Raw genomic sequence first — 60948 nt, 5'->3', positions numbered from 1 at the left:
ATCTTAAATCAAACAACACTAAATTTTAAATACTAAATTATTTTATTTATGAGTTTAAAATAAATAAATTAAAAAAAATTAAAAAGCTTATAATCCAATTTTAAAAAGCTTATATTAAAGTCACTGCCACTTTGCATATAACCCCATCATATTATAATAATTAATCACAATTCTTCCTTTTAATCTCGTATTAATATTATTAATTTTAAATTAAATATTGTCCAAATTAACTTATAACAGAAAACCATATTTAATTCTTACCACATATGTTGTTAGATTTATGGGATAATTTTTTACGCACAATATTATTATTATTATTATTATTGAAAGATGATTTAAAATATAAAATGTGAAAAGATTATTTTGATAATGATATATGGTACGTCGAGTTTAATTTGTAGATAAATTATTAGACTATTACAAAAAAAAATTTATAATGAACAAAATTAATTAATCAAAATATCTAGCTATCACGTGTGGTAAGTCTCAATATAACCTGCAAAGGAGCTTTAAATTACAGAAAATATCTTCAATCACATTCTCTCTCTGGACACTAATCTCACAGTAGTGTTGACAACAAAAACAAAACATACAGATGTAGACCATGCAAAAGAACATTGGAAACAGATGAGAACGTTTTTATTCTAGAAAGAAAGAAACAAACATGTTACATTCTTGAGGGGATCTATATATTCCCCTTGATTCCTGATGAGATGTCCAATACCGATTTTAAGTATGACTTGGATACTGGGTTGACAACATTCTCTATCCCAGTTCCTATGACTTAGAATTTGTGTTAGTTGCATGGAGGGGTGAATTTAGATTATGTTATATCTTCATCAACTGATGTTATTCTCAACTATATCCATCATCTATTATTACAACTTACAACATAACCTAAGTACTTGTTGTGATGGATATAACTGAGAATAACATCAGTTGATGAAAATACAACATAACCTAAATTCACCACCTCATGCAACTAGCACAAATTCAACTAGCACAAATTCAAAGTTTAGTGACTCAAACTTGAATCTGTATTGACCATCTATACATCTCCTCGTCAGGAACTGGGATAGAGAATGTTGTCAGCCCAGTATCCAAGTCATACTTGAACTCGGTTTTGGCTCCGCCGACGGTGCACTTTAATGGCCGTTGGGAGCAGTATACACCAAATCTCCCACTTCCCCTCACTTAATAGTTGCTGCTGCTGGTGATCGGTTAGAACTCGGATCATTGGTCACTTCAGATGAAGCCTCACCACCATATAGTTCCATGTTGTTGTTCTCAGAAACTTTATGGATTTCAACTTGCTCCACAGCTCCTCCAGTGTTGAACATGTCCAGAAGTCCTATTGCTGCAAACGAGATACTCGAGGTAATTTCCTGTCCAATGATAATACAATGATCAGCAAAGTTTTAGACCAAAGAAATCAATTTGGTACATCATTGGATTAATGTTTCAGAGGCTTTACCTCCACAGGACAGAAATGGAACAGCTCATACTCCAGAACATTCAACGTCACCGGAACTGAAGCACCATTTGGTAGCCGAGTTATGTCACCTGAAAACACAGCAAGGTGTTTGTGCCTTGGCCCTCGAGGTATTTAGAGTGATGGTATCTGATTTGATTAATGAAGTGAAACTAGTACCTGATCTGTAAGCATAGGCAATAACATCGCCACGCCAACCAGCACCGGCGACTTGAGCTATGAGATCGACATCAGAGGCACTAACAAAGCTGGAGAGAGTTCCAGGAGATGCATCATGGATGCGGATTCTCTTCTCTACCTTACACCATCCAGCACCTTGGCAGTTAAATGCACCCACTACTCCAGAGTATTTGTTCAAGTTCCATATTTTGAGTAAGCTGGAATTAGCAATTCATTTAAATATTCAGCAAATTATGTCCAAATAACATTGAATTTAAAGAACATATATATGAATGCAGCTCTAGTGAAGTCAAAAAACCTAGTCCCATCTCTTGCCGGATCGGCGAAGAGGCAATCGAGGGTGGGCCTTCCGGGTAACTGAGCACGGAGAACTGAACCATCAGGGAGAACCAGCTTCTTAAGAAGATCAAAGTTGTGGTTGCCTGGCTTGTCACTGCAAAGAACCATCATAAATGAAATCTGGTCATTTCATTTCTAGGTATGTTATCTATCCGTTCTCAACTAACAACTTCACGTGAAAACAACTGAATTTTCTCCTATTGTTTACCTAACATAGATTGGACATCCACCAATTGCACGAGCTGCGGCGTGATACTCGGCTGCTGGATGTAAACTCTGGAATTGCAAAGAAACAAGGAGACAATCATAAAATTTGAAAGTTATCATTGAACTATTCACTTTAACTTACATGAAACATGTCCCAGTCTGGCTGCATGAATTCTCCAAGGAAAAGTGTGTTGTATGCTACAGATGAAACATGGATGGTATGAGAGGCCGGATCACGCGGGTAAAAATCATCCGACGCTCTCACAACAGCAGTCTGCTTAGAACTATAGAGGCTATCAGTGTTGTGACACATACAAGCAATGCATCCATTATCAGGAAAGTTTTGAGCAATTGAAGCCTCGAGTGCATGAAGATAGCTGCGTGTGAGCAAGACTCTGCCGCCGTGTCCAGCACCAAGGGTCTCAATGATGTTCTGAACATCAACCTTTACTCCATCTACTCCACATGACGCCAAGTAAGCATGGAGCTCATTGTAGAAATCGAAGACCTTCTTTGGGTGCACTAGACCAAGGCCATGGACAGCTAAGCTGTCCATGACAATGTCGGGTTGGTTCCCGAGTATGCCGGGAGACTGTACTGGATAGACCAATGCAGTTTCATAGTGCTCCATCCCTGCTGCTGATGGCTTCACTCCACCCCAATAACCAGCTAGAGCATGCCATACATAAACATTTCTGTCCCAAAATGAAAAAGTAGAACAAAGTAGTAATTCATAAGAGTTTGTTGCCTCAAAATTTCTTCATAGAATTTAATGATGCTAAGACATACTTCACGTTGTGATTTTTCTTTGCTTCATCTACAACATGCTTCAGGCCTGAGACTTGTTCATTGTTCTGTTCATTCCTCTTTTGGAATTTGGCATTTTCTTTAATACCAGTCAACCTAGTAGCAAACCTGCAATGGTTCAATAATTTCCAAGATCTCAATTGCATGTGATGTAAGCTGTAACAAAAACAATATAACTAATTACATCAAACAGAAATATTACTGTGCTCCTTCTTGTACGACGCAATCATCAGCTTCGTTTGGTTTATTACTTTCAATCTGTTGCCAACCGTCATCTATGATGAGGAACCGTGGCGGTGTACCTCCTTCTGATAGACTGCAATTACATTGAATAGATTTCAATGTTCAATTAATATTCAAACATCAGAAACAAACCAATATATGATACAAAATGCTCTCACTAACTACCTTTTCAGGCCTTCTTCAACACCCTCGGCATTAACATCAGTATAGAAAGCATCCCATGTACACCAGCCAAACCAGTCAACAAAAGATGGCAACTGCATAAAACCAACAAAAACAAAATTACAATATCCCTTAGATATTATTAACTTGTGATAATCATATCTCAACATAATAGTACATGGAAAATGATCTTACCCTTTTCTTCTCGCGATGAGAGAAAGTTTGCATGTGTTTTTCCACCGCCCTTGAATGAGAAAGTAGAACAAAAAGAGAATTAGTAGAACCATTGTTATCAAAATTCAAAGGTTTGAGAAAGGGTGGCACTTACTTCACAGCCTGATTGATAACTTCGAACGGGTTGGTTCCAGCATGGATGTAGACAAGGTTAATGCCTTGCCTGGTAACAACATCATTGTCTCCTGCAAAACCAAAATCACATACCAAAAGAAAAAGGGTCGTTTCGGTTTCTTTCGGATGCCATCCAATACATATATTCTCCAAAGCTATAAACTCCATTGGATAGTGTGATTGAGTGGTTTATCCAGCGCAAATCTTAGAAGTAATAAGCACAGGTTGTCCTCCCCATGACCTTCAACACTTGGCTGAGGGGGGATTGAACTGAATTCAACCATGACCTCCATAGCTATAAGCTAAGCTAAGCTAAGCTATGGAATTGTGGTAGCAGGGTTTCATGTAATATAAACCAAATAGTACTCACCACTCTCCAAACAGATCTCCAGCTCGTTATTGTCGTTGCCTTGCAGGACGGCACGGAATTGGCCTTCAAGGAGAGGAAGCATAACAGTGTAGATTGTTGCAGAATTGTCTTCGTCAATCTCACTGCCATTGCTCTCAATGAGCATAAATTGCGTCTCAAGAGGGACATCCCTTCCACATTTTCCCATCCTCTGGGTCATCCACCATAACTTGAACCGGAAACAACACATGAACCGTAATTCGCTGCACATAAAACCAATTTTTCGATAAAAATTACCAACATCAGATTCATGTTAGTCATCACAAAACCGCTACCTAAATAGCACAAAGAAATATTACTTAGCTTGTTCATGCCCCTAATTACAAGTTAATACTCATTACTCATCACGTGATGTATTAGTTCAAACTTTAGTAATGAAAAAGAATGATTCAATTAAAATGAAAAATTAAGAGTAGAAGAAGAGTACATACTTATATACTACTAGCTGTAACTAACTAATTTAATTATTAACTATTAATTTAATACACGTAAGTCTAATATGATGTGAACATTTTACACGCATTCTATTATATAGTTGTTGTCTTTTTCGGTCAGTAAAATGATCTAATTCTTGGTCTTTTTAAATCATAGTTATCCACAATAAAATAATTTTATTTTCTAAAAATATATAAAAATAGAGTTAAGCTCCAAATAGTCTCAGAATTGCCCCACCCACTAAAATAGTCTTGGAGATAAGTGCACAATATTAGTTCATAACATTATGATAAGTCACTCCATTAACATCATGTACTATTGCCAATCATATTGATATGATTGGTGTAGTTAGTAATAGATCACATAAAACAAAACTAATTAGGACTATAAGTTAGATATAAATGATCTCAAGATAGTAAGAAAACTCAGTTGGAAGAACATACTCTAGAACACCCATGGGAAAGACATGCAGGCTTTTATTATTGGAAGCAGTGGCACCAACAAATACACTGGTGCCAAGGCTATTGTCAGAACTCGGGACAAGTTGAATGTTGTTTGGCACTCCTCTCAGTATAGTCTTTCCATGAACAACTAAGTTGCCATCGTTAACACTAATCTCAGCTATCACCGTCATCTTTAAACACTTCGCCGCTGATCCATTACCACCATCATAATAACACACAAATTAATATATATTACAAAATAATTAAATTCAATATTTATAAACTATACATTACTATACTATGATATTATTATTAGTATTAATTAGTATTCAATAAATATAAGACCTAATGATGGTTGTTTATGGTGGTGACAAGGGATGGTAAAGGTTGAAAAGTTAGAGTCATTGCAACGTGGAAGGAAAAATTCAAGTTAGTGATTTTACTGATATAGCCTTTACCATCTTCATCTTCGTCATATTTAGAATATAAATGATGTGAAAATGAAATTTATGCAAAAATAATTTTTTAATTACATATAATATTTTACGAATTTTTATGAAAGTATAACCAACTTAAAATATAACAATAAACTTGGATTTAATGATTATCAATAAAAAAAATTCCAAGTGTAGAACTCATCCAATAAAACTTAAAAAATTCGAACTCACCCAAAAAAACTTAAAAAGTTCGAATCAGCGAATCAAAATTTATGTAAAAGATGAAAAATGAGATTGCAGCAACAAAATAACCTCACACAGAGAGATTACTACTGTGAATTGAGTCTTGTGAGTGAGACAGGTAGGGAGGAGTTTGAAGATCTTGGAGTTTTATACCAACTTTAGTGTTAAAGATCGAACAAGTTCTGGTTTATAGTGTTATCCAGATTGTGACGCGTGGTATTTTAAAAGAAAGTTAACAAAGCATGCAGAGTACACGTGGAGAAGCCTGGAGAGTACACCTGGGTACGTGTGATTGTGACGTCTGGAGTGTTTTCTTCGAACTGAATTATGGAAAACTTCATCGTTGTGTTTTCGTTAAGATATAAATTTTGTACTCAGTATCCAATGTTAAATTGTTAATAAATAAAATAATTAAGATTTTTAAGTAGTATGGCAACTTGATAATTAAATTTATGAATAAAATTTTTTTCTCTTTAAAAAAATACTTTAATATGATAATATATATTTAATTTTGGAACTAATAATTTTTTTTATTAATAATTTTTTTGTATTTTTAATATGATAATATCCATATATGTAAAAATAAATTATTTTAGATGTCATATCCAAATAATTTAGATACTACAATTCAACATAGATTAATTTTTATGATCATTAAAAAATTTGTTAGAATATTACAGTAATTTTCATAAACTATTAAAAAATTTTGTGTTAATTATTATTCATCTTTTTCTCTGGTTTGAAATAAAAAAAATTAATAAAACAAATTAAATTTTTATTAAGTTAGCATCTTCAAATATAAATTCTGTTAATTAATATTTTTTTAATATGTAATACATTTGTTGAAAATTTTGGAAAAATAGTGTACTTTTATGTTTCTTCAACCAAAATTCATCTTAATTCTGACCATATTTATTTGTCACAATTTTTTTTAAATGTTATTGATTACAAATAAAAAAAAGTAAAAAAATTATATTTCTGTAAAAGTATTCATTTGCTTACTTAAAATAAAATAATAATAAAAAAGTGAAATTTATATTTTTGTAAAAGTATAAGTTACTTACATGTACAGTAAAAATGGCGTAAAAAATAGTTAGACAAGTTCTATCTAAAAATTGATACTGTTATTATTATTTGTCAACTTGAAGTAAAATATTAAAAATTATAGTTAGCATCGGATTTGTTTGTATGTGCAGATAAAATTAGTCTAAAAATATATACGGTTTAAATCAAAAATAAAAAAATTGAAAGAATTTTATATTTCTACAAAAGTATCAGCTATTAGGTTGTTTACATATGCAATGTAAAAAAAAAAAAACAAAAAATAAAAAACAGTTGAGTAAACCCTACTTCAGAACTAATATTATTACTATTATTCATCAACTTCTTGAAGAAAAAATGTTCGAAATTATAATTAACAGCAAATACAAATAAAATTGATCTAAGAAAGTATACTACTTAAGATTAGAAACTAACAAAATAAAAAAATATATATTCTTGTAAAAATATTTTCTTTTTTACGTGTACAATGAAAATTGCACAGATAATAATTGGATAAGTCTTGTTATGGAACTAATACTATTTTTATTATTATTAATCAATTTGAAAAATAATGTTAGAGATTATAGTTAACAATAAATGCAAATAAAATTAATACAAGAAAGTATATTATCTAGGATTAAAAGCAAAAAAAATTGAGAAGAATTTATATTTTTATGAAAGGATAATTTGCAATCAATTTGCTTAGACGTGCATGGTAGAAATAGTACAGTACTGTTATTCCTCAACTTTAAAAAAATATTTAAAACTATAGCTAATTATAGAAAGAGCGCTGCTAGGGAACCAAAAGGGTATTAGCCAAAAATCAGCCAAAATATTTTTGGTGAATCCAAAATTTCTACGAATTAATATATATGGATGTTTTTTAAATTATTTAAGATTGAAAAATATAGAGTATTTACTATATAAAATAATAGTATATTTTTTCAATTTAAAAAGTATTTCATTGTACTTCATCGAATACTTCATATATAAATAATTTTTAAATTACAACCTATAAAAAAATACATATCCAATGTCTTTAAAAATCTTAATAAAAAATAAAATATCAGAAGAAGATAATTTAAAATCAACTAATAATTACAGTATAATATCATCTAAAATATTCTTTCCACTTTCAAAAGACAAATTAACATTATATTGTCTCTACATTTAGAAGTCAGAACTACTTGAATGATCATGTGATTGTACTAATTTTCTTACACTTTCAACCATTCATATATTTTAAATTATCTTAATTGTATAAAAACGTGCAAGACCAAATTTTCAGTGTAGTACATTGACTCACCAAAAATACTTCTTATTCTTTAATCTATTATATTGTATTATATTATATATATTAGATTTTTCTCTTATAAATAAATAAATATATTATATAGTCACTGTCTTATCGCCTTATTTGTTGCTAATAACATGCTACATTTATGTGACAAATACTTCTTCTTCACAACATAAGAAATAATGTAAATAATGAATTAGCTTTTTTTTAATATATGTTAAAAAAAGTATCAACATTATTTTATCACCAATAGTTAATATATATTAAGTTTTTGTTCAGTCGATGCCTTTAAGTATGAATTTTGTTAATCGGTGTTTTTTTTAATATGTAAAACATTTGCTAAAAATTTAAAAAAAAATAATACTTTATGTCTGTTTTAATTCATTTTAATTCTGACTATATTTATATTGTCACACAATTTTTAAAATATTATTGACTGTAAATTAAAAAAGTAAAAGAAATTTATATTTTTATGAAAGTATTAATTTACTTACATATGTAATGTGAAAATGATATAAAATACAATTAGCTAAGTGTTATCTCAAAACTAATACTAGTTAACTTTGAAAAAAAATTCAAAATTACAGTTAACAAATCTAAAAAGGTGTACTATTTAAGAAAAAAAAAAAGAGAAATTTATATTTCTATAAAAGTATCAGGTTATTTTTATGTGCAATAAAAATGGCGCAAAAAAATAATTAGATAAATCCTACATTAAAACTAATACTACCATTATTATTTGTCAACTTAGTTATAGTTAACAAATAAAATCAGTCTAAGAATATATATTATTTAGGATTAGAAACAAAAATATCAGGTATCAGGTATCAGGTATCAGGATGTTTACATGTCCAATGTAAAAATGCCCTTTTTTATTTTACATATTGAGAAGAAGATGGAGCATGACACGGTTACGAGCATCCATGGTACTTCACCGGCTGTGATGAAGAAATCAGACGGTCCGATTTGATGCCAGTAATTGGACGGTCCGATTAGGGGGAAGATACACAAATCGGACCGTCCGATTTGTGCCCCCAGCCACATGTCGCGCATGCAGGTTGATGAGCCCCCACCAGGATGTATATACTCCAAAGCTGATTCAAATCCCCCATTCATTTTCACTTTCGAAGCAGCAATACAAATTCTCCTCACCCCATCACCAGCTTCATTCATCCATAGCCCTCCATTGATGAACCTTTGAATAAAAAAAATTGGACCATTCATTTTTAGCAATACTTAGAAGAAGAAGAATAAAAGATGTTAATCATCCGGAGTTTCATATTGCTAATTATCTTGATCATCCTAATTATATAAGTTTTTATTTTAGAAAATTTTATTTTAATTAAAATAATAATTATAATGTTAGAGATTAGTAGTTTATTATAATGATAATGTTAGAAATTAGTGTAGTAATAATTTTTAAATATTTTAATTTAATTAAAATAATTTTAGGGATGAGTAATAATAAATTATAACGCAAATCTTAGAGATTAGGGATTAGTGTAATAATATTGTTTAGAAGGAAGGATTATGGTATATTATGATAATAAATTAATTATTGTTATTAATACAATAATTACAATAATAATCATAATACTGTTATTAAAAATAGAGATATGATAAATAAAATAATTAATATTAATTGTTATTAATAAATTATTGTAATAATAATAAAAATTGTTATTACTACTACGCGTCTGATGGTTTAATTATTATTAAGAATACAGTACTAATATTAAGATTGTTCTACGTGTGATAATAAATAAATTAATTAGTATTAATTGTTAGTAATAAATAATTTTTTTTGCAGTAATAGTGTTTATTATTAAGCTTTCGTACGATAGTAAAATAAATATTATGAATTAAAAATTACTAAATTAATTATTTTTGTTATAAGTATAATATAAATATTTAATAAAGGATTAATGATTGATTTATTATTGTATGTATGTTGTTAGAATAGAATAGAATAGTTACTTGAGTATTAGTATATAATATAATAGTTATTTATATAAAGTATTGTTATTATTATTATTTTTATTGACTGTGGATATGTTTTGCTGGTTAATTGATAATGAAAATTTTATTCTGTTAAATTTAATTTGTTAATTAATTAATATTATGTTTGTGTTTAGGGTTCTAGAATGTTGCAATGTGACTATTACATGTCGTCGGATCGGTACAATCCAATAGTAGAAGGGTATTAACGGGACACCGGCTTTTATCATGTTTTACAGATTGGAGTTGTCCAATGTCAGTCGGCATTGATTAATGCTCTGATCAAGAGATGGCTCCCTGAGACCCACACATTCCATTTTCCGGTTGGTGAGTGTGCCGTGACGTTGGAGGACGTGGCGTTAATTCTTTGTTTTCCGACGAATGGTCTGCCAGTTACAGAATCGACACTCAGTAGTTATGAGGTATTAGAGGGTGAATGCTTGGATCAGTTTGGTGTTACACCTAGGAAGGCAGATTGTAGGGGAAGTTTCATAAAGTTGACGTGGTTTCAAGGATTGAAAGATCGTTTAGTGTTGGTTGATGATATTCAGATTCAGAGGTACGTGAAGTGCCACATAATGCTATTGTTTGGGACCGTCGTGTTTGGAGATAAGTTTGGGGCAGGGGTGCACTAGAAGTTTTTGCCGTTACTCCGTAACTTTGTCGGGATCATACAGTTCAGTTGGAGATCGGCATGCCTGGCACACCTGTATAGAGCGTTGTGTAGGGCAACTCGTGTCGACTGTAAGGAGATTGATGGTCCACTGACACTTTTGCTTACCTGGGCTTGGATCCGTCTACCATTCATTGCGCCTATTCCTGGCAATCCTCGAATCTTTCCGATTGCAAATAGATAAATTTAATTACTACTTGCTTTGAAATAGTGTATTTTAAATTGTATTGATCAATGTTAATTAACGAATTGTCTGATGTTAGGTGGCGTAACTGGGAGCGTGAGAATCGGCCTTACAGATTTCGTACCCTTGCTCACTTTAGGAGAAAACTGGATGGTCTGCAAGAAGGACAGGTTTGTTGTAATAAATAAGTAGTTGTTTTCGTTTAGCCGTATTATTATTCAGTGTATAATCCTCTTTTACTTGCATAATGTGTGTAGTTTGTTTGGGAGGCTTATGCAATTGGTCGGATCGATCCTGACGTGATTCCTCCTGATATCCGTCAGCATTCGGCTGTTTGGAGTGCTACAGTTCTGCTTATATCTTTTTAATGTATTAAGTGGCATACATCTGATAGACTGAGGAGGAAATTTGGCTTGACTCAGGGCGTTCCTCATCAAGAGCGGGATCTAGGTGAATCACATGGTGAAATTCTGACAGGTCCGAAGAATCAAGATTGGTCTGGAACCCACTCATTCTGGGTTATGCATTAGACGAATCGGTATAGTCATGTTCTTGTCGAACACATGGTGCCCTCACAGCATCAGCTAGATATCTACTTGCATTGATACCGAGGTACATATGGTGACCACTTGCATCTGTCAAATCTCGAAGCGCAAGAGAATCAGGACGGTGATCCTATGCAAAATCAAGAGAATCAACAAGTACAACCACCGCCACCGCCATCACCACCGTAACCGCCATCCCCCCCCCCCCCCAACAAACACAGGCACAGCAAGAGCCTGAGCAGTTCACACCATACATTTATGAGATGCATTCTGCGGATTACTTCACACCACTAGTATATCAACAGTATTGGAGTGTCCCGCACCAAGAATCAGGTGAACAGGATTCATTTAGCCAATTGCTTGGATTCATGGCTCCTGTGCCAGGTTACTCACATCTAGCTTACGGAGACATTCCCACCGACCAAAAAATTTATGTCATCAAGTCATCAACTATGTCATAAACTATGCTACTTTACTTTTCATCAGCACGCACATTAAATTTTCAGTATATGAAAATTCCAAAGTCATACAATAACATCACACACGAAAGTCATACAATATATAAAATATTGAAAGTCATACAATAACTCAAGTGAGAAATTTGGCTGGAGCTCTATTGGGTGGTCGCACCTACACTTGCACCACCATGTTGACGACATCTACTACGGTTGTGACCCTCGGTCCCGCATTGCTTACATCCCCTAGGACCACGCAATATCCGAGTGTCCATCTCATTCAAGAAACGGGTCATCCTTGGCCGACCTTTGGATACCCGTCTGAGAAATGGATTACCTACGAATCGAGGTCCATGATAAACAGGCCATGTTGTGGGATTTTCTAGTGGCATAAACCTAGCCCTGTAAACTCATCGAACTTGGTGCATCTTGTAGACATCATGTACATACAGTTGTCAATCCAGCTGCTGGTTTGCACAACAAGCAAACACATGTCGACACGGAAGCCAGTCAACTTGGAATTCACCACAGTCACACCATTGTTGACGGAGGTCCACTGCATACTCCACACCACTCGGACACTCATGCACTTCAAATACCTCATTTTGTCGGTCAAAGCAACTAACTTGGATGTTACACGCTGCCCGCTGATTTTGCATGCAGTTCGGAGGTTACAAGTTCAGAGAACACATGTCCTACATTAATTCAAGCCTCAGCCTCGGCTCTTTTTCGAGTGAACAATTCATTAAGCCTATAAAACGTTGGCTTAACAAGTGCAGTGACTGGAAGATTGCGAGCCCCTTTCAATACCGAGTTGATGCATTCCACTAGATTGGTGGTTATATGACCCCATCGATATCCCCTATCAAATGCTAAAGCATACTGCTCACATGAAATCCGGTCCAACCAGTTGGTATAAGCATCACCCTGCTCGCGTAAACGCTGATAACGCGTGTCGTACTCGCGAACTGTTCGCGAGTATCCTGTCAATAAAAAAAAGACCCACTATAAACAACGTTCATCATAATAACTAACTTGAAGAGTAAATGTAATCGTAACTATCATACCGATGTTGATGATAAGCTTCTGCAAATACGGAGCCTTGAACTTCCTCAAAAAGTTGGACTCTATATGTCTGATGCAGAACATGTGGAATGCTCTGGGAGGAGACCAAGCTCCGTTACTACGAGCAATAGCTGACCTAATGGAATCTTGCCGATCGGAGATAAAGCCCACATCATCACGTGTCACAACATGCTGTCGTAAGTTACTAAAAAAAAAGTGCCAAGCCTCATATGTCTCTCCCTCAACTATCGCAAATGCAATAGGCACAATGTTGTTGTTGCCATCCTGTGAGACTGCAACCAACCAACAACCCTTGTATTTTCCATACAAATGAGTTCCATCTACCTGCACTATTAGCTTGCAATGTCTGAATGCTCTAATACAAGGGTAATAACTCTAGAAAACTCGGTGTAGTACATGAATATTAGGAACCAAGTCATCTCCCTAATACGCGGGTATTATTTCAAAATGAACGACTGCGGATGGCTCCTTGTGACACATGGCCTCAAACCATGTCGGCAAGGCTTCGTACGAAGCTTCCCAACCTCCGAAAATTGACTCCACTGCATTCTATTTTGCCAACCATGCTTTGCAATAACTTATGGTGTAGTTAAACTTTGCCTGTACTTCCGCAATCACTGATTTCACATTTATTGACGGGTCAACTTCTACCAATGGCTTTATTGCTTCTGTAACTGTGTTGGAATCCAGCTTCGAATGATCTTGAGAAATGGTGGCCCTAATACAGGTGTGACTACCATTGTACCTCGTTATCTCCCAACAGAACTTTATGGACATTTTGCTCACCCTGATCAGCCAATCACATCCAGCGCCATACTGGGTGTATTTAGCATAGAATGTCGTTGGTTCTGACTCATGCACCCGATAATCTACACCTCTGCGGATTGTATAATCTTTCATCACCTTAATTACTGCCTCCCTAGAACTGAATTCCATTCCCACGGTAAATTCACCATCTGGCATAATGGGAAGCTCTACTGCAATCACATCACAAATTTTATAGTTATCAGAACTAATAATCTAATAAACTAATAATCACAGAACAATGGAAAACCTAGTTGTCAAAACCGAACCTGTGATTGAACCGATCAGGTCACAGGTTCAACCAGTAGGTCACTGGTTGAACCGATTGACCCGGTCCTATGTAAATAAAAAACAAAACATAGTAAAAAATTTTCGCTAACATTTTAAAAATATCTAGCTATTCTAAAACAATATGAAATAGAAACAATAAGTTACCGAGTTTAACCGGTTCACTCCGGATTTGACCGGTTTGCACCGGTTCGTTACCTTGTGCGGTCTCGTCATCGAACTGGACCGGTCTAGGGTCCGGTTCACCGGTTTCTGGTTGAACCGGTCGGTCCGATTCACCAGTTTCCAGTCGAACAACATTGTAATCTTCCAATTCAATATCTCGGTCCGCTGCAAATTGCTCGAACTCGATATACAGTTCGATGAACGATATTCGCGACCGACTTTCAAGATACACTGAAAACATTTCTTGCATGCTCGCTTCATCGGTCACGTATTTCGTTTGAAATTGCACGAACCCACCAAAGACAGATATAGGATATCTGTACAAAATATACGACACTCTCCTAGATATTTGAGAATCCATCTTCTCACAAATCATACCTTTCAATTCTTCATAAGACAGTGTGAAAGGAATTATAATATCTAATGGATTTTCACACACAAATTTCACTTCTTCAGATGTTTGTAACAATATTTGGCCATGATAATACACTTTTAATCTCACTCTATTATCCACGATAATGGAGATGAAGAGAAAGAGAGAGGAGAGCTTCAGAGATTTGGAGCTCGGAAGAAGAAGAAGATGAAGTTGGCTGCTCAGCGTTGGGTTGGGTTTAAACATATATTAAACTCAAATCGGACCATCCAACCGCTTTCATAGTCGTTCGAATTTTTTAAAACAATAAAATCAGACCGTCCGATTAGTGAACGGCCCACGCAAAAGAAATGGCAACATCGAAATCGCTGGGTCCGATTTCATGGCCCCCAAGATTTTTTTCATTCAAGCAAAGAAATCGCTGGGTCTGATTTCCTTGGGCAAAAAAAAAATTTTTGAACGTTAAGCATGAAATCGGTGGGTTCGATTTCCATGCACTGCTTTCCATAAACCACAAATCAGACGATCCGATTTGTGTCCCCTTTCAGCTGTAATAAATTGGACCGTCCGATTACTTCCCTTCACCTGAACGCCGTCACACCACTGTAAAACTCCCCATAGTTCCATAACCCAGCATTATACCAAAGTTGGTGTCATATAAAAAAAAATAGCATGTAAAAATGATAAAAAAAAATGAAATAATAATAATAATAATAATAATAATAATAATAATAATAATAATAATAATTGGATAAGTCCTATTTTAAAACTAATACTACTATTATTATTATTCATCAACTTAAAAGAAAATATTTAAATTATAATTATCAAACGCCTTTTTTTTTACACCTCCAAAGACAAATTAGACATCTCCAACTAGGGGTGTTCATGGGCCGGGTCACACCGGGTTTGGCCTGACCTAGACCCGGCCCGAAATATAGACCGGGCCTAATTTCATGACCCTAATCCGACCCTAGACCCGATGAAACTTATGCATCTTCGGGCCGGGTAAAAACCGGGTAAAAACTGGGTGAAAATCGGGTTTTCAACATGTAAAAATCACCTAATGTCCAATCATTATTTCACAATTCACATAGTAAAATTCACTTAAAAAATTATAACAAGAACCAACCATTTTCTAAAATTAAAACATAACCACAATCAATACTAATATTGTCTAATAACACCAAATATTTAAATCAATACAAATAACACAATATTATGAATTAGTCTAAAGTCTTATGCATTTTAAACATAAAACATTAACTTATAGTCTTATAATGACTAATAACACAAAATATTAAGGTTTACAATACTTAAATTTCACATAAGAATAGTCATCATCCATCACTAATAACACAAAATATTAATTGTGTATGATGACCGGGCCACCGGGCCGAGTTCGGGTGACCCGAGCTATGACCCGGACCCGACCCGAAATAATGACCGAGTCTATTTTTGAGACCCTTACCCGACCCTAGACCCGATGAAATCACACTAAATTAGCCCCTTAAAGGTTCGGAGCCGGGCCGGATCTTCGAGCCGGGCCGGGCCATGAACACCCCTATCTCCAACGTCTTCACTTAGCAAAACTACTTGACCGGTCACGTGCCCGTGCTTCTTTGCCCTTGACAGCAATTCTATAACCCTTTGTGGAAGACTGAATTTTTAGTGCCTATACTGCCTTACTAAAAAAATTTTCTATTCTTTGATCTATTATATTATATTTTATTGTATATTAGGTTTTTTTTGGAGCCACTAATAGAAAAATCATTTTTAGTAGTCATTTATTTTGTTTTTAGCTACAATAAAAATAGTCGCTAATATATTTATTAAAAATTAGACATTAGCAATCTTATGTTTTATTGCTAAAATGGTTTTAGCATCAATAATTATAATATTTGTTGGTAAAGATCGTTTTAATGACTGTAAAAGTATATAACTTTTAGCGGTCATTTTCTTGACAATTTATATGATTACCAAAAGTAATTTTAAAATTGCAATGTTATTCACTTTTGATGGCTATTACTATTGCCGCCAAAACTCATTTTACCGGCAATTGATATGGCTACTAAAAATAATTTTAAAATTAAAATATTATTCACTTTTAGCTGTCATTACTATTATAGTTAAAATTTTAAGATTTTTTTAATTATATTTACTCTTTTTAAAATAACAATCTTTTTTTTTCTAAAATTTTAAATTATTTTTATTAATTATTATTATTGTACATAATATAAATAAATTAAAATTAATTATTATAAAATAAAATATTTATACACAATTTTTTTAAAAAAATAATAAAGTATCATTTTAAAAATATCATTGGCTTGAACATTAAAATTATTTTTAAATTACTAACACTTATCATTTTTAAATTATTATTGGCTTGAACATTAAAATCACTTACAAATATCACATCTATTCGACGCAAGGATACTGATTAATTGGAAATCAATCTTCATCCCTTAAAGAATTATATAGATAATTACTGTTGAATAGTTATATTTTCGCACTTTCTAATTTTCTGTATAAATGATCAATCAAATAATCTAGTTACGTTTAAAGCATACTTTGGACTATGAGAATTATAAAATTAAATCAGTGTATCATAATACCACAGCATGAATAAATTCATTTGAAAATTCAGCCACGTCTCCGGCGTCCTAGTCAGCATTATTTGACGGAGTGCCATGGCATTTTGTTTTCTGCCACTTGCTAATATTTTAGTGCATCAAATCAAAATTATTTACCTAGACAGAAATGAATGAATGTTGTAATAATTGATTGATAGTTACATGTTGTACATTTTTACTAATTAAGTATATATTAGTATTCAAATTCAAATATGTGTGGTAGAGCCGCAAAATGCTAATGTCACTAACAGCTATAGCAATTATTAATGATTGATTATTATTGATTAGTACTATCGTTGTTAATTCGTACTTATTGATGCATGTATTGACAAAGAGAGGAGACCTGCTAATCAAAACAATAGTAATAGAACAATTATTAATAGAATTAGAAAACTAAATTTTTCAATAAATATCAGCTAAATTTTATTTTTATTCTAAATTTAGATTCTAATATTAAATTATAAATCTTGAATTTTAATCTTAAATTTTCCAAAAATAAGGTTAAAAATATATTTTTTTAGTAAAAAATAATTAATATTAACTAATTGAAATTTAGGTATATATATTTATTCTTATTAATATTAATTAATAATCAATTCCCTTCCTCAATCGATCTATATGCATGCATCATGCATGATTGTTGGTACGTGGCATCAAAAATTTTACCTACTTGAAATTGACATATAATAAAGGTCTCTTTCATTGCTTTTGGCTACTCAAATTATTTAAACTTGTGAATCAGAAAATGATGATTAGATTAAAGTCCACAATTTTCATATATCATTTTCGCTACTAATTAATACGTGTTTCTTCTGCCTCCTCTCATTATTATGGTGGGAAGAAAAATTAAATATTTAGTATTAGTTTGAATTGATTTTTTTTAGTAAATTTTTTTAATAAAATATTTTTATTTAATTTAAAATTTATTTGAATATATTTTTTTAAAAAAATATCTTTATTAAAAAAGATAAATTATTTTTTTTTAATTAGTAATATCTTGTTTTTTTTTTTTCAAAAAAAAAATAAAAGATGTTTTTAATATTTAAATTTTTAAAAAAAAATTATCTAAATATAAAATAATTTTTATCTGTTAAATTTTTTTAATATATATATATATTTTAAATCAATTCAAACTGACCTTTATATGAGATGGATATGCTGAGTGAGATAAGTTTACTTTAATTGTGATTGATTCAGCCTAGATGATAGTTGTAGTATCGACAATTTGGACCAATATATACAGTAACAAATTTATAAAAATGGAGCATAGTCAAACTTGTTTGAGAGTTTTGGAGTTAGAAAATTTTGACACTCAAGGTGTTTAATTAGTTAGCTATAACATACTAGTAAAAGAAAGGTAGAGTGTAATGTGTATTAAGAAATGATGGATTATGTGAATTTCAATGGTTGCGGTACAACCGTCCAAGGCAACCCTGTCACACATTCACTTTTGGGCATGTCTTAGTCTATTTTTTGAGCTACTAGAATACAATTTGGAATTCCAAGATGATAAGAATGACGAATGATAACATGGCAAACAGAAATTCAGGAGCTTCAGCAGCAATCATCAGGGACAGACCTTAGTCACAGGATATTCAACACTTTTATTTTTTTATTTTTATTTTTTTTGGTCTTGGGATGTGCAGCAGTTTTGAAAGCAGAGTCAAGTTTAGTTGTGTTTGGGCTGAGGCCTTCTTCGGCTTCTTATTGGGTATCACCAAAAATAGAAAGAATAGGGTCCCGTAGTACAAAAATTAATAATAATATGGACCTACAAATATGTGGTTAATTTTTTTTGGATATTGAATAAGAATTGGTGTAATATTTTAATATTAGAAATTATGGTGTTTTACAAAATTTTGAGGGTTATAGAGTTCGCAGAGTGCGAATTGTCAGATCAATTTTTTTTAATTTATAAAGATAATATACAGTCTGCATATTGTAAATACACAGATTGCGTATTATCTGTGCAATACGTATTCTGCGTATTGTGTTTGCACAGAACAACGCCCTCAAAATATTATAAAATTCTATTTTTTGTAATATTAATGTAAAATTCTATTCACTCTTTTATATTAAAATAAAAAATTCCAAATATATAACCTTGCCGTTGACCAAAATAAGAAAATAATAAAAATATTAAGTATTAACCTTGCTATTTTTTTTTTCAAGTTAGAAGTGAAACTCGAATAAGAAAACTATACTATTTAAGTTATAGCTCGTTGGCATATTAATCTTGCCACTTATAAGTTAGAACTATTACTCCTGAATCAAGAATTAAATTAGTATTAATTCTTTTTAAATAAATGCAAAAAAATTGAAAAGGAAAATCATCCATAGATCATTGTATGTGGCTCGAGTCGAACTGCCGGATAAAGCTTTTCCAAAATTTAACATTAACGGACAAAATATGAGTGATATTTTATTTGTTATAAAGTGGGGGCTTTTTTATCTTGGTGAAGTTATAAAAAATTTTCTTTATCAACAGCATCCTGTGCTGAATAAACTTTCATATCAACCAACCCATAACATGCATTTATTGGAACAGAAATTCAAAGAAATTTGGTTGAACCACCCCTCGACCCCGGAAAAAAAAAGGGACAGAAATTTAGTGCAACAAATGAATCTATTTTTGGTATACAACCGGGGCTGGGCCCAACAAACTCAACAAATTCATTTTATTGCCTAAGTAAACTGAGAAGATGCATTTCTTTTTATTTGTCCTTAGTTTATAGATGGACTTCGAAAACTAACGAGAGTTGTGTACCAAGCGAATGTTGTAATTTTTTTGTTTGAAATACAAAACTTAACACAACAAGGTGTAGTAATGAAATAACAAGAATAAAAGACTATTTATAAACCAATTTGGGTTGGTCGAGTGCTCAGCTCATTCGTCCGCTTAACCAAGTGTTGGGGGTTCGAATCCTGCTTTGTGCATGCAGCAACCCATTGGCCACCATCACAAGCTCATACACTACACCTGCTAAAAAAAAACTCACAAATAACAAACAAATTGTATATCCTTACCCTACAACAGTGCAACACCACACAAATTGTCACTAACTTCAAATACTCACTAACTTCAAGTACACCAAACCTATTCGGTCTGTCTTTAGTATTAATTCTACCAATTAATACAAATCAAGTAAAAAGTTCAACTCAAGGTGAAACCAACCCCTTCCAAATAGTTTTAGTGAATGTTGTAATTAAGAGTTAAGTGGCACGCATTACTCAATTACATCAGATAAGAAAATTGCTTCTAAATCTGTGATATTAACCGTTGAAAGCAATTTGAGGTCAAAGAAATATATAGAAACAATTCATAAGCTCATAGCTCTATCATTTCCTTTTAAGCAATAATTAAAAAAGAAACATGGAGTTGGCTAAGAATGCATGTGACACATAAAATGTGAACAACTTAAGATATTTACATTGCACAATTGAAGACTTTGGTATAATCTTCCAATATTCAATGTTCTCTTGTTTGCTTTCCTTGTTTGTTTCCCCTAACCATAACACCACACCCTCAACTCAACAAGCCAGAAAAAAACAGACAATACTCCAAACCACATACACGACACTTCTTGGGGCAATAAGTATCCTATTCCACCCAAACTAGGGCTCTCTTCAAAGGATATGTAACAAAAATACATAAAAGAATTACAATTAAGAGAAGGTAAATTAAAATAAAAGAAGGGGGTAGAGTTGAAGAAGAAAAGAAAAAAAAAAAAAAAAAAAACTTTAATCATACTTTCTTTCTTCCTTTTCCAAAGGTTAATTAAAATTTGGCATTATGTCTACAGATCATCTATGACCCTCATTGTTTAACGACAATGAGCCATCCTTCATCAATTTGAGACTGAGACTGGTGAATCTCTCTCGCGAATACTGTCTTGATGCTTTTCTCCAATCTGTGCCGGCCTTCATCATCGTGGCGAATTCCTCATAACTTATTCTTCCATCCTGCAATTTCATGCAGACAACTAATATCAAAAAGAGTACAAGACAACTAATATGTCCATTTTGAATGGTGAAGGACTATCACTTTCAAGTTTCAAGTTTCAACAGAACGAGTAGCAATCTTAAAGCACAAGAAACAGAACAAAGACAGAATGTGAAGATGTATTGCTGACCTTATCTGTGTCCACATCATGCATAATTGCACTTATGACATCTTCGCTGTTTGCGTCGACCTCATCATGCAAGGCGCTACGCAGCTCCTCCATTTCAATATATCCGTTTTGGTTCTGATCGAAAAACTGGAAGGCTTTGCGAAGGTGCTCGTCATTTCCCATCTTTCTCAGATGAACAGAAATGGCTACAAACTCTCCATAATCTAGGTACCCATCCTTATCTACATCACCCTGTAAAATCAATCCCCCAAAGGTTAGAAGTTGTAAGAGATAGTACTTATTTGTTTTTAGCATGCCAACTATGGAGCAAATACCCCAGTTAAAGGGTAAAATAGTGAACTTACAGCTTCCATAAGAATTTGGAGATCTGACTCTGGAACTTGATGGCCTAGTTTTTGCAACCCTACTCGTAGTTCATCGATGTTAATTTTGCCTCTATTGCTTGTATCCATGAGCTGGAATCCCTCTTTTATTCCAGCCGCTTCTTCTACAGACAAATGCTCTGCAATCACCTGTACACACAATATCGACCATCAAATAACAAACGACTTATAAATTATCGTTATAACACTTAAGGGATGATTCCTAGAAGGGTATTTGATATGGTGATATTGTTGAGAACTGAGAACATTACCCTCAAAGCTCTCTTCTTAAGCTTGTTCATTACAGAAAATTGCATGAGCCTTGCTTTCACAGTTTCTCCTAATGAAACATTAGGGGCCTTCTTTGCATTTTGCAACCATGGATGATCTGCATAAAGATTAATAATTATGTTACCATCCATACACGACGCATCTCAATCTTGAGAATTTTAGAAGGGAAAAGACCCCTTTGTTGATGAGCAGAAAATAGAATCTATATGCTGTCGCCTATCAAAAGCATTGTACATGAACAACAATATATTACCTAACACTTCTTGTGCAGTAAGGCGACGCTTAGGGTCAGGATCAAGCATCTTCTTCACAAGGTCTTTCGCATTATCAGAAACTTTTGGCCATGGTTCCCTTTTAAAATCAACCACAGATCGTATAATTGCCTGTGCAACTCCTTGTTCAGTTTCTGCATTTTACAGAAGAGGAAAAGAGAAGAAAAGATTTAGACAGCTAAACTAATCAGAAATAAAAAGAAGCAAGACATAATAATTACTTGAATGAGATCATATGAAAATGAAGGGAGAAAAATTAACTAAGTTCGTATTTAAAAAAAAAAAAAAAAGAGTTGGCCGAATCAAGTTGATATCAAATGGACACTTTCAACATATTAGCTGGTACTTCCAGTGTATTATATTTAGAGTTAGACAATGCAAATGACTCCAAGATCAACAATGAATAAAAAAGTGTAACCAAGATACAGCTTTGACATTTTTGTCCTTATTTTCACAGTCCAGGTGGATGCTGTAGGGTACAGGGAAATATTTTAGTAACTACAAAAACTACTATTTCTTGACTGAAATGAAATATAAAAAGGTGCATTTATTTTTCTCACAACATTTTCTGTGACATTGTATAATGTTTGCATGAACTCCACAGTGACTTAAAGTGCACCATTAAGGTCTGTCGCTGAAAAACCAAAAAACATAGATCACAAGACAAAACTAACCTGCCCAAAATGGTGGGACACCACAAAGTAAGATGTATAGAATTACTCCAGCACTCCAAATATCTACTTCTGGGCCATAATTTCTCTTTAGCACCTCAGGAGCCATGTAATATGGACTTCCAACAATCTCATTAAATTTTTCCCCTGCACAAAATGGTAACTTCAGCCCAAATTGTAACTAAAAAAATCGAGCAACATTGATGAGCGATTCATTCACTTGCTAGCCAGAAACATTACCTGGTTTAAAGAAGACCGACAATCCGAAATCAATAGCCTTGAGAGCTGCTGTTTCCTTCTTATTTGCAAACAGAAAGTTCTCGGGTTTGAGATCCCGGTGCATCACACCATGTTTGTGGCACATCTGAAACATAAAAGGTTCACAATTAAATCCCTGGTTTACCACCATAGAAAGAGAATGTCCCCAGGCAAAAAAAAAAAAATAACAGAGTAGACAAATTACCCAGCCAAAACATTTAACACGAAAAAGTTTAAGCTCCAAATGCATGCAACCTAAACATAGTACTTCTACTGTTCATTATAGTCTAACAAGTGAGCTTAAAAAGCTATCTCTTGCCAAATCTTAACAGTAAATACAACCCCACTAATCAATCACCAAGCTCAACCACCAACACAGAATCTGAAAAATGTAATTTTGTTGTACAAAAGGACTAAACAGTGTCCATGTCTATGTACTTCTCCATCACTGTGTTGAGTCCATGCCAAGTCTAAGTAACCATCATTAAAAACCTATCCCCCTTCACCCCCGGCCGCTGCCAAAAGTACTCCGAAGTCCATTATAACATCAGAAGCACCCAAGCCAAATCAATTTATTACATCCACTTTTACCGTCAACAATTTCTTCCCCTTCCAAACTACTCATATCTAGAATCTACCTGATACCAAAATAATTTGCATCAAGTAGACCCATTATGAGGTAAATAAAACTCTCCTAGCACCAGCACTAGCACTAAACAAATTAATGAACCACATGAATCAACTAAACTCATTCTAAAACCACACAGACAGACGCTTTTTTTTTTCCTGTGCATCTCTGAAGCATAAACCCACCAGATCTCAATTAACCTCCATCACTATCCAAATTCCAAGGACCTAACTTGAACAAAACAAGTTAAAATCATTTAAACCAATCACAATCCTCATTTCCCCCAAACAATTTTAAAATAATAAAATAAAATAATTAACACCATCCACAACACCAAAATCCCCAGATCCAAAACCCCAATAAAGCAAACAATTTAAAAATAAAAACTTTACAACAAATCCATACCTGAACAACTTCAACGATGGTTTTGGTAACAGCCGCAGCGGCTCTCTCCGTGTAATGCCCCCTGGCAACGATACGGTCAAACAACTCACCACCCTCACAGAGCTCCATAACAAGATGCACCGCACTATCATCTTCGAAAGTATCCTTCAAAGAAACGATGTTAGGGTGCTTGGGAAGGTGCCTCATGATTTCAACCTCTCTCCTCACATCCTCGATGTCTATGGCGGTTCTCAGCTTCTTCTTCGAGATCGATTTGCACGCGTAGTCCACGCGAGTCTCCTTGTCCGTACAAAGGTACGTGACTCCGAACTCACCACGACCCAGCTCGCCACCTAGCTCGTAACGCTGCGAGATCTCGCGACCCGTTGGGTCCTTCAAAACGACGAGCTTCGAGCCACGAACGACGTCGTTTCCGTTCCCGTAGTCAACTGCGAAGGGGTTCTGCTTCTCCTTCTTCTTCTTCCCTTTGTTGGCCTTTTCTCCATCGTGGAGAGTCGACGGCGTCCCGCAGCAGTTACCCATGGAAAATTCAAACAAAAAAAATAAAGTCTCGGTTTTTAGGTCAAGGTTGATAGGGTGGTGTCAATTTACGAGATCCAGCTCCTAATTCAAGCTTAAATTTTCTAAAGAGGAATTACTTTGAATGGAATTGAAGAAATGGAGCTAATGGATTGAGCTAAAAAAAATGACTTTTCGAATTGGGTATTTAGGTTTAAGAGGGGAAAAACGAATGGAAAATTGAGGAACAGGAACAGAGAGAAATGGGAGAAGAAGGGACTATGAATGTTTAAAAGGAAGGGTTTTGGAATTAACGATGATGAGGAATTGAGGAATTAAGCGTGTTTTTGGCACTATGGACGAAATGAGGGTTTGGAATTTTTTTTTTGGGGTTGAAGGGTCAAACTTGTTTCGCAGAGACTTCGTCCATTGTCATGTTCTTCTTCTTCTTCCTCTTCTTCTTCTTCTCCCTCTTTTTTTCCCTCTCTTTCTCTCTCTTATTAATTAAGATTTTTTCTTTTTTGTTTTTTTTTTTAAATTTTTTGTTTTTCTGTTTTTCTTATTATTGGAAGCTTAATGACGCTGTTATGCCTAAACAATTACAGTTCAAACTAGGATTAACAAGTTTCCTTTTTTTATTCTTTTTGAAATAATCTTTTGCTTTAAGTGATGTACTAATTTTGTTTTTTTTTTAACTAACTAATTTTATATTTTTTATAAGGTAATTTAATTTAGTGTGGGTGAGTGAAAGCTCTTTAGTTCCATTGACTACCCTCTCCTTGTGTGTGTAATTTCATTTGTGCCATTACAGCTTTGCACAGTTTTCTTTTCTTTTTTTTTTTCTCCCTTCACTTGTAAAGTTCATATTTATAGCAAAAGATGTTATTGGTTAAAAATTAAAATACATCTAGGGTATGTTTGGAATTTTGGATGGAGTATTTTTCTTTTATGGAATTTTAAATGCTTTATTTATCTTTTAATTATAAAATTTGTCAATCTTGCATTCATAAAATTCACATAAAAATAATTTAGTTAATCTCTAAAATTACTTTTCTTCTCTTAATTATCCACCAAACACAATCTTAGGGATTTTTATCAGTATTTTATAAGGTGATTGATGTATAAACAAGTGTTAGACTGATATATTATTTAATATTAATTTCCTTTATCTATTGTGTTGTAAACTTCTACTACCAAATAGATTTTTTAACATAAAAATAAATAAAACTAGGCACATTTCTTTTTTCTTTTGTCTCTTCCACTGCTTAAAAAACATTTCTTTTTGAATGACAAAAGTTGTTAGAAAATATTATTCAATAATATACTTAAAATTAAAACAAGTTTCTTAATACATAAAAAATATTTTTTTGGGGGTCAAAAATGCACGTGATATTAATATATTATGATAAAGATCTAGATTCAATAAACGAGAAGATATTGTGTTTAATTTATTTGTTGTAAAAATATAGTACAAAAAACATTTCGGCAATTTTTATAGATCATTTTCCATTTTCTTTGATATTTTCCTTGTTTGTATCCAAATATTAAGACTAAAATCCGTGACCATCAATGACATATCTTCAAAAATATATTAAATATAATGTACTACTAATTTCACTCCAACTAGTAATAATGGGGAAAAAATGTTTTGAGAAAAATAATATTGTTTTAAAAAATTATTCTAAGCATGAATTTTTAAATAATGCATCATTGCCTAATTTTATAGCTAATCATAATCCTTACCTTGCCGGAACCTAAGTTTATGTCTTCATTGAAAAGTTAATATTGAAATAACTGAAATACTCAATCTTACTATGCATGTTATTAGAAAAAGACTACCCTTAAGACCTTCTAGAAGTTCACACGGAATAACTTTGTTTTTTAGTTTAATTTCTTGATTATTTAATTAATGATATAAACAATAAGTCACTTCAAATTCCAACTAAGTTCCCACAATGAGTGGATGAAGGATACAAATACAATGAAATTAAAGAGGTGTTGACTAAAAATGTATGGAATAAGAACATTCTCATCCATGGCTTGATCAAATGTGTTGACATTTTCAATAATTTAAACTTTTTATGATAATTAAGTTGATACTTTTTGTCATAGATTGAGCAATAGCTAGCCCCATTCATTTGATAATAACAATAATATTAATAAAAAAAATTTAGTTAATTTATGTCCTAAAAACACATATTAAGAATGTAATAATAAAAAAAATTTTAAATTTTTAATGTATTTAAAATATAAAAAAATAATCTTTTAATAATTTGTAATCAAATATTTTTTATAATACTTTAAAATATATTCTTAAAATATAAGTTAGTAAAACTCAAACAAAGGGGGTCAAAGTTTCTTTACTTCAATAAGAAGCTTCTTTAAGTTATTCTATCCAGGATTAAATACAAAATTACAGTGTACTTCTTTACTACTTATTACAAATAATGTTTTAATTGAATCACTAATTGAGTCATAACAGGTTGTTAGGTTGAAAATTATTAGTATTAATATTGATGAAAATGTTGTGTAATTAAAAAAAGTAGTCAAACTTGATAAAACTATAAAAGAATAAGAAAAGAAAAGATGAATAATTTTTATTAATTATTGATTGATTAAATTATATTGTAGTGAAGTGTAAACTATGAGGGTAAAACTAAATATATATATAAAGTATTGTCTTATGAAAGATAAAAATAAATAAAGATAAGATAAGAACAACTAAAGATAAGATAAAGAAAATATAATAAAGACTAAAATTGTAATTGAATTTATGTATTCTGTTGGGCTGAATTTGTGGGTCACGAAACTTCTTTATTGTTGTCAGGGGCTAAGGTAGAAGAGTAGTTTAATACGCCCCCGCAAGCTGGTGGATGGAAGATGTCCATAATTCACAGTTTGGATAAGTTCCGATGAAATTGTTGAGCGTCTGACGTGGTAACGCGGAGGAAGATGCGTGCGGCGGAGATTGAGCTGCCGACAGCAAAAATATAAAAGGAGATGTTGTGCTTGAGCAGCGATCTTAATACAAAGTGCGTAGAGCATGATAAAATTGATCTTCAGAGGGCGCATAGAGCGCAATAAGAGTGGTCTTCAAAGGGCGCGTAGAGCGCGATAATAAAAAAATGGTGTGTGGAGCGCAATAAGAGTGCAGATGAAACTGCTAAAACAGATGTAGATTGAACTGCTAAAACAGAATGCAGACATGACTGGCGAAACAGAATGGAGAATGCAGACGTAACTGCCAGAAGAAAGTGCAGATGGAACTGCCGGAAGAAAGGAGGCGCAGACAGAATTGCTGGTAAAGACCGGGGTAACCAAAACTGAGTTAGGATTTTCACTTGTATGCATGTAATAAGGATTAGTTGGATCTTGAACTAAATTGGAAGATTCATTATTCATTGTGGGATGGGATTGAAAAGAAACATGGTGATTTCTCACTAAAAAGACGATAGTTTATATATCCTCCTCAAGGAGGATACCATGGCTCTGATACCATGATAAAATTGTGAAAGAATAGGAAAAAAAAGATGAAGAACTATTATTGATTGTTGATTGATTGAATTGTATTGTAGTGAACTGTAAACTATGAGGGTAAAACTAAATATATATAGAGCATTGTCCTATGAAAGATAAAAGCACTTGTTTGTTTCTTCTTTCCGTAATCAAACCTACCAAAGATCGAGTCTTGAAACCCTTGTTCACTCGAAACATCAACAACCAAGCTTTTCAATGGCAGAGGCAAAGGTTGCCCCAAGAAAGAGACTCATAATTAAGCTTCGTTTGTCGCGTTCAAGAACAGTGTCATCTGAAGAGTGCAAACTAAAGGATGATATTGATACCGAAAAGCGTGGAGAAGAGGAAGAAAGATCAGTATTGTAGCACTACTGAATACTCGTGTAATGTAGTGGGAAAGAGCGATGCAGAAGGTTCTAGAACCTTGTTAACGGATGCACAATGCAAACAGAAGAAGGAGATGATGGTGCTGATTCTCGCGGAGGCAGAAAGAGACGAAAGTTGGTAACTTCTGAAGTTTCTATTTCGACAAAATCTTCTGCGCAAGAACACCACAATGCATGTTCAAGAATCCCAAGAACCGGTTCTAAGGTGCTTGACTCAAAGAACAAGAAGAAGGAAGAGGAAGAACATCATAATGCATGTTCAAGAATCCCAAGAACCGGTTCTAAGGTGCTTCACTCGAAGAATAAAAAGGAGGAAGAGGAAGAACACCACAATTCATGTTCAAGAATCCCAAGAACCGGTTCTATGGTGCTTCACTCGAAGAACAAGAAGGAGGAAGAGGAAGAACACCACAATGCATGTTCAAGAATCCCAAGAACCGGTTCTAAGGTGCTTAACTCCAAGAATACGAAGAAGGAAGAGGAGATGGAGGTTTTTCTGAACGAGCAGAGAATGGATCGTTATCAAAAGATACAGTGTTGGATGATCTTGAAGCGCTTCATGGTTGGAAGAGATGGCTGGGCTTTCAATAAGACCCTGGATCCCAAGAAGTTAGGGATTCTTGGTAACAACTGTGAGAGTGTATTGTTGATGAAGCCAATTGGGTTTGAGGAAATAGAGTTAAAGCAGCACAAATTCGTGTATTCAGGGCCTAATGAGTTTGCAGACGATATGAGACTTTTGTTCTCTTATGGATTCATGTACCCTCAAAGGGATCAGATTCATAGAGTTGCAAGGAAATTCAATGAGAGCTTTGAAATTACTTGGAAGGCTTTGACGGAAAAGTGGTCAACTGAAGAGAGGAAAAGGAACAAGATCTTCAAAAGGGGAACAACGAATAATAAAACGGTGCACCAAAAATTTTGGTACAAAGCTCTAATACCATGATAAAATTGTGAAAGAATAGGAAATAAAAAGATGAAGAAATTTTATTGATTGTTGATTGATTGAATTGTGTTGTAGTGAAGTGTAAACTACAAGGGTAAAACTAAATATATATAGAGCATTGTCCTATGAAAGATAAAAGCACTTGTTTGTTTCTTCTTTCCGTAATCAAACCTACCAAAGATCGAGTCTTGAAACCCTTGTTCACTCGAAACATCAACCAAGCTTTTCAATGGCAGAGGCAGAGGTTGCCCCAAGAAAGAGACTCATAATTAAGATTCTTTTGCCGCGTTCAAGAATAGTGTCATCTGAAGAGTGCAAACTAAAGGATGATTTTGATACTGAAAAGCGTGGACCAGAATTTATGGCTTCTGATTCATGCGGCGAGAAGAGGAAGAAAGATCAGTATTGCAGCACTACTGAATACTCGTATAATGTAGTGGGAAAGAGCGATGCATAAGGTTCTAGAACTTGTTAACGGATGCACAGTGCAAAGAGAAGAAGGAGATGATGGTGCTGATTCTCGCGGAGGCGGAAAGAGACGAAATTTGGCAACTTCTGAAGTTTCTGTTTCCACAAAATCTTCTGTGCAAGAACACCACAGTGGATGTTCAAGAATGCCAAGAACCGGTTCTATGGTGCTTCACTCTAAGAACAAGAAGCAGGTAGAGGAAGAACACCACAATGCATGTTCAAGAATTCCAAGAACCAGTTCTAAGGTGCTTGACTCCAAGAACACGAAGAAGGAAGAGGAGATGGAGGTTGTTCTGAACGAGCATAGAATGGATCGTTATCAAAAGATACAGTGTTGGATGATCTTGAAGCGCTTCATGGTTGGAAGAGATGGCTGGGCTTTCAATAAGACAATGGATCCCAAGAAGTTAGGGATTCTTGGTAACAACTCTGAGAGTGTGTTGTTGATGAAGCCAATTGGGTTTGAGGAAATAGAGTCAAAGCAGCACAAATTCGTGTATTCAAGGCCTGATGAGTTTGCAAACGATATGAGACTTTTGTTCTCTTATGGATTCATGTACCCTCAAATGGATCAGATTCATAGAGTTGCAGGGAAATTCAATGAGAGCTTTGAAATTACTTGGAAGGCTTTGACGGAAAAGTGGTCAACTGAAGAGAGGAAAAGAAACAAGATCTTCAAAAGGGGAAGAACGAATATTAAAGCGGTGCACCAAAAGTTTTGGTACAAAGCTCTGATGCCATGATAAAATTGTGAAAGAATAGGAAAAGAAAAGATGAAGAACTTTTATTGATTGTTGATTGATTTAATTGTATTGTAGTGAAGTGTAAACTATGAGGGTAAAATTAAATATAAATAGAGCATTGTCCTATGAAATATAAAAGCACTTGTTTTTTCTTCTTTCCGTAATTAAACCTACCAAGGATCGAGTCTTGAAATCCTTGTTCACTCGAAATATCAACAACCAAGCTTTTCAATCGCAGAGACAGAGGTTGCCCCAAGAAAGAGACTTATAATTAAGCTTCATTTGCCGCGTTCAAGAACAGTGTCATCTGAAGAGTGCAAACTAAAGGATGATGTTGATACTGAAAAGCGTGGACCAGAATTTATGGCTTCTGATTCATGCGGCGAGAAGAGGAAGAAAGATCAGTATTGCAGCACTAGTGAATACTCGTGTAATGTAGTGGGAAAGAGCGATGCAGAAGGTTCTAGAACCTTGTTAACGGATGCACAGTGCAAACAAAAGAAAGAGATGATGGTGCTGATTCTCACAGAGGCGGAAAGAGATGAAAGTTGGCAACTTCTGAAGTTTCTGTTTCCCCAAAATTTTCTATGCAAGAACACCACAGTGCATGTTCAAGAATCTCAAGAACCGGCTCTAAGGTGCTTGACTCAAAGAAAAAGAAGAAGGAAGAGGAAGAACATCACAATGCATGTTCAAGAATCCCAAGAACCGATTCTAAGGTGCTTCACTCGAAGAATAATAAGGAGGAAGAGGAAGAACTCCACAATGCATGTTCAAGAATCCCGAGAACCGGTTCTATGGTGCTTCACTCGAAGAATAATAAGGAGGAAGAGAAAGAACTCCACAATGCATGTTCAAGAATCCCGAGAACCGGTTCTATGGTGCTTCCCTCGAAGAACAAGTAGGAGGAAGAGGAAGAACACCACAATGCATGTTCAAGAATCCCAAGAACCGGTTCTAAGGTGCTTGACTCCAAGAACACGAAGAAGGAAGAGGAGATGGAGGTTGTTCTGAACGAGCATAGAATGGATCGTTATCAAAAGATACAGTGTTGGATGATCTTGAAGCGCTTTATGGTTGGAAGAGATGGCTGAGCTTTCAATAAGACAATAGATCCCAAGAAGTTAGGGATTCTTGGTAACAACTGTCAGAGTGCGTTGTTGATGAAGCCAATTGAGTTTGAGAAAATATAGTCAAAGCAGCACAAATTCGTGTATTCAGGGCCTGATGAGTTTGCAAACGATATAAGGCTTTTGTTCTCTTATGAATTCATGTACCCTCAAAGGGATCAGATTCATAGAGCTGCAAGGAAATTCAATGAGAGCTTTGAAATTAGTTAGAAGGCTTTGGCGGAAAAGTGGTCAACTGAAGAGAGGAAAAGGAATAAGATCTTCAAAAGGGGAAGAATGAATAATAAAGCGGTGCACCAAAAATTTTAGTACAAAGCTCTGATACCATGACAAAATTGTGAAATAATAGGAAAAGAAATGATGAAGAACTTTTATTGATTGTTGATTGATTAAATTGTATTGTAGTGAAGTGTAAACTATGAGGGTAAAACTAAATATATATATAGAGCATTGTCTTATGAAAGATAAAAGTACTTGTTTGTTTCTTCTTTCGGTAATTAAACCTACCAAAGATCGAGTCTTGAAACCCTTGTTCACTCGAAACATTAACAACCAAGCTTTTCAATGGAAGAGGCAGAGGTTGCCCCAAGAAATAGACTCATAATTAAGCTTCGTTTGCCGCGTTCAAGAACAGTGTCATCCGAAGAGTGCAAACTAAAGGATGATGTTGATACTGAAAAGCGTGGACCAGAATTTATGGCTTCTGATTCATGCGGCGAGAAGAGGAAGAAAGATCAGTATTGCAGCACTACTGAATACTCGTGTAATGTAGTAGGAAAGAGCGATGCAGAAGGTTCTAGAACCTTGTTAACGGATGCACAGCGCAAACAGAAGAAGGAGATGATAGTGCTGAGTCTCGCGGAGGCGGAAAGAGACAAAAGTTGGCAACTTCTGAAGTTTCTGTTTTCACAAAATCTTCTGTGCAAGAACACCAAAATCCATGTTCAAGAATCCCAAGAACCGGTTCTAAAGTGCTTGACTCAAAGAACAAGAAGAAGGAAGAGGAAGAACATCACAATGCATGTTCAAAAATCCCAAGGACCGGTTCTAAGGTGCTTCACTCGAAGAATAATAAGGAGGAAGAGGAAGAACACCACAATGCATGTTCAAGAATTCCAAGAACCGGTTATAATGTGATTGAATCCAAGAACACGAAGAAGGAAGAGGAGATGGATGTTGTTCTGAACGAGCAGAGAATGGATCGTTATCAAAAGATACAGTGTTGGATGATCTTAAAGCGCTTCATGGTTGGAAGAGATGGCTGAGCTTTCAATAAGACTCTGGATCCCAAGAAGTTAGGGATTCTTGGTAACAACTGTGAGAATGTGATGTTGATGAAGCCAATTGGGTTTGAGAAAATAGAGTCAAAGCAGCACAAATTCGTGTATTCAAGGCCTGATGAGTTTGCAAACGATATGAGGCTTTTGTTCTCTTATGGATTCATGTACCCTCAAAGGGATCAGATTCATAGAGTTGCAAGGAAATTCAATGAGAGATTTGAAATTACTTGGAAGGTTTTGACGGAAAAGTGGTCAACTAAAGGGAGGAAAAGGAACAAGATCTTCAAAAGGGGAAGAACGAATAATAAAGCAGTGCACCCAAAATTTTAGTACAAAGCTCTGATAACATGATAAAATTATGAAAGAATAGGAAAAGAAAAGATGAAGAACTTTTATTGATTGTTGATTGATTGAATTGTATTGTAGTGAAGTGTAAACTATGAGGGTAAAACTAAATATATATAGAGCATTGTCCTATGAAAGATAAAAGCACTTGTTTGTTTCTTCTTTCCCTAATTAAACCTACCAAAGATCGAGTCTTGAAACCCTCGTTCACTCGAAACATCAACAACCAAGCTTTTCAATGGCTGAGGCAGAGGTTGCCCCAAGAAAGAGACTCATAATTAAGCTTCATTTGTCGCGTTCAAGAACAGTGTCATCTGAAGAGTGCACACTAAAAAAGCGTAGACCAGAATTTATGGCTTCTGATTCATGCAGCGAGAAAAGGAAGAAAGATCAGTATTGCAGCACTACTGAATACTCGTGTAATGTAGTGGAAAAGAGTGATGCAGAAGGTTCTAGAACCTTGTTAACGGATGCACAGTGCAAACAGAAGAAGGAGATGATGGTGCTGATTCTCACGGAGGCGGAAAGAGACGAAAGTTGGCAACTTCTGAAGTTTCAGTTTCCACAAAATCTTCTGTGCAAGAACACCACAATGCATGTTCAAGAATCCCAAGAACCGGTTCTAAATTGCTTGACTCAAAGAACAAGACGAAGGAAGAGGAAGAACATCACAATTCATGTTCAAGAATCCCAAGAACCGGTTCTAAGGTGCTTCACTCGAAGAATAATAAGGAGGAAGAGGAAGAACACCGCAATGCATGTTCAAGAATCCCAAGAATCGGTTCTATGGTGCTTCACTCGAAGAACAAGAAGGAGGAAGAGGAAGAACACCACAATGCATGTTCAAGAATCCCAAGAACCGGTTCTAAGGTGCTTGACTCTAAGCACACGAAGAAGGAAGAGGAGATGGAGGTTGTTCTGAATGAGCAGAGAATGGATCGTTATCAAAAGATACAGTGTTGGATGATCTTGAAACGCTTCATAGTTGGAAGAGATGGCTGGGCTTTCAATAAGACTCTGGATCTCAAGAAGTTAGGGATTGTTGGTAACAACTGTGAGAGTGTGTTGTTGATGAAGCCAATTGGGTTTGAGGAAATAGAGTCAAAGCAGCACAAATTCAGTTATTCAGGGCCTGATGAGTTTGCAAACGATATGAGGCTTTTGTTCTGTTATGAACTCATGTACCCTGAAAGGGATCAGATTCATAGAGTTGCAAGGAAATTCAATGAGAGCTTTGAAATTACTTGGAAGGCTTTGATGGAAAAGTGGTCAACTGAAGAGAGGAAAAGGAACAAGATCTTCAAAAGGGGAAGAACGAATAATAAAGTGGTGCACCAAAAATTTTAGTACAAAGCTCTGATACCATGATAAAATTGTGAAAGAATAGGAAAAGGAAAGATGAATAACTTTTATTGATTGTTGATTGATTGAATTGTATTGTAGTGAAGTGTAAACTATGAGGGTAAAACTATATATATATATATATATATATAGCATTGTCCTAAGAAAGATAAAAGCACTTGTTTGTTTCTTCTTTCCGTAATTAAACCTACCAAAGATCGAGTCTTGAAACCCTCGTTCACTCGAAACATCAACAACCAAGGTTTTCAATGGGAGAGGCAGAGGTTGCCCCAAGAAAGAGACTCATAATTAAGCTTCGTTTGCCGCATTCAAGAACATTGTCATCTGAAGAGTGCAAACTAAAGGATGATGTTGATACTGAAAAGCGTGGACCAGAATTTATGGCTTCTGATTCATGCGGCGAGAAGAGGAAGAAAGATCAGTATTGCAGCACTACTGAATACTCGTGTAATGTAGTGGGAAAGAGCGATGCATAAGGTTCTAAAACCTTGTTATCGGATGCATAGTGCAAACAGAAGAAGGAGATGATGGTGCTGATTCTCGCAAAGGTGGAAAGAGACGAAAGTTGGCAACTTCTGAAGTTTCTGTTTTCACAAAATCTTCTGTGCAAGAACACCACAATGCATGTTCAAGAATCCCAAGAACCGGTTCTACGGTGCTTGACTCAAAGAACAAGAAGGAGGAAGAGAAAGAACACCACAATGCATGTTCAAAAATCCCAAGAACCGGTTCTAAGGTACTTCACTCGAAGAATAATAATGAGGAAGAGGAAGAACACCACAATGCATGTTCAAGAATCCCAAGAACCGGTTCTATGGTGCTTCACTCGAAGAACAAGAAGAGAAAGAGGAAGAACACCACAATGCATGTTCAAGAATCCCAAGAACCGGTTCTAAGGTGCTTGACTCCAAGAACACGAAGAAGGAGGAGGAGATGAAGGTTGTTCTGAACGAGCATAGAATGGATCGTTATCAAAAGATACAGTGTTGGATGATCTTGAAGCGCTTCATGGTTGGAAGAGATGGCTGGGCTTTCAATAAGACTCTTTATTCCAAGAAATTAGGGATTCTTGGTAACAACTGTGAGAGTGTGTTGTTGATGAAGCCAATTGGGTTTGAGGAAATAGAGTAAAAGCAGCACAAATTCGTGTATTCAGGGCCTGATGAGTTTTCAAAACGATATGAGACTTTTGTTCTCTTATGGATTCATGTACCCTCAAAGGATTAGATTCATAGAGTTGCAAGGAAATTCAATGAGAGCTTTGAAATTACTTGGAAGGCTTTGACGGAAAAGTGGTCAACTAAAGGGAGGAAAAGGAACAAGATCTTCAAAAGGGAAAGTACGAATAATAAAGCGGTGCACCCAAAATTTTAGTACAAATCTCTGATACCATGATAAAATTGTGAAAGAATAGGAAAAGAAAAGATGAAGAACTTTTATTGATTGTTGATTGATTGAATTGTATTGTAGTGAAGTGTAAACTATGAGGGTAAAACTAAATATATATAGAGTATTGTCCTATGAAAGATAAAAGCACTTATTTGTTTCTTCTTTCCGTAATTAAACCTACCAAAGATCGAGTCTTGAAACCCTTGTTCACTCGAAACATCAACAACCAAGCTTTTCAATGGCAGAGGCAGAGGTTGCCCCAAGAAAGAGACTCATAATTAAGCTTCGTTTGCCGTGTTCAAGAACAGTGTCATCTGAAGAGTGCAAGCTAAAGGATGATGTTGATACTGAAAAGCGTGGACCAGAATTTATTGCTTCTGATTCATGCGGCGAGAAAAGGAAGAAAGATCAGTATTGCAGCACTACTGAATACTCGTGTAATGTAGTAGGAAAGAGCGATGCAGAAGGTTCTAGAACCTTGTTAACGGATGCACAGTGCAAATAGAAGAAGGAGATGATGGTGCTGAGTCTCGCGGAGGCGGAAAGAGACAAAAGTTGGCAACTTCTGAAGTTTCAGTTTCCACAAAATCTTCTATGCAAGAACACCGCAATGCATGTTCAAGAATCCCAAGAACTGGTTCTAAGGTGCTTGACTCAAAGAACAAGACGAAGGAAGAGGAAGAACATCACAATTCATGTTCAAGAATCCCAAGAACCGGTTCTAAGGTACTTCACTCGAAGAATAATAAGGAGGAAGAGGAAGAACACCACAATGCATGTTCAAGAATCCCAATAATCGGTTCTATGGTGCTTCACTCGAAGAACAAGAAGGAGGAAGAGGAAGAACACCACAATGCATGTTCAAGAATCCCAAGAACCGGTTCTAAGGTGCTTGACTCCAAGAACACGAAGAAGGAGGAGGAGATGGAAGTTGTTCTGAACGAGCATATAATGGATCGTTATCAAAAGATACAGTGTCGGATGATCTTGAAGAGCTTCATGGTTGGAAGAGATGGCTGAGCTTTCAATAAGACTCTGGATCCCAAGAAGTTAGGGATTCTTGGTAACAACTGTGAGAGTGTGTTGTTGAAGAAGCCAATTGGGTTTGAGGAAATAGAGTCAAAGCAGCACAAATTCAGTTATTCAAGGCCTGATGAGTTTGCAAACGATATGAGACTTTTGTTCTCTTATGGACTCATGTACCCTCAAAAGGATCAGATTCATAGAGTTGCAAGGAAATTCAATGAGAGCTTTGAAATTACTTGGAAAGCTTTGATGGAAAAGTGGTCAACTGAAAAGAGGAAAAGGAACAAGATCTTCAAAAGGAGAAGAACGAATAATAAAGCGATGCACCAAAAATTTTAGTACAAAGCTCTGATACCATGAATAAATTGTGAATGAATAGGAAAAGAAAAGATGAAGAACTTTTATTGATTGTTGATTGATTGAATTGTATTGTAGTGAAGTGTAAACTATGAGGGTAAAACTAAATATATAGAGCATTGTCCTAAGAAAGATAAAAGCACTTGTTTGTTTCTTCTTTCCGTAATTAAACCTACCAAAGATCGAGTCTTGAAACCCTTGTTCACTCGAAACATCAACAACCAAGCTTTTCAATGGCAGAGGCAGAGGTTGCCCCAAGAAAGAGACTCATAATTAAGCTTCATTTGTCGCGTTCAAGAACAGTGTCATCTGTAGAGTGCACACTAAAGGATGATGTTGATACTAAAAAGCGTAGACCAGAATTTATGGCTTCTGATTCATGCAGCGAGAAAAGGAAGAAAGATCAGTATTGCAGCACTACTGAATACTCGTGTAATGTAGTGGAAAAGAGTGATGCAGAAGGTTCTAGAACCTTGTTAACGGATGCACAGTGCAAACAGAAGAAGGAGATGATGGTGCTGATTCTCACGGAGGCGGAAAGAGACGAAAGTTGGCAACTTCTGAAGTTTCTGTTTCCACAAAATCTTCTGTGCAAGAACACCACAATTCATGTTCAAGAATCCCAAGAACCGGTTCTAAGGTGCTTGTCTCAAAGAACAAGAAGAAGGAAGAGGAAGAACATCACAATGCATGTTCAAGAATCCCAATAACCGGTTCTAAGGTGCTTCACTCGAAGAATAATAAGGAGGAAGAGGAAGAACACCACAATGCATGTTCAAGAATCCCAAGAACCGGTTCTATGGTGCTTCACTCGAAGAACAAGAAGGAGGAAGAGGAAGAACACCACAATGCATGTTCAAGAATCCCAAGAACCGGTTCTAAGGTGCTTGACTCTAAGCACACGAAGAAGGAAGAGGAGATGGAGGTTGTTCTGAACGAGCAGAGAATGGATCGTTATCAAAAGATACAGTGTTGGATGATCTTGAAACGCTTCATAGTTGGAAGAGATGGCTGGGCTTTCAATAAGACTCTGGATCTCAAGAAGTTAGGGATTGTTGGTAACAACTGTGAGAGTGTGTTGTTGATGAAGCCAATTAGGTTTGAGGAAATATAGTCAAAGCAGCACAAATTCGTGTATTCAGGGCCTGATGAGTTTGCAAACGATATGAGGCTTTTGTTCTCTTATGGATTCATGTACCCTCAAAGGGATCAGATTCATAGAGTTGCAAGGAAATTCAATGAGAGCTTTGAAATTACTTGGAAGGCTTTGACGGAAAAGTGGCCAACTGAAGAGAGGAAAAGGAACAAAATCTTCAAAAGGGGAAGAATGAATAACAAAGCGGTGCACCAAAAATTTTAGTACAAAGCTCTGATACCATGATAAAATTGTGAAAGAATAGAAAAAGAAAAGATGAAAAACTTTTATTGATTGTTGATTGATTGAATTGTATTCTAGTGAAGTGTAAACTATGAGGGTAAAACTAAATATATATAGAATATTGTCCTATGAAAGATAAAAACAAATAAAGATAAGATAAGAACAACTAAAGATAAGATAAAGAAAAGATAATAAAGACTAAAATTATAATTGAATTTATATATTCTGTTGGGCTGAATTTGTGGATCATGAGACTTTTTTATTGTTGTCATAGACTAAAATGAAAAAATAGTTTAATAAAACTCGTCAAAATTTATTTTATTTAATATTTATTAATTATTATTAAAATTAATAAATATTAAATAACATAACATTATTTTTTTTATTTTTCTAACATTACTGTAATATTAAAGATGAAAGAATAATACTCTCTGTAATAACTATGTCCAATCTTTTGAAATACAATTATTTTCAATAAATGGATAGGAGTCAAATTTGAAAGACTAATTACAGCATGTTTGGAGAGTCACACTATGCAATCATTAGTTAGAGATTAGTTTTAAAAGAGGTTAACATAATTTTGAAAAAACTAAAAATAGAAGAGTGGAGGTCCCATCTAAGTTCATCCAGAAAAAAAAAAGTCCATAAGGGTATTTTGGAGATTCAATAAGATGATTATTTAAAAGAAAAAGGATAAAGAGGTTTACAACATAAAAAAGAGAAAAAGAGAAAAAGGTATAATTAAAATGACTTAACAGCAGAAAGCAATGAGAAGCCTCTAAAATGCAAATCCAATTTCTTTGGCGACTGGTCAGTCAAACTCGACGATTTTGACTCCCAATAATAATATTATTATATTCTCATATTAGAATGTGATACCTTTAATTTGGTCAAACAAAACAAACCATATTATTACTTATTAACTTATTATAAGCCAACGCAATTACCCACCAGATTTTTTATTTTAGGATAATGTATAATTTTTTTAATATTTTTAATTTTTTAAAAATATTTTTAATATTTAATTTTATTAAATTTAATTTTTAATATTTTTTATTATTGAATTTTATCTTTAATAATTTTTATTGATATCAAACTATTTTTAAAATTGTTTTTATTTTATTTTTAATATTTACATAAAATTTATATTTAAAAATTTTTTGACATAGATAAAAAATATTAAAAATAAATTAAATATAACTAAATAATAAAAATATTTTAAAAAATAACAAATATTAATGATAAAAAAATATTTTATCTTTTGTTTTATCTTTTTCCAAATGAAACAACAATACGTCAATTCCTATTATATACTCGACAAGTTATTAAAATAAATTGTTTATAAATCAATATTACCATAATAAAATTTTTATATATTAAAGACGTAAATGCATTTTTATATAATTATAAAAATCGAAATAGGGGTATAGTGAACTAAGGTTTGAACGTAAACTATGTTTGGGGGTTTACGTTGAGTTGCGTAAAAACAAAAAGGAAAAGTATAGGGTACCAACATATTATCTGCCAACTTCTGCCAACTCTTATTTATAATTGTGTTTCATGGAAGTGTGTTCGTGGATGTGTCTAATAATTAATATATTTTAAATATATATATAAAGAGACACATCCAGAAAATATATCTATAAAGACACTTCTATTAAACACAGCTATAAAAAAGACATTTTTATTAGACACATCCACGAACACACTTTCATGAAACACAATTATAAATAAAAATTGGCAGAAGTTGGCAGATATGTTGTTGGTAACGTAGCGGAACCGAAACAAAAATCGCTACACCTTTTCCGTAGTTTTTTCATGAATGTGTAATATTATTAAACGCAGTATTTCTATAAAGGTTTATGCTTAAAAAAAAATGTCTATATTAAAAAAGAGGGAATGGTGTGATAATAGATTGTCATTTTCACAAGTAAGGAGAATTTTTTGGTTCTAATTTATTGTTCCGAAAAAATTCAAAAAAAAAAAGGTACGGTATTAAATTCACTAATAAATAATTGGTGAATGTTTTATCCAATCAACAAGTATATTGTGAGAGTTAAAATCAAATATATTATAAAAAAACAGAATTGTATAGGATTAAGTGGATAAAGAAGCTGTTCTATAAAATTTTAATTACAACGTTGTCAATTGGTATGAAATAAAAAAATATTTGTAATAGAATTGAACGACATACAAATTTTTATTTTATTGTCAGCAAAATTTTTCAGAACTGAAATTGAAAACCAAATCAAACTACTATTTGTTTCAATTATTAACTAAAAATCGAACATAGTATACTAGTCAAAAAATGAATAAAATAAGCAAAAATGGATGAACCGATTGAATTTGTCCAATATAATTATAACAAACTGAGAATTTATATTTTTCAAAATGTTATTTTACATAATATAGTTTTTTTAATAATATTTTTTAGTTTGATAAATTAAAAATTAAACTTGTTAGAAATAAGAGATTAATCTGAAAAAAAAAATTGTGTATTATTGAATGTATTTAAGTTATCTAAAATGATATAATATAAAAAGGTATTTATAGGTGCTAAGGGAATCGAAATAACAAAAACATAATATCTTATAATAAATATTCAGATATGCTAAATAATGCTAATTGATCCTAATTATATTCTAACATCCCCTCAAACTCAAGTGACAACTTAGAATTTGAAACTTATTGAAAACAACTAATAGAAAACGGAACTGTCGGAAGGAAGTGCAGATAGAACTGCCGCTTGTCTGAAAGAAGCGTAGATAGAACTGTCGCTTGTCTGAAGGAATCGCAGATGGAACAGCCACAAAGAAACGCAGACGGAACAGCCTCAAAGAAACACAGATAAAACACAGACGAAACTGCTACGAGAAGACGCAGACGGAACTGCCGAAAGAGAGCGAAAATTATATGATTTCTTCATGAGAATAGGTAAGTAGCGGATGACAATGGGGTTTGATCATTCAACTCGAAAAAACACAAGACATAAAGAATAGGCTAGTTGGTAAGGTGAAAAAATATCAATGAAGTGACAAAAAATAAAGAAAAATGGCATAGAAAAAAAGTGCAAAAACTACGATGATTTCACCGCAAAGAAAACAACCTATCATCTTCAAGGAGAATATCATAGCTCTGATACCATGTTAGAAATAAGAGACTAAACTGAAAAAAGATTTGTGTATTATTAAGTGTATTCAAATGATCTAAAATAATAAATATAAAAAAATATTTATAAGTGTTAAAAAAATCAAAATAATAAAAATATAATATTTTATAATAAATATTCAAATATAATAAATAATACTAATTGATTTTAATTATATTCTAATAAAACTATTATAAATTTTATAAATGATCATATATAAAATGAAATTCAAATTTTTAATATTTATTTAATCGATGCCGGAAGTAGGGCTGGCAATGGGTAGGGTAGGGTAGGGTTTGGACTCTACCTTAACCCTACCCGCGGGTTGAAAATTTTATTAAAACTCTACCCTACCCTACCCGCGGGTTGAGAATCTCTCAACCCTAACCCTACCCGCACCCTAAAATTCTAAACCCTACCCTACCCTACCCTACCCTACCCGCAGAAATATCAAATTTTTTCAAAGTAAATATAAAATTCAATTATTTCGAATTTTATACGTATTAATAACATAAAAAATAAAAAAACTAATGCTCTAAATTACTAAATTAACTAACTAGTTTAATGGTTGTTCACTTATTATAAGTCATTATATAAGAGAGGTTGTGGGTTCAACTCTTACTTCCTTCACTATATAGAGAGATTTTTATAAAATATGTGCTATATATGTGGTGCGAGTAGGGTAGGGTAGGGTACACCCTAAACCCGTACCATACCCTACCCGCAAGCATACCCGGACCGTACCCTACCCTACCCTACCCTACCCGCAGCGGGTAGGGTAGCCTACCCTACCCAAACGGGTTGGATACCCGCGAGTAGGATATGAATTGCCAGCCCTAGCCGGAAGTAATGTAGTGTGTAAGTTACTTATTAACACTCTAAACACTCAACTTTATATACACAAGTATTCAAGTTTCTCGGCACCACCCTAGTCTCGTTGATTGATGAACAATACAGGTGATGTTTGGTCTATCATAGATCTTACTTAAAAAGGATGTTGGTCACCTTCCCATTATACAATCATACATGTGCCTTCTTTTAAATCATGCAACGTATGCACCATTTATTTAAGTTGTTGGCTTCATGAATTGAAAAAGAAAAGGAATAGGGTTCAATTTTCCATTTCCGTGTTATAATATTTACCTCATTTTAATTTGTTTAGTCTCAAAAATATGGTGCAATGTTATATATAATAGAATCAACTATTAAAATAATACTAAAAAATTACATTTCTCACAAAAAAAAAGTTAAAAAATACTAACAATAAATAAATCTCTAAAAAAAATTAAAATGTAATAAAAAAACTAAATATTAAATATATATTCTAAAAAAATTTTTAAAAATTAGATTTTAATATAAATTTTTATAATTATTATTAAAAAATAAGATTTTTTTATTTTTAAAATTTAATAATTTTATGTCAAGTAAATTTTTTAAAAAGGTTTTTTTATTTTGACTTACCGTGTTTTTTAAAAAATAAAAAAAAAATCTAAAAATTAAATTTTGATTCAAATTTTTTGTAAACATTTTAAATATTTATTTAAATGTTGTCATAAAAATCAAAACAAATAGATAAATTTTTGTTAAGCACAATTTTTTTATTTATAAAAAATATAATAATTATTAATTTTTTATTTTTAAATCATCGAAAAACTATTTTATTGACAATATTTTATAAAAATATTTTTATCAACGACGATACCAAATTAATATTTAACCCTATATAATATTTTAGTAACTAATCATTTGATGAGATAGTGGTAAGTCATTCATTGTTCTAGAAAATTACTAGGATATACATTTCCTTCAACGAGACCAAAGATTTTTCTAGACATCGTTGTTCTTAATTATAAGATTATTAATTGCACAATATTTAAAATGTAATAGTGCTTTTCATGCGATGGATTCTTATCCATTTCTTTATATAACTTCCTTTTTTTTTAAGATAGCGATAAAAGTTGAAATTAGAATCTAGCGGATAAATTATTTGTATTAAGGCTTATTTATTAGTATCACTCTCTCATGCAAATAGCGTGAGCCAAGTCAAGAATGGCAAGTAAATAGAAATTAATGTTAACCACAAACGTGGAAGAATAATCCCAATTGATGATGACGATAATGATTAATATTAATTATAATATATATATATATCTAGAAGCTGGCTAAACCATTATTTAAAAGTCAATTATGTAATTAGTCAAACCAATGGAAGTGATGAGGTTGACATAGTCCATGATGCATAAATCCAACAGTTCCACACACCATGCCAAATTATATATGTTGCCTTCTCTATTTTCTATTGTCTATTGTGGGTTTAGGGTTGCTTTTTTCCTAATATATGTTGACAAATTTGTTTTTTTTTTTTTTTTTGAGATGTTGACAAAATTGTACATCATGGAACCTTCTTTATCCACTGTTTGAGATTAAATAAAAGAGCCTTGATGTTACCATGGATTTAGATAACTAGGGGTTAATGTTGTGTTATTTATCAGTTAAAAATTAATAATTAATTTTTTAAAAATATTATTTACACATTAAAATCAGCTACTAAAATTAACCATAACGTATCTATATATAAATATATATAATTTAACTTATTTTTAATATCTATTTTATATTTAATATATATTTTATTTTAATAATTAATTTTAACGACTGATTTTAGTGTACACTTACCATAATTATTAATTTTTGTTCTGGTTTGAGTTTATTTTTTAGTAAGTAAAAAGTTAACTATAAATTTGGTTGATAGACGTCTTCTAGGAAAGAATTAAACATAAAATATTATATTTAAATATCTTAAACAATTATTACTTGAACTATATATTATAATTATTTTAATGTTATTGATGCGCTTAAGGAATTAAGAATATTATAGAAGTTTTTAAAATTTCATATTTGCTCTGTCCTATTGAAAACTTAATATATTTTTAATTCAATACTCCATTTTTTTATTCCTTAACTAAGAGTTTTATTAGTTTTTTTTCTTTTTAAAATGATGAGTAAAACTTGAATTCAAGACTTTTAAATAGGATAAAAAATTATACCATTTGAACTATAATTCATTAATAACTAAGAGTTTTAGTTAAATAAACTTTAAATAAAAAAATAATATTAATATAAATCATAAAAAATAAGAAAATATTAGATAAAAAAAAAAGAAAAAAGGACAAAAAAAAAGAGAAGAGAAGAAAAAAAAGTTGTTAACTCACTATTATGCGCTAAAATTGATCCATGTTGAAAAATCATGTTTAGTACCTTTTTTTCTGTCTCTAGTGGGCTAGGAAAGTTGCCTCATCATCCAAAAAAACTTTATCCTAATATACTTTCAGAAAACCAAATAAATTAAGGTGAATTTTTTAGAACCAACTTGAGTTGGTCGACTTAGTCAGCTAAAGTAAATTTTTTAGTATCTTTTATTTTGTTATCTAGATTATTTAATTTATTTTTTTTAAATTAAATATTTAAAATTTATTAAATATTATTTATTTTTTTTAATAAATTAGGCACAATATTAAAGATATTATAACATTCACCACAAATTAATCTCTGTAGATAATGAACAAATAAATTAAGAATTTCTTTCTATCAGTTTGACTTTGACCTGAACCTACTCATATTATTTCATCCAGAACTATATATGAAACCTGATAAATTAATAAGTAATGTATTTAATAGCCAAAAGTTTGTTTAAAATAATGTATTAGTATTGCATCTTTCTATGGTTTTCATCGTATTAATCTTTTACTATTAATTAACTTCAATATTCACTATATTGAATAATGTTGGACTTACACACAAATTCCAGATTATATAGAATGTTACGTTATATAGCCTTGGACTCAATAATCAATGAATATTATACTATCAACATCCTAGTAATAATAGATTTCATCTGAGGATGTTCCCTAGTTATTAAGCCGGTGTCATGGATCTCTATGCAGGAAAATTGGGAATGTGAAAAAAACAAACTTATAGAGTAAATTCTTTATGTGAGTTTTCCAGCAATTACAGTGTGTATTCTTCGGAATCAACAAAAAGGAAATACTAGTTATTACTAGTATCCATAAACCTCACATGTACATAGAAGACATTGAAATAAATTTAATAATAATAATAATAATATAAATAATTTAGAGAGTTTTAACTCAAACCAGCAAAAAGAATTTTAAGATTCCAATGCCAAGTATCAAATAGAGGATTAGAAATCAATTATAGAGTAACATACTAATTAAAAACTGTTCGGTAGTTCAGGTACCAGGCAGGTCGGATGAACAAAATGAGTGTGATATGGTGGGAGACTGGACCGAGTCGTTGGTGAACGGATGGATCTTCCGGATTTGCGTTGGAGTGTGGAAGACTGAGACCTTGCGACCTCACGGGCTGTAGTGTGGGAAGGAGAGCCACATGCAAAAAGGACTCTGACGTCCAAACAAAATCCGTACAAATGACAGGAAAAGTGAGTGGATAATGACGTATCTCAGGAGAGAGGTACGGTCCTCCCCTTATATACTCTGTCATTAGGACGGGTTCCACTGGATACGCCTCTTTCCTGAAAGTTTTCTCTCCTAACTGTCATGTGGTTGGGTGCTAGGGGGTAAGATTCCGAGCGTTACCCGTGGTCCGAGTGTGTGACGCCCGCCGGGTCGGCCACTCGGGTCGGAGCGCCTTATCGTCTAGACCGGGCAAGAACAAAAACTATAATACTTATGATCTATAATACATTAAAGCAAAGTTGTATCAAATGTTTAAAGTAATAAAAACATAATCCAATTTTGGATGTTCACATAATTCAATGATGAAATTAATTAATTCAATTTCAACCATGGTAGATATATACATCAGAATCAGTCACTAATATAAAATACGTATTAAAATATAAAATACAGATTAAAAATAAATTAAATTACTGATTTTAATATGCAAATAGCATTTTTAAATTTCAATTATTGTAACTCAATATTGTAGCAAATCGATCTTTCATCAAATCCTGTATGAATTAGACAAATAGAACATAATTTTTTGAGTGAAGGCAAAATCTTTTGAGATCCATTAACATAAGTAGAAGTAGCTAGGGACAATAACATCCTACACATATAGTGTTTGAACAAATAATTATTTGAGCGACATGATGGATTCAAGAATGGCTAAGACCTCGGATTCTTTCTTCATTCACGGGGAAGAAGACAGAACAAAAACACAACTTTTTTTTCTTTGAGAAAGACATGTTGACCATTATGTCATGTCATGGTCAAGAATTGTTGGTGGTGATTATAAATTGTACGGTGGTGGTGGAATTTAACCACCTTGTTCATAATTTTTGACATTGTGTCCATTGTTGGTCACCAATCTTTTTCTAGATTAGCAACCATGAAAATCCCTTCAATCTGCTCGTGATTCACCACCACATACAAATGCAAATTTTCTAGAGTCATATATATATAAGAGATGATTTTCAGTTACATTATGTGTTTACTGTTTTGGCATCTTATCCAATTATATAAAGATGATAGAATAAATTACTATTTGTACCCATGAAAGATAACAATATATCATATAAGAATAAAACGACAATTGTAATCACGGAAGATGGCCTCCATGTGCCAAGAGTACCCGGATGTTAGTTACGCAGTTGGTCCATTAAGGTACTCTTGGTACACGGAAGCCATTTTTCGTAGTTACAATGGTCGTTTTATTCTTATATAAGTACATTTGTTAGCGTCTATATCTTTTATGAGTACAAATAGTAATTTATTCGGATGATAACGATAATAAGCAATTAAAGACAGAAGATTTTTTTTTTTTTTCCTATTGCAAAGGAAATTTTGCTAGTGGTTAAAGAATGTGCAACTTTCACTGAATAAGTTTAACATTATTGCTGTTTAGTATTTTGTTAAAATTATAATTATTCATGCACGTTCTTTTATCAATTTAAGTTTCATTTTAGAAAAAATAATTTCATGATGTCAGAACATCTTTAATAAAAAAAATCTGGAGTTTGTTTTTTGTTAATTCTCAAAAAGCAAACAAGTTTTAATAAGAAGAGACACATGATAATTATATCTAATACGTTCTTCATACAAAAATCTCAAACTTTGTGTGAATTTTACATAAAGTTTCTATCTCTTTTTATTTGTTTTTTGTTGAAATTTTCTTTTTAAAATTAACAAATAATCCAATTCTATATCTTTCGGTTATAAAAATTATAATACCAAATTATGAAATTATTTTTTTAAAAAATGTAAGACGATAAAAAAAATACATAAATGATTATATCTAACAGAACATTGTTGTTCCATTCTATGTAAGAGGTCAGAGGTCTAATCTTATTCTCACTAACGGCAACATAATTTGGATTTAACGTTGGGAATGAAATCACAATATGATACTGTTTGGTGGAGAGACAGAGACAGAAAGATTGAGACTGAAAGACAGAGACTAAAAAACAGGGATTGAAATAAATCTCAGTATTCTGTTTGGTGCAAAATGGGAGACAGGAATTGAAATAAGAATAAAACTCTAATTTAATTTGCACAAAGGGTAAAATTGGAATTAATTAACTGAAATAAAAATATTTTAGGTATAAAATATTATTAAAGTTTCAGTCTCCATCTCTAAAAATTTCAGTCCCCTGTGTCCCTACTTTTTGGAGGTACTGAAATACTGAAATTTTAAAGACAGAGACAGAAATTTTAATACCAGTTTCTAAACCAACAAATATGATACTGAATCTCAGTCTCTCAGTCTTTGTCTCAATACTTCAAAACAACAGTACTTCAAAACAAAAGCGACATTCTCCAAGTTCCAAGGGTTCTAGTTAGAAATTATATAAATATAAATATAAGGTGAGATATGCGTGTAAGTAGCATTATTCTTGCCAAGAAACTTATGACAACATCACAAGGCCCAATCTAAATATTTTAGAGTAGGTGGGCACTGGCTACTGGCTGAGTTAGGTATGGTGCGAGCTATTGCAAATTGTGAGTGATGGAAAACCAACTAATTACAATCAAAAGAAGCAAATTATTATTATTAGTTTATACACAAAAAAGGAAAAAAAGCAGAGAGTGTTTAACCAAGCACAATTCAAATGTGCATGTCACCACCACTCACCATAATTCATACACACATGTAATCAATCACTCAAAAACACTCCAATTGGTTTAACTTTTCATACAATAATAATATGATACATATCTCCTTATTCTCTCTCTCTTTTTTTTTTTTTTCTTTTTTCCCTTAAATATTGCTGATCATTGCAAGCCCTCTAGCACCCTTTAATTGAAAAAGGAAAAGGGGCTCTCACAGACTATAGCATCTATTACACTCATAATCATCTCTCTTTTTATTATTATTGTTTTTGTTTTGTGTAAAAATTTGTTTCAAAAAAAAAAAAAAAAAACAAAAACATTATAAGGCTTAACTTTTGAAGAAGGATTTTTTGGAAGGGGGTCTTCCAACAGCTCTCATGAGGGAAGCAATCTCAAGAACCCTTGCAACTTTGGTTCCTCTTTTAGCCTCTGCTGATGCCCTTCTCTCCTCTGCTTTCCTATGAGCCTTTGCTACCTCATTTTGCATTTTCTCCATTGCTTTTGCTCTTTTCTCTTCCAGCTTCCTCTGCATAATCCATAACATTTGTTCATCATGAGAGAAAAAAGAAGAAACTGTAACCTCTTTGTGTATAGCAGATATACTAGCATCAAGTAGGTCAATCACATTGTTAACTAGTAGATAACTACTTATCAATAACTACTTATCATAGTAGTTTGAAAGTTTAACATCACACTCTTCCATAATTGATTATGTGATTATTGTTTACTCAAGTGCACCAAACTTAGGTGCATTGGATTGTCATGCAAGTATCTTAATGTGTTCAGAAATCAGAATCCAAGCTGTTAAACAAGGTTCTGGTTTATGGCTATGACAGTGTAGTGAAAGCTAAAATTAACATGAAAATCAAGTTAGTCATTAGACAACTTGCTAGAAGATGATACTTGCTGATATGTGTTTATGCGGAGTTTTGGTTTAGAACCATTCGATGAACTCGGAATTGGGATCTAGATCAAAGGGTTCATTTCTCGAATTTTGTTCCTCGGACGGTTCTAGACCAAAATGTAACACATTCCCAACTCCTTTTTGGCTGAGGGTGGCAAAGGTACCTTTAGTAACAGGGCAATAAATTAAATGCAGACCATAGGAGTCCTTTTCTAACATCACCATTCAATATGTTATATTCACCAAATGAATATATAGTGATTAAAAGAAATACAGAAGAAAGATGCTTGTAGGTGGATGATATTTTAGCTTCAAATAAGAACAGGGAAAAGGAAGAAGTGTTGGTTTAAGAAGGAGCATAGTCCTAATCCTATTATAACTTTCCAAACAACATAATTTCCCGTGATGCCTTCACATCATTTTCAACATAACCTGTGATGATTGGACATTAAACCTTTCACAGTATTATTATATAATCAATCCAAGGAATGCATGCAAAAAATCCCATACATACCACCAAGATTTAAAAGGGTACCTGCGGCATAAATTGTCACTCTTGTCTGGGAATCACATACAAATAATTAGGGAATTTTAAATTTCATTACCATTCACTCTGCATGTGGTGAAATGCAAGGAAACACTATATTAATAATTGGGAATTTCAGTTACTATTGAAATGGTATATTGGTATCCCATTCATTATTAGTTATTGTACTATTTGCATCATAATATTCACTAAACTTCTAATAAATACACATGAATCTCAAGTGGCCAAAATGGTGTTCAAATTAAGGATTACAAAAAATTATATTTGTCAGTAAAGAATAGGAAACATAATGGAGATGAAGACTGGCAATGATTCTATTCTAGGTATTCACATCTTGCTAATTCTTTTTTGTTCCTGAACAAGCAAGGGAAAATACTTTCCTACCTTTTGTTATTATGCACATAAATCCATCGTTAAGAATGATTTTCATGAACCAAACATCAGATCACTTACTCAGTTACTCACTACCTAACCTTAATTCAATCTTTCCTTTAACACCAAAATTGACCTTTTTCATGAATTTGATTGGATCAATAATCACTCAATCTAAGCCAGTTGTAAAGCACAAAAAAACATGAGATCTATTTTAAGTCTTCAGGGTAATCATAAACTCCAAGAAAACTCACCAATACAGTAAATACAAAAAACAAAAAATAAAAAAGGAACAAGAAGAGTAGCAACATGCAAATAAGACCTTGAGGAAAAAGTTAATTACCTCAACTTTCTTCATCCAAGAAGTAGCCTTCTGAACCTGCTCACTCTCCCAGCCTTTGATGACAGCATCTTCTCTCTTGAATCTGTTGTTAATCTTTGCTATCTTGTTGTTCTGCCATGCTGATATCTTTGCATCAACCTCCTCCTTCTTCACCCTTTGCACTGAAACCTCTTCAACTACTTGATGATGATGATGTTGATGTTGATGATGACCACTACTAGAACCTGCACCACCACTAGTCATTCCTCTTGGTGATGGAAGAGGATCCAATGGATGGTTATCTGGAACAATAGCCAAAGGGTTAGTCTCTTCCATCATGTCCTCTTCTCTAATCCTCCCCAACAAGTTATTGTTGTTGTTGTTGCTGCTGGTATTGTTGTTTCCTCCTCCAATAATTTCAGTGTTGTCATGGCCAGTGTTCATGATCATGGAGCTGCTAGTAGTGTTGATGTTGTTATGATCAATAGTTGAACCTGCAAGAACAAGAGCACTGAACTCCCTACTCATGCTTGTGAAGTTCTCACTTGAACCACCATCTGTGCTTGCCATGGACAAAGAAGATGAACGGTGGCTGTGATGAGTTTCCCAAGCTTCTCTTCTCCTATTCCCATGGTTTGTTGTTGTTGGGGGTCTAGGTGGTGTTAAGGCATGAATTTCTCTTATGGTGTGTTCTTCTTCTTCTTGATCATCATCACCACCACCATGTCCATGTTGTGTTGTTGTTCTTGCTGCATGGCTTGTGGAAGCAAATTGCTCATTCAACATGACAAGTTATTATGATTTGATGTTGCTCAATAATAGTGGAATAGGAACAATGACTTAAATGATGAAGGAAAAGTGTGGATCAAAGGCAACAAAGTGAAGAGATTTATTTTCATTCAGGCATTTAGTCGAATAGTGTGTGTGCTTTTTTTTTTCTTTTTCCTTTTTCTTTCTTTTGTTGGGGTGGTTAATGTATGGAAATTATATAATTATGGAGAGAAATAATAGTGCATTAAATACCACATACCACACATAATACATAGGACGGAAAAAGAAAATTCAAGAAAGAGGCTCTATTAAGAAAAAGAATTAAAAAGAAATAGAAATGATAATCCTACACACTAAAGCTGAAAAGTAATAAGGACAATCAAATTAGGCCACAATAATATAGCTTTGACAAAATCTCTTTAGAAAGCAATATTTTATTAATTTTTCTCCACCATGATTTTGCTTATTGTGATAATATATAAGTGTCTCTATTTTGCATGCTTGGTCCTTGATCTTTTATGCATTTCCGTACTCACTCTAATAAATTGGGTTTTTTTTTACCTAAATGCGCATCTAAAAAACATTAATTCCCAAAATGCGCTTGACTAGAAATGTTTCTGAAAATGCGTATTGCCATTTTTTGGCCTGTACACGTGAAATAGATTTGATCTCCATTTCACTCAAGGTGCCCACGAAATGGGCAATCCATGTCAGGGCCAGCTCCCACGAAATGGCTATCCCATTTCCATGGTGGCAGCAGCGAAATGGAAGGAAGAATTCTGGGCAGGCAGGCGCAAAATGGATGTACTGTCGAGTTGAGACTCCATGTCTCTTGTACTGCACACGAAATGTGACAAATTTGTGTGTACTGCACACGAATTGGAACAATGACTAGGCTATAAAAACCCTTCTCCAGCAGGACTAAAGCCACATTTCTATTTCTAATTCTCACTTCTTCTACCCTTCCTTTTTCTCCGAAAATTCCACTCTCATAGAAGCTGCTTTTACTAATTTTTGGGTGTCATAATGGCATCTGAACATATTTATGTGGTCATATATCCCAACGGAGAAATTTCGTATACAGCTGAGGGAGTGACCTTTATGTGTGATGACCCACTTTGGATAATGATTTCCCCACAATCGTGTCTGCAACAACTAAAAAATATGATTCTGATGAACACTGGGCTGATTAAAAAAAGGAGATCAGTACGCTTATTTACAGGATGTCGGTTGCTGTAGCAAGTTCGTTTACATATCAGAAAATGCATATTAAATCTGACCAGCACGTGTCGATGATGTTTTCGTATCATCGTAGCATCGGAAGCATCTATTCGATGGAACTCTGTGTGAAGCTCCAAGATGTGGGGGGCAGCTCATCTAGTTCGAATAACGTAGAGAAATGCAAAATTCCGATGCTGGTGAAGCCATTCCGTTTTTGGAGATAGGTAGGGCTCGCAGTCCATCCTTTAACGCCTTCGTGGCCCCCGCCCAGAATGCAGAAATTCCTGACCGACGTTCCTTCCCCACTGTCCATGTCGCATATCCGGAAGGAATGGCCGATGGGTTGGCTGACTCCTCTGAGGAAGACGAGATTGAGAATGATAGTGGAGAGGAAGCAGAAGTTGTTCTGGAAATCCAACCGGTTCAGGGCGAAAGGGTCATCCCAACTGGTGTTGAACCGATAAATGTTGCAAGGGTTGGAGGTCTTTCCAGCGGCACCCCCGACCATTACTTGCACCTCAGTCTTGGTCCAATGAACTTGACAAATGTAGAGGACATACCCAGTAATTATGGTTTGACTGGTGAAATGGAGCTAGAGGTTGGTTTGAAATTCCTGAGTAAGGATGCAGCAATGCTTGCTATTAAGAACTACAACATCCATCGAAGTGCAAAATTCAAAGTAGTGGAGTCAAATCATACTAGGTATGTTTGTCGATGCAAACTTTTTGGTGACCAATGTTGCTGGATGGTGAGGGTTGCGAAGACGAGGGCGTCCAGATTTTGGAAGTTCGAAAATACCAAGGGCCTCACAGTTGTTTGGCCTCTGCGACATCGCAAGATCATGCTCAACTCGATTCAAATGTCATATGCCAGCACATATTCCCCATGACGCAACCATTTGCATAAAGGTGTTGCAGGGATTTGTGGAGTCGGCATACGGATACAAGGTGTCTTACAAAAAGGTTTGGCTAGCGAAGCAAAAGGCAATAGCGAGAATCTATGGAGACTGGGATGATTCTTATAACCAGCTACAGAGATACTTCAACGCGTTGCAAACTTTTGTTCCAGGTAAGTCTTTCTATCGGATTGCATACTTGTTTTGTAATAGTTATCATGTTCTTATGAATGTGCAATTTCGTCATAGGTACAATTGTCGACCTACAAACCCGACCATACTATGTCGGCAACACGCTCGACCGCGAAAGTGTCATGTTTCATCAAGTATTCTGGTCATTCCCATCGTGTGTCGAGGCATTCAAGCACTGCAAGCCCCTAGTTTCGGTTGATGGAACACACCTGTATGGTAAGTACACGGGTACCTTGTTGATGGGAATAGCACAGGACGGAAACAACAACATTCTTCCCATAGCTTTCGCGCTAGTGGAACGGGAGAACACATATGTGTGGTATTTCTTTCTGAACAACTTAAGGAGACATGTGGCTACTCAACCGGAAGTTCTACTGATCTCTGACAGGCATGCGGCTATAAAGGCTGCGCTCGAGCGAGAGGGTTGTGGCTGGGAACACAATGTTTACTGTGTCCGACACATTGCGTCCAACTTCGCAACAAACTTCAAGAGTAAGGAAGCCAAAAGACATCTTGTTAGCGCGGCATACTCGAAAACCCAAGAGCAGGCACAATACTACCTAGAGTTAATCAGCGCGGAGGATCCCGCCACATCCCCGACAATGATGGCTTGGATAAGAGGGTTAGAGCCACCGAAATGGCTCCAACACCGCGATGAGGGTCGCCGATATGGTCATATGACAACAAATCTTTCTGAGTGCATCAACTCTGTGATGAAGGGGACTCGTAACCTTCCGATTTGTGCAATTGTGAAGTCCACGTGCCACCGTTTAAATGCATTGTTTGTCCAGAAGGGTCGGCAGGCAGAAGGTTGCATGTGGCCAGATCTTTTCGCAGTTCTTGCAAAAGGCAATACTTGCCAACAGGGAGGGAATCACGCAAATGCTTGTGATATCACACGACAGGGCGACGCCGATCTTCACCGTCGATGAGATAGCCGGCGTAGGGTCTCAATCCAGATTCAGAGTTTACCTCCAACAAAGACGGTGTGACTGCGGATACTTCCAAGTATTGCACTACCCGTGTGCCCACGCGCTTGCAGCATGTGCCTATGCCAGGCTTGACTGGCAGTCTTATGTCGACGATGTCTATCGGATGGAAAATGTGTTCCAGGTATATCGGATGCAGTTTCTGCCATTGCCTGATGAGGAAGTGTGGCAACCCCACGAAGGACAACATCTCCGTCCCAATCCTCACCTGCGACTGTCGACAAGAATTCAGAACGAGATGGACGACGTTGAGCCTGGACCGGGAAAGCGATGTGGTATTTGCAGGCAACCAGGGCATACTAGGAGACATTGTCCTCATGTCTCTGGCAGTCCTCATGTCTCTGGCACTTAGCAGCGTGGCTGGGTCGATGATGGAGTGTTCTTTTATTTTCGATTTAATTAAATTCTTGTCTCTAGTCGGTGTGATGTTATATGTTTTAGAATTAAAGAGATGAATGCAATATTTCCTTTTGTTGTCAAATGAACACACACGTTTGCAACCAGTACAACATGAACATTAACAATACCGAATTCAAAATATCACAACACAGATAACCGTAAAAAGTTACAAGAACAAAGTACGAACCCTAAAACACAATAAACTACGAACGACAAGAAAATACAACCAGTGAACAATAATACAACACAGTCAAAGCCATAACATGAACATACAACAGGAATAGTTACCTCGTCCACCTTCAAATTGTCCAACCTCAGACGGTGCCTTTGTAAGCGTTGCTCGGCGTAGTCATTCTTTCCTCTCTTGCCCGCCCACCTACGAAAGAACACCATGATCATAACCACATTTAAATAAAAAGGCAAACGGAATAACAACACAAGTCATAAATACGGAAGATATGCAAGAAAATATATTACGTTGTAGCTAACGGAAACGTATATGGGCTCGTCACGTCCGGTGCCCAGAAAGGAAGCCTGAAGTATATCCAAGACATCAACAGTGTATGACAGCCAGACATTCCCTCGACGTTATAATCAGTCGCTAGGCACATGCCTCTATACAACCAACAGAGCATGGCACTGCCCCAACTATATGTACTAATGGCATCATAGTTTGCTAGGAGAGGAAGATAACGTACGTGAACCGTGTTGTTCGCTTTGTCAGGAAGTAAAACGCCACCCAATAAATACATAATGTAACAATGTGCATACCGTACGAGGGCCTCCTCGGGAGAGTCAAGAGGCATCTGTTGTAGTCTACTCCTGAGCCACTTCAGTTTATGTTATACTTCGTGGTCCCAACATGTCCGTCAGGAACTTCTCCAAGGAGTTCCTCACACCATTGCCAAATATCCCTCTGGTGGAACTTACTCCATGACCTTAGAGTGCCGCTCACCGGCTCACCGTCGATTGGTAACCCCACCTGCATGGCAACATCCTCCAAAGTGATTGTACACTCACCCCATGGGAGGTGGAATGTATGGGTCTCAGGACCCCATCTCTCCACAAGAGCGCTAATCATTGGGTTGTCGTACTCAAAACGCTTTATCAGAGACGCATAATAGAAGCCGGCTCTTCTTAGATACGGCTCAAGCATCTGCCTCCTAATCTCCATACTCGGATCTACTTCATCTACAGAGAAAACATCGACCAACGTGCCATACGGAGTCAACACACGTGCCGACTGAAATTGAAATAGATCAAAACACAATTATTTAGTTTACAACAATTTTTGTAATCATTAACAAATTTTTATTTATTTATTAAAAAAAACTCACCTTAATATGTAAATGAGCAGAAATGTGAAATTCATCCAACCTATTAAGATTTTCTTCCACATTAATTCCACTTCCACTCATTTTTTTTAATAATAAAAATTATTCCTCCAGCACAAAAAATTTTTTTCACCCCACCAACAAATAAAACTTTCTCATGCAACCCACTACTTCTCTTCTCTTTTTTACCTTCGAATTGGTCCCCTCCCCTCCCTTCACCTCCTTTTATATGCTTCACACTCACAAGACAACAATAAATTGCCTCCCAATCACCCAATGCATGCTCGTACGGGAACTGCAACACTGAGACTTGCTGCTTTGACTAGCCCCCTCCCCATTTCGTGTAGGGATGGCAATTTCCCCCGGCGGGGCGGGTATCCGCGGGAATTTACCCATCGGGGGACGGATTTGACTAGCCCAATCACCCAATGCATGCTCGTACGGGAACTGCAACACTGAGACTTGTTGCTTTGACTAGCCCCCTCCCCATTTCGTGTAGGGATGGCAATTTCCCCCGGCGGGGCGGGTATCCGCGGGGATTTACCCATCGGGGGACGGATTTGGGTAGATTTTTTTACCCGCGGATACAGGGGACGGGGACCCGTTAAATAAACGGGGCAGGGGCGAGGGATGAGATCCTCGCCCTGTGGGTATCCGTTAATCCTCGTTAGTATGTAATTACTAAAATAACCCTTATATATATATAATTTAAGAAACCCTAATTTTCTCTCCCTAATCCCTATTCCCCATCAGTTCGTCTCTCACTCTCCTCTCTCTTCTCATGTCTCATCTCTGCCTATTCTCCTAACCCTCACTAGTCACCGCCAATATGCCACCCTCATAGCCGTCAGCCGCCGGTCTCACTCTCACCGGCGAGATCGCTTCTCCATTTCCCCATTCTGGCCGCCTCTAGTTGGTCTTCACTCTCCGTCGGCGGACAGCGTCACAGCGACGCAACAATAATCGCGTCTCTTCATCCGTTTTGCAGTCGTCGTCGTCTTCTCCGTAGCCACCGTTGACTTCTTTCGTTCGCTGTGCTTCCTTCGTTCATTGTGCTTCCTTCCTTCGCAGCGCCATCATCTCCTTCTGTGCAGTTCACAACGCCTCCTTTGTTCGCAGTGTCGTCGCCCTCTGTACAGTTCTCAGCGCCGCCGCCGTTTGATTTTTTATTTGGATCTGTCTTAATTTTTTTTCATCAGATTTTTTTGTTATGAATGATGTGTTCTTTGTACTGTTGCCCTTTGTGCAGTTCTTAGAGCCGCCGTCCTTTGATTTTTTCTTTGGATTTGAACTGGTTTATTTTTTCTCTGAACTGATTTATTTTTTTATCTGATTTTTTTGTTATGAATGATGTGTTCTTTATACTGATTTTTGGGATAGAGTTTTGGTTATATTTTTAACTTTGGTTATGTTCATGGCTTCTGAATTTTGGTTTTGGTTATGTTCATGGCCTCTGAATGGTTATGTTTATGGCCTCTGATCTTTGATCTTTGATTTGTTTTTTTTTTTCAGTTTTTTTTTTAAATTCGTGGGTACCCGCGGAGATACGGATATCCGGCGGATACGGGTCCCCGTTACCCGTCACAGATATGGGGCGGGGATGGGGAGGCTTTTGGGGTCACGGGGCGGGGCGGGGGCCATGTCCCCGTCCCCATGGAGACCCGTTGCCATTCCTAATTTCGTGCCTACCACACGTGAGGATAGCCATTTCGTGTGTGCCTACCATGAAGTGCCCAACTCGTGGATGTCATATGTGAGTTGGTGCATTTCGTGTGTGCCATGAGTGACATGGTGCATTTCGTGTGTGCCATGTGTGAGGTGTTCCATTTCGTTCCTGAAACAAATGAAATGATTTGTGTTAGTGGCCAGAACCCATTTCGTGGACACCCCCTTAATATGTATCCTATTTCCATTTCGTTTGTGATCCTTACGAGTTGGCAGTGCGCATTTTCAGAAACATTTTCAGCCATGCGCATTTTGGGAATTAAAGTTATTTGCATGCGCATACGTAAAAGAGTTAGATTTTCTAAAGTTTAAATTTCACTTTAAAGAGTAAAGTGTGATTTCTTATCATTTATTTTATAGGTGGGACCAAAAATAAATATGAGAGAGAAATTATTCAAGAATAGAAGATTACATTTTACTCTCTAAAATACAAATTTAAAATTTAGAGAATTCAAATTCAACAAATTAGCTCTAGAAATTAATGGGGTTTAAAATTATACATACTTGTGGCATTTTAAATATATAAAAATTAGGCATAATAATCATCTTGAGTTCTTCTTTTTTATATGTAAAAATTAATTTAAATTTATCTCAATTCATATAAATAATTTTGCTTTCTTTTTTTTAATGCATATCTCTTCATTTCAAACTGACTTGATTACAATCTGACATAACTAGAATTATATTATTAAAATAATATTTATTATATTGATTAATTTTAAATAAATTATTATTTCTAACTATAAAACTTTAAAATGTTAACAATATTAATTATAAATATTAATTTTATTCATATGTATATTTATCAATATTTTAAATTTTTATTATAAAAATAGTAATTTTTCTACCTCAGACATACAAAATTAATTTTGTTTATTTATAGATAAATTTATCAATATTCTAAACTTTTACAAATTAAAAAGTAATTTACTCTTTTACGCTAGTTTTTATTTCTCTATCTCATAACAAGAATCAAATGATAAGAGAACAACTCAACAATCCAAATTAGAATTTAGTTCATTTATTGAAAATTTAAAATGAGCATTAGAAACTCCTCAAGTAATTGTTTATTGCTAGGACTCAATTGTAGCTACTTGTGTATGTGTTGCTACATACCCATTAATATACATACATACAATGAATTTATATTTATATAGGTAACTCCCTTATCAATTTATGACAATTCCGTTGTCAACCTAGTATCCTGATTCTCTACTATATGATATGGGAATGTCGATTTCAAACTTTAGCCAACCAAAGAAATTTAATTGTTGTTGTTAAGGAAGTTAAAAAAAAGTGTTAGTTTTTCATTGTTTCTATTCAATATATTAAAAGTGATATTATTATTCAATAAGTATATTATATTATTGCTATTTTATTTTATTTTATTTTATTTTTTCGATCTTCTTCCGCGTAAGCTCATCCTTTCATCTTGTTTTTTGATAGTGATATATCTTGCATAATTTCATCATATATCTTGCTTGCACACGAAGCATATATATATATATATATATACACAACTTTTAATTATTGAAATATATTTTCAATTATAGCGTTTTTTGGCTAAAAATTAAACTAAAAGGTAGGAAAAGGGGAAAAATACTGTTTATTCTTTTAAGCATATATATATGTTCTAATAAATTAAAGTCTTAAACTTATAATTAATGATATGAATAAGTATAAGAACTAATTTTTAACTAACTAATATTAATTGATTTTTTTACTACAAAATTATATTTTAACTTATTTTTTTTAAATATTTATGATTTAGTATTAAAATGTAAAATTAAAAAATGTTAATATTAATTGAAAAAATGTAACTTGCAATGCTGATTAAATTCAATATATATATATATAGACAAAAAAATCTATTCTAAAATAAGAAAATAAAAAAATTAGTA

General features: G+C 34.2%; 3 protein-coding genes across 3 annotated transcripts; all 3 read right to left on the bottom strand.

The window, feature by feature from the left end:
• Positions 1–902: 902 nt before the first annotated feature.
• Positions 903–4350, bottom strand: SIP2 (seed imbibition 2). Its single transcript, XM_088492079.1, is given in 13 exon segments — positions 903–1196; positions 1199–1385; positions 1475–1563; positions 1652–1869; positions 1971–2105; positions 2220–2287; positions 2361–2913; positions 3008–3133; positions 3228–3341; positions 3434–3525; positions 3626–3674; positions 3759–3849; positions 4149–4350. Coding segments are annotated over 13 exon segments (2094 nt in total). The 5' UTR covers positions 4348–4350; the 3' UTR covers positions 903–1023.
• A 16350-nt stretch (positions 4351–20700) lies between these two features.
• On the bottom strand, positions 20701–25369 carry CPK32 (calcium-dependent protein kinase 32). Its single transcript, XM_016349498.3, has 8 exons — positions 24311–25369; positions 23260–23383; positions 23023–23166; positions 22330–22482; positions 22058–22173; positions 21768–21935; positions 21424–21654; positions 20701–21253 (listed from the first exon to the last, which is right to left on the bottom strand). The coding sequence occupies exons 1-8, from the start codon at positions 24830–24832 to the stop codon at positions 21095–21097; spliced, it is 1617 nt and encodes a 538-aa protein (XP_016204984.1). The 5' UTR covers positions 24833–25369; the 3' UTR covers positions 20701–21094.
• Positions 25370–49288: 23919 nt separating this feature from the next.
• Positions 49289–52758, bottom strand: LOC107645465 (remorin 4.2). Its single transcript, XM_016349497.3, has 2 exons — positions 51543–52758; positions 49289–49902 (listed from the first exon to the last, which is right to left on the bottom strand). Exons 1-2 carry the CDS (start codon positions 52305–52307, stop codon positions 49705–49707), a joined length of 963 nt encoding a protein of 320 aa, XP_016204983.1. The 5' UTR covers positions 52308–52758; the 3' UTR covers positions 49289–49704.
• Positions 52759–60948: the final 8190 nt, after the last annotated feature.

This window comes from Arachis ipaensis, chromosome B6, assembly GCF_059453495.1.
Source record: "Arachis ipaensis isolate K30076 ecotype BB chromosome B6, ASM5945349v1, whole genome shotgun sequence".
NCBI classification, from domain to species: Eukaryota; Viridiplantae; Streptophyta; class Magnoliopsida; order Fabales; family Fabaceae; genus Arachis; species Arachis ipaensis.
This window is presented reverse-complemented; position numbering and strand designations above follow the sequence as displayed.

Excerpts from the sequence above, each read along its gene's own strand:
- CPK32 (XM_016349498.3), bottom strand. The coding sequence starts at position 24,832 with ATGGGTAACTGCTGCGGGACGCCGTCGACTCTCCACGATGGAGAAAAG. Across the intron at positions 23,384-24,310 it reads CCATCGTTGAAGTTGTTCAG|ATGTGCCACAAACATGGTGT; the intron begins GTATGGATTTGT and ends TTTATGTTTCAG. Across the intron at positions 21,655-21,767 it reads TCCAAATTCTTATGGAAGCT|GGTGATGTAGATAAGGATGG; the intron begins GTAAGTTCACTA and ends TTGATTTTACAG.
- LOC107645465 (XM_016349497.3), bottom strand. The coding sequence starts at position 52,307 with ATGTTGAATGAGCAATTTGCTTCCACAAGCCATGCAGCAAGAACAACA. Across the intron at positions 49,903-51,542 it reads CTTGGATGAAGAAAGTTGAG|AGGAAGCTGGAAGAGAAAAG; the intron begins GTAATTAACTTT and ends TGGATTATGCAG.